We start from the raw sequence: 71485 nt of genomic DNA on the forward strand, positions 1-71485 counted from the left end.
ACGTAGGAAGGGTCCCGGGAGTGATAGTTTCTTTTCATTCAAGTGTTATTGAACCGACCTCAATTTTCAACACTCTTTCTCTAAACTACCAAGCCATGCATACTTCAAAATAGTTGCTACTACTACCATCACCATTTCCACTACTGATTTAATCAAAATTTAGCGTTAGCTATTATACGCACACTAGAAAGCAGCAGAATCACAAGCCTTCGTCTACACGTTTACGTTTCGAACATCCGTCGACAAAGAAAGTGAAATGAATTATCAATATAGAAATGCTATTCTTACTACGACAACCCGAAAAACTTAATCTTAATGATCCAACTGCAGCCTGATGCTCTTTAACGTGTCCCTTGACCGATGACTTATCGGTTTATCGTCCTTAATTTGTTAGGTGTGCAATGCAATACTTGTTAAATCTCAAGCTTTGCAGCGTTTCCTTCCTGATTATTCTCATATTGATTTGGCCATTTAATGTTAAGAATTGTCAGGAGGGAATAGTATTGATAAGAATGTTTTCGGCACTTTCAGCAAAACAGATTTTTTGCAAGAGTTTTTTTATTCTGTTACGAAATTAAGAATGATAAAGTGCATCTAACTGATAATCCACTCTCTTCCAAGTAAAAAGGCTAATTTTCTTATGTTTTTACTCATGTGTGTCTATCCTGCGATATCCATTCAACTTACAAATACTACTGCGAAGTAAAGGGAAGTGAAAGTTAATGATTGTTATCTTTGGCCTCTTGCCTTTCCAAGTACATGCAAGTGTAAACTGTGAGGTACATAAGCTGGCATCGGAGTATTCACCTTCCTCATGGCACTTTCGTTTTTAGCCTTTTTAGTACCCTCTTTATACGATGAAGAGCAAAGTACTTCCTTGTTGTGAGTTGTGTGTACCTAGGTGGATGATTTGGCTTATTTGTTAATTTGTGTGGGATTTTGATTCACCTTTTTTGCGCATAATTATATCGGTTATATGAACATAACAAATAAAAACGACTGCATTTGTATTTTGTGACTATAAAGGATTGAAGCTCTGTTTAAACATGCTTTTTGTTTCAAAACATTTCATTCGCAATCAATCATTTTGATTGTAAAGTCTCGCGTGAGACATTATTCGTGGGAAACCATAATTGGATTGATCTACGTGAAATACTGCAATCGATTCGCAGCGAAAACCGCAAATTTTGTCTACAATGTGGATGGTTGTTACTTTGATTTTTACGTCCGCCGGTCACGTCGCAAAGGACATTGATATAAGTACTTGGGTGAAAGGTAGGTGCCTCTTTCAGCTTTATTATTCGCCTGCTTTTGCCGAATTTGATTACATGATCGTCAAATGTTAACCAAAGCCCTGTTTATATGCGATTCTGCGATTAAATCTCACTACATAATTTTGATTATGCTGATTTAAACAATCTGATCTGATTTAAACAATTTTGCCATTTGCATTTATTTAATCTTACTTTGGCGTGGCCTAATAGTACAATGGCATGGCTTTTCCTTTAACTATGGTGCAATCTCGAGTATTAGGAGATTATTTTTATAAATCGATATTGTTTATATTGATCTTTTTCAAAGGAGGATACTCTCATTGAGGAAGAACGAAACACTTGTAATGACCGAAGTTGACTGTATGCTACCTTGCTAGGTTATTTAGGAAAACTTTAAAAAAATATTGAGGGAAGATAAAATGAATTATTAGTGGAATTACGTTGCAAGGGATTTATAATTTCTTACTATTAGATCTGTCTCGGTCAAAGCAACGATTCGAAAACGGACAATCCAAGAAAAAATAAAAAAAGAAATAAAATGGGTGTTGGATGAGTGTCGTGAGAGTCTTTTACGTCATTTACGTACCGGAAACTTTCACCAAACGTCTGATCAACTAGATGATCGCGATCAGCTTGACTTTGAAAGCTAACTCGTTACGTAATATAGTGAACGAGTTTTTTGAGGCCCAACGCGCGGCGCTAGTATCATGAACACTATATGAACTATATACAGTATGCAAAAAAAGTTTATCCACCCGTTGCAAGCAATGTACGTTTGACTGGTTTTTTTATGAAACCCCTCAGCCTAAAAAAATCTATCACATATCAATAGTTCTGTTTTTTATTCTTCTTTACTACGCTTTTTACATTTTTGAAAAATACCTCCTAGAAACAAAGATATTACAAAAACAGTAGATCAAGGTACGAAGAGCACGCAAAAAAAGTTTATCCACCCTCATGCATTTCATTGTAGGGTGTTATACAGTTTTTACTCCAATATAATCAAATAATCCTTTTCCTCTCAATTTCAAAAATTTATTTTAGTTTGTTTATCCCAAAAACATTGTTTGAGGCTTATTGGATGGTTTTATCGCCACAAATGATGGAGTTATGGGCCATTTGATATGATATGTGATATGTGATACAAATTTTTAGGCTGAGAATTTCCATGTGAGATATAGATGGTGTAGAGATTGCCTTTTAACCATATATTTTTTCATATATATTTAATAATTGACAAACAATGATGTTCATGTCAAAGATCTACAGAAACTGAAAGTGATATTAGTGTTGCCAATGCTAACTTACCCCATTATCAACACTTTCTCGTACGTACACATCGCGATCATCAGGATTGGCATTTGATTGCTTGTCCATAGCGATGCGATCATTTACTTCCTTATTGCTCCAACCTTACTATTGCTCACTGCTGGTCCGCAAGGAACGCAGCGTCAGCCACACATCGAATCTATTGCGAGATGCAACAGGTCTTCCGCATGCATTGAATAGGCGCTCTTCCCGTGCTTCATCTTCTCTCGGTCGGTTCGTTGACGCCAGATACGATGTTAACGAACTTTTAGGTTTTTTTTTTTCATTTCTGGTCTTACGACAGGCAAACCACAAGGTTCCGCTGCTGTAACGGTGGAGCAATAGACGGATGATCATCTCTTCTACTTTTGCTCGAAGGGTATTATTTTGTCTGCGTTTTCTTTTTATTTGTAGAGTAGACGTTTGGATAACTGTTAGGATATAATAGCGAATAACATTATGCAATCAATAGCCATTTCCTGATATGCTGCACTCTGCATGATTCGCACACTACATCGTGGTTCGGTGAAAGTGCGCATATAGTATAAAATGGAGCTGACCACCTTTTCCTAGCGAGCAATAACTTGCAAATGGGCGCATAAGGAAAATATTCAAAGCAACTAATTTTCGAATGATCATCAAGGTACCGAAGGATATATATGGGAAGAAACATGTTGTAACTTGGGCATAATATTATACACCGCTTAGGTATATCGTAAGGTGAGAGTAGACGAACTTTTTGTGGAAAAAGGGAGGCTCGTCAACTTCCTATGTGGTTTCTCTCATAGCGTTGACTTTCGCGCATGAACAAACCACTACTTCCTTTTCTCGCAGCGGGCGGAAAATAACGGTAAAATTGTTTGGTTATTCGCCGAGGAGGGGTTGGCATCATCAACCTCACCGCTGTTTCTCAACTCTCACTTTTGTTGATCGTTGATCGAGCGTCGGATCGAGTTCGCATACTAGCATACATGCTTAGTGTGTGAGTGTCATCCGGATGGGTCTTCGGCTGTAGCGGGAGCGATCGGCTGCCGCGAAAGGGTGGCTTTTCTTACTTTCGTTCGCGTTCGTTACTCGCGGCAAGTGGGGTAGCGGAAGTTTAGTGTTCGTTTTCGTTCACCACTCGCGCGGCTCACTTCGAGAATAACAAGCTTGGATCTTCAAAAGTGAACCTCCGCTGCTACGAGTCATACGCGCGCGCGTTTACCTTATTATATACTGTACAAAACAGGAAACATGCTGTACCATGAAGTGCGTGACAATTTGTGCGATCCTTTTAAACAAGAAAAATAAACATCGCTTTGCATAATTTAAACAGACGATATCAAATCTTTCAGTGGTGTATTAAGACAAATCAGTTCTCTTTGGATATAAAACATGCTGCAGGATTGCAAGTGCATATAGTGTATGGTTGAAAAAAAACATGCACAAACACGAGGTATAAATCAGTGTCCGTTCCACCGAATCCTTTTGTATGCAGTAGCCAAGTTTCCTATCCTGGGAAGTGTGTGCTGCTAATTGTAACAAGTGTAACGCGGTACGAATGAAGAGTTTCAACATCATTTATACATCTTATACTTGACGCCTGTTTGATTCCGATGAAGTGGTTGCTCACCGTACGCCGAGCGAGCTTCCCCTCATAGATGTAGGCAGTAATAAAAAAAGTTGATGCAGAATAGCGTCTATGAATCAAAAGTGTTTTGTGAAACAAACACATAATCAAGCAAACCGATTTTCGAAGCTACCGATCGAAGTTGATTGATCAAAATACATGTGACAAAACGTATTCCAAATTCCGAACGGTAGCAGCATCCCGTGGATTATTCAGCAAGAAAGTTTGGGCCGTAGTCAGGTAATCAGTATCAGCTAAAAGCATATACGAATATATGCAAACGAAGACATGGGCTATAAATTGTGATCTACCCTTGTTTTGCTTACTGCCACGAGAAACTCGTGCCTTCATATGCTAATAAAAACTCTAATAGGATTCTTTCTTCGAAAATCCCTGTTTCAACAATTGTACTCGGTATATTTCGCGGCCGCACAGTCAGACTAGATAGAGTATTCCATGATTTTTGTTAACGAAAATGACATCTCTAGGTAATTATATTTTGATATTATAATATACTTTGTTATATTACTGCATCTGTTGTTACGAATTCAACCCATTAAATTTGTTTGCTATGATATTTTCTCAATATTCGAAATACTCATTTTGTCTACAGGGTGAGGCAAAAAAACTGCAACACAGTTAAAACGCCATATATTTTTCATTTTTGTTAGGATTTTATTGAATAAAACCAAAAAATGTTGGGAATTTCATAAACTTTCAGAATCAGTTATTTTTTTACGGTATGTTACTTTTTGGATGAATTATGGTCTTGAGACCGTGAAGAGGCCTTGCTTCGCTTGGCCGCAAATGATGAAATTCTGAACTTTGTTTTCTTTGATGAGAAACCATTCGTTATCCTGTAGTTTTTAAACGAAAAATAATATGGGATTTAGTTTCCAGGAAAGTCAGCTGATAATTTACACTCTCGGCTGGCCACCACGACGCATAAACCGGGTTGATAATGGGTTGAGATGCGATAACACGCAATTTTTCACATTATTCGCACATTTTCGTTCGGTGGATCCGATATAAATCAACAAATTAATGTTTCTAAAGCTATTAAAAGGTTCATTGCAGTCCTAGAAATGCAAACAATTCATGCGAAATCCCTAGAGATTCCAACAGGACTCTGTATCTTCCCTCAAAGCAACCGAGACATGGGATTGGCGTAAAAAAACATTTCACACTTCATTTCCATGTCTCATTGGCTGTCAATATCTATGGGCGCAAAAAGCGCAGGACTTCTCCGTTGGCGGTATTTTGAAGGGCAAGGTTAGACCTAAAAAATGACATAGTTTTGAACAGTTTATGCAAACGCTTCTCTAAGAATGAGCCAAAATACCACAAAGCACTCTGCGGGCAACGAGCGATGGTTTCTTCTACCGTCTCAAGATCATAATTCACCCAAACAGTAACATACCATAAAAAACTGAACTGATTCTGAAAGTTTATGAAATTCCCGACGTTTTTTGGTTTTACTCAAAAAATTCCAAACAAAAATGAAAAATATATGGCGTTTTAAATGTGTTGCAGTTTTTTTGCCTCACCCTGTATATCACCTTCAAACTTGAGGTTGACCCAACAAACTAGCGCATGAGCCAGTTGATTTGAAAAGAGATGGCGTTAGATATACAAAGTTTATCGATAATCGTTAAATTCTAGACGAACTTACTAGAGTATGCCCATTTATTCTCATTAGTCAACTTTTTTTTTTATATGTTGGCTATGGTTGGGTGTTTATTTCATTGCCGTTGCCATACAGATAAAAGATGTATCGTGCATGAGAGTCGATGTTGGCCTTCTGTTGATAACTAATAAGTTACAGTTCGTTTTTTCACACACAATAATGTGTTGAAAAAAATTACTTTTTGATCTTATTGGGGGTTATTTGGAGGATTTGTCACTCTGATTGGACGGATTTGGATTTCATTGTTCCTACGTCATGAAGAATTGTGTTTTTTTCCTATCAAAAATGTTATCATAACTAAAAAAGAAAATGAAAGAGGATCAATGGTGTATTCCATTGGAGCATCAATAGAAGCGTATGTTCTGTGATATATATAATGGAGTGGAACTGTTCACTGTCGTGCATGTGTGTAACACGCGTTGGCGCTGACATTTGTCCCTCCTAGAGTCTGTTGACTGTTGGGGTAGGTTAGTTCTAGATAGATGTACTATCTAGAATACAACTGGTAAAAACTAGTCAACGTTTAGTTTAGGATGCTACCCTCCTAATACTCCTCCTATATTGGAATGGGAGTTCCCACGCATCCACATTATAATATTTGCCCCCGAGCGAATATTAATCTTACATTCTAATGAATGGCATAATTGCCACCATAGCAATCGGCATGTGTAAAAGTGTTTTCGGAAAGCCCTGCAGTCGGTTTCATCTTAAAAAATTGGAATCATTCTTTTTATTATTCAAATGTTTATGCATGATCTCTTTCTTCTTTTTTTTCCTTGTTACAAAATACTTAAAAGTTGAAAGACGTCACTTTGTGTGAGTAAACGGGTTCGACAATAACAAACATGAATGAACAACAGATGTGAAGGATGACGCGTTAGGAGAAATAGCTAACAGCTAAGAAATAAAAGTTATGGTAAATTCCATACAAAAATGCCTGATTTTGTATAAAAAAATGTCCGCGGGGCAATTACGGCCATACAAATGGTATCTGGGATAGAAACTGTTGCATTTTGGAAAAAAATCCAGCAAGCCCATAAAACAACCAGCAAGGAAAAACTTGACATACACCTTGCGTCAAAAATTTTAATACGTATATAAATGTCACTTAAATCTATGTATCCTCCAGGATAATATTAAGTTTCTTTTTTCAAATTTCAGGAATTATGACTCTGAGCCGTGGTCCTTACAGCGAGCTCGATAAGATGAGCCTTTTTCAAGATCTGAAACTAAAGCGAAGAAAAATCGACTCACGATGTAGCAGTGACGGTGAATCAATTGCTGATACGAGCACATCGTCGCCGGATCTTTTGCAGTCACTATCACCGAAAATGTGTGATCCACAGCATCAACAAACGGTAGCATCGCACGGCCTTGTCCAGGATATTGCTACTATAGCAGAGACAGCAGAAAATTGTTTACCACCAAAAACACAGTCTATATGCGAACAAATCTTTCATCGTGAATTGTTCGATGTCGATTACTCAGATCCTGTGAATGTAAAAGGACTAGATCAAGCTAAACCTGCATGCGCCGATGTAAGCAACGCAGACATCAACTGCGAAGAAAATGAAGAAAGGGATGCCGGTCTCACCACTGGGTTTTCCATGCCTATTACGAAGCTGGCGTTGTATGACCACGGTGCATTCGTTCAGTCAACAGCTCTGGCAAAAGAGGATTCGTGTAGAAGCGATACAGCTTCAGTGGATTCGTTACCAGGCACATCATCGGAAAACGCACAATTGTCTAGAGCCAATAATAGCATTTCTCAAAAGGCATCGTTTTCCTCCAATGGCGGTGCTAGTGTTATACGTGCAGTTGCCGATGAGCAACTTCCCGTGTCCGTAACTCCACCGCATGTTTCAACATCCAAGCAAACATGCACAAAAAGCACTGGTCATATCAACAGGCGAAGTTGTCTAACAAATGGTAGCAGCATAGATAATATTATTGACAAACGAACCAACATCTCAACCAATAGAAACAGGCTTCCATCAAGCCATACCGAACGTAATAGCAACAACCATGTGGCTCTAATCAATTCATCTCAGCTATCACATCAGGAAATGTGCCACCATTCAGAACATCAGAACAAAACTAGCCTTGTTTATGTCAACAGTGCGGGAAACGAATGCGGTAGCGTAGAAAACAATACGATCAGTAACGCTACAAGTAATCATAAACACGATAGCCATCATCCTGCAAAGCAACAAAATCAACCGATGCCAGTGCTAACAAATTCTGCATCTTCAAAAATGAAATGTGAGAAATTAACCTACGCAACGAACCCTTCAGTAAATGCAGAAGCGGCGGCAGCAACAACTTTAGTGACACTGGGCATGAGGAAACAACAGTTGGGGCAACATAAACAAATCTCCTCATACTGTAGTACTCATTTATTTGAAACTTCTCCGTCTGCAACATCAGTAACAAAAACAATAGGGAAAGTGACTGATTCTATGACAGATGTGATTCAAAAGTGCGAAGGTCGTAACATGCCATCGAGCTTTTCGGTAAGAGATTATAATAGTATTATCCAGGCGGATAAAGTTGTCGGTTATACTGTCGCTACGCCGACTACGATGTCAGCATGCTCTCAAACGTTCCAACAAGTGGATGGTTCCATCAGTGATAATTGGAAATTGTTGCAGGCTGCTGGTTCTAGTCATATTATTGCTTTAACTAGTAATAATGAACCTGAAAATGATGTTAATACTGACCAACTGGTTGCAGCTATTCAGCCACAAATATGCATAAAAAGAGAAAAACAACCATCGCAAGCACAACCAGAAATGATAAAACAGCAACCGGAGCAAGAACACGAGCAAGAACAGAAGCAGCAGCAGGATCAGGATCAGGATCAGGATCAGAATCAGGAACAAAAACAAGAACAACAACAACAACAACAACAACAACAACAACAACAACAACAACAACAACAACAACAACCACAACAACAAGAACAAGAACAAGAACAAGAACAAGAACAAGAACAAGAACAAGAACAAGAACAAGAACAGGAACAGGAACAGGAACAGGAACAGGAACAGGAACAGGAACAGGATCAGGATCAGGATCAGGATCAGGATCAGGATCAGGATCAGGATCAGGATCAGGATCAGGATCAGGATCAGGATCAGAATCAGAATCAGAATCAGAATCAGAATCAGGATCAGGATCAGGATCAGGATCAGGATCAGGATCAGGATCAGGATCAGGATCAGGATCAGGATCAGGATCAGGATCAGGATCAAGATCAGGATCGGGATCGGGATCGGGATCGGGATCGGGATCGGGATCGGGAACAGGAACAGGAACAGGAACAGGAACAGGATAAGGATCGGGATCACGATCACGATCACGATCACGATCACGATCACGATCACGATCACGATCACGATCACGATGAGGGTCAGGAACAGGAACAGGAACAGGAACAGGAACAGGATCAGGATCAGGATCAGGATCAGGATCAGGATCAGGATCAGGATCAGGATCAGGATCAGGAACAGGAACAGGATCAGGATCAGGAACAGGAACAGGAACAGGAACAGGAACAGGAACAGGAACAGGAACAGGAACAGGATCAGGATCAGGATCAGGATCAGGGACAGGAAAAGAAGCAGGAACCGGAACACCAACACCAGCACGAACGTGAACAGCAACAGCAACAGCAACAGCAACAGCAACAGCAACAGCAACAGCAACAGCAACAGCAACAGCAACAGCAACAGCAACAGCAACAGCAACAGCAACAGCAACAGCAACAGCAACAGCAACAGCAACAGCAACAGCAACAGCAACAGCAACAGCAACAGCAACAGCAACAGCAACAGCAACAGCAACAGCAACAGCAACAGCAACAGCAACAGCAACAGCAACAGCAACAGCAACAGCAACAGCAACAGCAACAGCAACAGCAACAGCAACAGCAACAGCAACAGCAACAGCAACAGCAACAGCAACAGCAACAGCAACAGCAACAGCAACAGCAACAGCAACAGCAACAGCAACAGCAACAGCAACAGCAACAGCAACAGCAACAGCAACAGCAACAGCAACAGCAACAGCAACAGCAACAGCAACAGCAACAGCAACAGCAACAGCAACAGCAACAGCAACAGCAACAGCAACAGCAACAGCAACAGCAACAGCAACAGCAACAGCAACAGCAACAGCAACAGCAACAGCAACAGCAACAGCAACAGCAACAGCAACAGCAACAGCAACAGCAACAGCAACAGCAACAGCAACAGCAACAGCAACAGCAACAGCAACAGCAACAGCAACAGCAACAGCAACAGCAACAACATTTAGTTATCACTAGTTCAACGGTGATCAGCAATAACAGACAATTTAACAATAGTATTGTTAATCCTAGTTCCGCACACCATCAACTACTTGTTAAACGTGATCGTGGTAATAGAGTATATGTTTCCCAATCAATTGTTTCGCCTAGATCTTCAACCACGCGGCAATCGGTGAGCCCTGCTGCAATTTCTATTAGCAGTACTTCACCACTGCATTTGCCTTCCGCTCAGCAGCAACTGCATCGAGATAACCATAGCCCAAGTATTCAGGCAGAATCCTCGAGCGTGACAATGCCACCACATCAAAACCAGTCGCCTTATCCGCATATTATTATAAAACGGGAAAGTGGTTCATCCAAACTACTTTATCATCAGCAGCCGGCTATAGTAGTTCCTGTGGGCGTCGTTGGAGTCGAAGGATATTCTAACGCTAGTATTACGGCTGATGCTCCGTCCTTACAGACCTCGGGAGTAATAAAAGCAACGACATCGGAAAACACTAATATTCGTGATAGCTCGGGTTTGTTGCGGGTTAAAAACGAGGCAAACGCACACCAGCCAACTACATCTTTGGCACCGGTTCAACAACCTCAACATTCACAACAACGTATGTTATGGCCTGTAACAGCATCGGCACGTATCAACGGAGTTAAACCGGAAGTTATTGGAGGTCCATTGCCTCCGATTAGAAACCAAATATCCTCACTTCAACAGCATCAGCTCCATTCTGCGGCACATCAACCCCAGCATGAACAAGAACATCATCAGCAACCACAGCAGTATCATCGTCAACTCCAGCAGCAACAACTAAAACAGCATTCCCCGCATCAGCATCACTCTAGTGCAAGACCCATGACATCGCAGACTCCTCCTCGGAATACTCCTACAGTGATAATGGGTGAATCGTGTGGAGTGCGTACAATGGTATGGAGCTACGATTCTTCGCTGAGCATACATAGCTCATCTACTATTTCTGATGAAATAAAGCCCGGTTTATTAAGCCAGGAGCCTAGCACTTTTAGTAATGGTGCTTCTCCACAACACACGCTACTTCGTTCACCATCCTTCCATTCACAGCAGAGCCAGCTTCTAAAAAATAATGGAGCTCTAGCAAGTAGTGGAACCACTGGAATTAATACTAACAGGAATGGCAATACCAAACCTTCGCCGAGTAACAATAACGAAGAGGCTGCGCATTTGCTATTAAGTCTTGGCCAATCCGTAACTCCGAATACGACAGCTGCTGTGGTGGCAGCGGCTGCTGCAGCTGCTGCTGTTGCTGGTCAACCACAATGGCAAGCAACCAATCTTAATCGAACGGTTCTTCCTCTTAATATGGAGCGTCTATGGGCTGGTGATTATGGACAGTTTCCGACAGGACCGCAACAGTCACAGCAGCACCAACTACAGCAAAGGCAACAGCAACAAAAAGCACTGAATCTTTCCTCCCATCACCAACATCACCTTGCTTGGAACCCGGGTGGAATTGCAGGATCGAAAAAGGTAACAGAGAAGCTACCACTTTCTACTTCTACAGTTTACTGTCCTACTAATAACAAAGCCGAACTTCTATTAGAGATGTCGGTTATGTTTTGAATTCTTAATTTGATTAAAGAGAAGGAGATGACAAATTGTTGGGGTTCCACATTCTTTTCCACAGGACTTACTAGAAGATATGCCTCCGGATGAAGACGATCAGCCGTTGGTGTGCATGATATGCGAAGACAAAGCCACAGGTTTGCATTATGGTATCATCACGTGTGAGGGCTGTAAAGGATTTTTCAAGAGGACTGTACAAAACAGACGCGTGTACACATGTGTGGCAGATGGATCATGCGAAATTACGAAAGCCCAGCGCAATCGCTGTCAGTATTGTAGGTTTAAAAAATGTATAGAACAAGGCATGGTACTGCAGGGTGAGTTGAGACATCCATACATTCGACTCATGTGGTTCGTACGCACATTTTTTATCTATTGTTTTTGTAACACTTTTTATAGCGGTTCGAGAAGATCGCATGCCGGGTGGCCGAAATAGTGGTGCCGTTTACAATTTGTACAAAGTTAAGTATAAAAAACACAAAAAGAGCAATCAAAAGATAAATACTATCTCCAAGCTGCAAGGTGATGTTGGTATCATGATGGGAACAGGGTCAGTCACTAATACCAGTGTCTGCAGTACCGGTTCCTCCGAAGCAGCAGGACCTGCTTCTTATGATGGAAATGGCTCTAGTGTTGATAGTTTGAGCGATAATCCCAATTCGGCTAGTATATACCACTCTCTCTCGCATCACCAGCAGCAGCATTTAGGACAACACCATCTTTCTTCTACTACGTCGCCAACGTTGGTAAAGACAGAAGGGACTAAAATTTTGTCACCACATCTCGTAAATGGAACCATTCTCAAAACAGCACTTACGAACCCAAGCGAAATAGTTCATTTACGGCATCGGTTGGATAATGCCGTCAGTTCATCCAAAGATCGTTCGATATCCTATGAACAAGCCTTGAATATGATACATACCCTTATAGACTGTGATGCTATGGAGGATATAGCTACTCTACCGCATTTTAGCGAATTTTTAGCTGACAAATCCGAAATTGGTGACAAGCTGTGTAACATTGGAGACTCGATCGTGCATAAGCTGGTGTCGTGGACGCGAAAGTTACCTTTCTATATCGACATACCCGTTGAAATACATACCAAATTGCTTACGGACAAATGGCACGAGATATTGGTTTTAACCACCGCGGCCTATCAGGCAATGCACGGCAAGAAAAATATTTCCAACCAATCACAAGATATTCCGGGACTTGGAGGAGGAATCCGGCTGTTAACTCCAGATAAAAGTGACAAGGAATTTAAGGAAGAAGTAAACTATCTCATCAAGCGACTTTGCGAAGAACTTTGAATAAAAAAATATTTTAATTCCAGATAACGTGCCATTTGCACACTTTACAATCCTGCCTTACAACTCTTATGGGTCATCCAATCTCGATTGAGCAACTAAAAATTGACGTAGGTCAAATGGTAGAAAAAATGACTCAAATCACCATCATGTTCCGCCGAATAAAGCTCAAAATGGAAGAGTATGTCTGCTTGAAGGTTTACATACTGTTAAATAAAGGTAATGGAAATGCATAATGATATTACAACCGAACATTATTATAGTGTCGTAATCTGTTGCAATTGCTGTCGATTTCGTTTTAATGTACCAACTTTTTTCGCTTCATTAATATATTTTAGAAGTCGAGCTGGAAAGTATCCAGGAAAGATATATTCAGGTACTTAGAAGCTATCTACAACATACTGTTCCACAGAATCCAAACCGATTGAGCGATCTTCTGGCTCATATTCCTGAGGTGAGGTTAATATTGAATTACATATCTCTATAACATTTTCTGCAGTATTTTTTCGTTGTCGTATTATATACATATGTGTAATTTCTAAAATTGTATTTCTTCCTTCATCTAGATTCAAATGGCGGCCAGCTTGCTTCTGGAGAGCAAAATGTTCTACGTTCCCTTTGTTTTGAACTCGGCAAACATTAGGTAGCAGATAATTAATTGTGGTAGGATGATGTTGACATCACCGAACTCGAACAGAGGCGTAAAAATGTTGCAAGCGTCGAATAGCAACTCAAGATGGCAGAGCGTTGAGACAAGTATTGCAGGGAATAGTTCTATCTTTGCTCGAGGCTCTCATATCATCAACGATTTTAACCGTATCGAAAAAATGCCACCGGCTGAAAGTTGTTCTATATTGGTTAATTCTGGTTATATGAAGAACTCCATGAGAGCCATTGTCCAAAAGAGTTGGCAATCTACCTACATTAAGACATGTACGACACTTCAAATCGAAGATGTAACCCGTTCTAGCAATGATGGTCAATGTGACAGCCAGTTGACGCTTTATATGACTCCTGACGCACAGGCAGAAGATATTGTATCAACAAGTTTTTTGCAACATCCTGAATGTGAAAGAGGCTGGCCCAATTACGAAGTTAACCAAAGCACTGCAAACATGAGAATAAAAGAGGGGGGTAAACAATCTTGGATTATGAGTAATACTGATACTACCAACATGCACACAAATTGCAAAAACGGCGTGCAAATAATCTATATAAAAACAGTGTTACCTGATGAATGATTTCGCCATTCGCTATGGATTCTAATCGAGTTCACATTTGGAAGGTCCGCAATACAACTATCTATTGCATACATTCATTTGAACGGAAAAAAGCGTTGTGGAAATAAGCCTGTTTAGCGCTTAATGCCATCCGTTGCACTCCCCCACCCACAAGGAAGTAGCAGATTAAGATATATGGTAAGAATTGTATTGAAAGAAGAATGAAGAAGAGTATGTTATGAAAAAAAAAAAATCTCTTCATTTAAAAAGACTTTCAATTTCTATATGAGGTGTTCTGCATTTAGTAATTCTAGAAGATCCATCATGGTAGCCAAAAACAACATTATTCAAAGTTACCAAGCCCGCGCAATGTTGACCAAAGTATGAAAAGCTGCCGGGCAAAAACCCAACGATACAAAACCATAAAAATCGAAAAAGTTGAATCGGAAAATGTAAATGGAAACAGGGGTTTAGAAACACGTTTCCAGAAAGATGAGGTTTTGGAAAAGTCGCTTAATTAAAATGACGATACCAATAAAATAGAACTATCTTTCTCAAAGTTTAACAAAGTGAATACAAACTCATCATCGTTTCATTATATTTTGTCACACGAACAGACAGATAAATATCGAAAAACATTAACTGTAGATATTCACAAAAAACAACACATTGTCATACCAAGCAAACATAACGAAACATTCAAGGAAATAAATTTTCCATTACAAGGAAGTCTGAAAAAAATGCCTTCTATATTGATAACAGTTTATAATTAAACTATCGTGGGAAGCATGAGAGGAGCGTGCTAGATTAAAACTCCGTGTTTACAATATGCAAATCGCGTAAACGTACTACTGACATATACACGTATACGAATATATGTGTATAACTATACCGGATTAAAAGGTATGAATCCCTTATCCCATATAAATAGTAAGTGTGCATGTATATAAGAAAAAGTGAAATGGTTGGATAAAAAAAAATAGAAATTGTCATGATGAACACAACATTATCTAAAAACATTTGTTGGTAGTTCGGTGATGTGATAATTGCGCATCTAATCCTATCCTTACTTAAATGATTCTCTTCGAGTCTACCACCCTAAGAAGTATCAAATGTAAGGCCTGTAATGACCTGAGAGCCAGCCGCTTATTTTTGGTTGAAACAGTTTATTTACTGTTGTGAAATAGCGATATAAGCAATGCTGAATTCAAGCGAAACGAACCAGGTTGTGGAGATGTCCACAACAGATATGCTTAATCGACATCGATAGCATTTGTCGAAAAACTAACTTTTGCGTTGCAATACGTGTAATTCATGTTGGAAATGCAAACAGGTTGACGATATCTTGTATTTACCTGTAGCTAGAACATGAAGGTCAGATTTTTTAAAACCAGAGAAAACTGTAATATACTGAACTTTTCTGCTTGTTACTAAACTCGTCTATCGTAAGTTAGAAGCTATCTTTGCAATCAGACAGTAATGGGCGTTATTTCCATAAGCGAAGTTTATCGTAAGGGCGCTTCTACAAGGGCTTACATACTTGTTCGCTATGTAGTTTGCAATCAATTTTTTAAGCTCGCGCAGAAGCGTTCTAAGATTTTTAACTTTATGCACGAGCAATTAATTTTTGTGATCCTTTTGTTTTGTTAATTTTTCTCATTCTCCTCGCAGACTATGATAATTTAGGCCTTTTCCTAGTAAATGATGGAACACAAATTATCACATCTCTATACATTTGTGTTAATTTTTACATTCATTTACTAGCAATTGGCTCAGATTGTTATCGCGTTGCAGTGTTAAAATTATAGTGTGCATGCTGGGTTAGAAAATGTGTTAAAAAAATCATTACAAACTCTAAGTGTGCATAACAAAACCTAGTGTAACTATTCTTTTTTCCACCCTGACATCGATCCTATCTACCCTTGTTATTGAACGTTAACAGCATCTTAATCATCTTTTTATTAGGTTTTAGAAACACTTTGTCTGCTAACTTCTAAGACTACACATATATGCACCGTCTGTTCAACATTCAAGGGTTTCTCATTTCTGTAAAATGACATTTTCACTAGAGGAACATAGTATCAATATTTGCATTGGCCTGATAAATTATTTTCGTTTCGAACATTTTAAAGCGATCTCGTTTTACATTGAAAAGCTAGAGATACACGAAGCGTAAATTCTAGTATAAACTCAGAGTGTAATGCCAAAAAGATTATGCTTATGTCAAAAAGATTATAGGCCCGCGGAGCGTAAAACCGAGTGTAAAAGCAAACGTAAACTTACTACCAACATGAAGCGTAGCGTTGTGAAGAGTTGAATGTTCTACAATCGCTAATATACAGCAACAACATCTTAAAATATATAAAAAAAATGTTCAGAAATCAACTTATCTCGTCGATTCATATTTTTTGTGGCCAAAAACACATGTAATTGATGTAATAGCATAGTGTAATTGCAGGTGCACGAATGTAATTGCAGTTGACGTTTCGGTATAAACTTTTATGCGATTATGCCTGCCACACGAAGCGTAAACTTTTTGGCATTACATTCTGAGTTTACGCTAGAGTTTACGCTTCGTCTATCCCAGGCTAAACATAGATATGTGTTTCAAGGATCAGCAGCGTATGCTATAATATAGGATTCAATAAAAAAAAACCGTACGCTTTCGAGGTATATTAGACCAAATATTTACATTTTTTTTATTAAGCAGATGTTGTTTTTCTTTTTTTATATGTTTATAATTAGTAATTTTCTGTTTAATGCACCAGGCGTGATAAGCAAATAAATGTAATCTTTCATCCGTTGCGATTAGAAAAGTATACGCTGTCATGCATTATCGAAAAAAAAACTAGAACTGTCTGCCGTAAAGACTCATAAGCAAGGAGAATGATGAAAAAGCAAATTGAAATAAATGATTGGCTTAATATAAATCTTAAATTTGGAATATGTCTGATTGACGTCGTACATCGGTGGTTCACTCAATGGATGAGTAAATGTGGGATGTTTGAGCAAGAACAATGTTTCGGTTTGGAGTTTTGGTGTTTTATATAAAAGCTTCAATACTAAATAACAATAAGCTAACAAAAGTTACATTATTACAGTCTACACATATGTTAAAATCATGATTAGGGTGCTTATGCTTTCAGGCGATATCGCCTCTAGGCGATATTTCGGATGATTCATTGGGGTTCGTCGATTGTTTACTCGATTTTCGAAATTTCAACTGGTTGTTTCGAATAGTTTCGAAAACAAAATCAATCATTTTTTATTCCAATTAACTTTATTTTATCTGTATCACATACGACTTACCCTTTTTTAATAATAGTATACGATCAGCAGGAAGAAATTATTGATGCACAATCAGGACGATATAACCGTTTTTCAGATCCAACCGTTCAGAGTCGATGGTCGATGTAAACAAAACGCCTGCTGTCGATCACAAAAATGCACACGACAGTAGGCGATCATGAACACAAACATGAACCAAATGAATGATCGTCAAGAGACTAGACTAGATATCGCCTGCGAGAATATGCACCTTGAAGTCAGTTCTGAACTCATCATCCAATAATCATTATGCCACATTATGAATTTTAGTTTAGTTTTTATCGCAACTAACACTAACAGCGTTTTAGCTAACAAAATTTCTATAAGCGTGTTATGCGCTTTGACTAGGAGCAGCCAATAATAATGAAAGAAAAGAAAAGTATAACAATAATAGTACCAAAAAAGTGGTTCGTTTAGTATTCCACAGTTACGGTTAGTAAATGTGGCCGAGCGTAGATAATAAACACATGAAATGATTACTAAACTCGTCCTTAACTAAATGAAGCTCAAATTTTTATTTTTTTTTTTTGAAAGCGTACTACCATAATTGTATTTAGGATTAGAGGAAATGTTTAAAGCAGTTCGCAGAGAAGTATAAGGTGGTTCAGAGTTACCAATGAAACATTAGTTGGACAGCACTTCCTCATAAAAAGCTTAGCTGACTGGAACCTCCGAAATCGGTAACCGCGAAGTCTTATTTGGCAGTTTCAAGAGTTCAGCACCTTATAACAGGAAAAGAAGAGAAGTTTTCTGGTTGTTTAAAACCCGAATAACTACACCAATACTCATTCCTTTCTTACGTACATATCAGCTTAATTCTTTACCATCGGCATCAGTAACATACATTTTTGTTTCTTCTATCGGTACGTCTATTTTTATTAGCAATAGCAACGATTGTTTGCAGTTGATTTCGACTGTAAAAAGCTAGAATTGACTATCTTAGGTATATGAAAGAGACATGGATCAACGGGCGCCATAAGCTTGGGCATATATATGTACTTCCTAGCTCGTTTTTCTGCATTTATTAGGACCGACGAACCGTATGTTTGTCTTGTTATTTCTTTTATAAATAAGTATTTCTTGTACTTTAGAACAGTACTACATCAAATAACAGAAATATTCCAGTAGCTATGAAGACATGGATAATAGCAACTTGAAATATGCTAAAAATTAATTAAAACCCGTGAAGTGAAGAGAAACCACTATCTGGAATGCCAATAGTTATGATGTTCTTAATGCGGTTTATTAACCATCTTATCTTCATGCAATGTATTTCTTTGGTTAAATATTTCGTTTTGCTCAGTCACATCACATCACACATGCATGTTATCACATGCAATAGACGTAGTATAACAGCTGAGATAGTTTACATAACACGATAAAAAATGCACACAGTTTTTAAACGTTGAAGGCCGTTCTAAAGGCCGACTAAGGTGCTTATTCTGTAACTTTCGATTACGATGGCCTCAGGCGTTCGATGATTCATGCGAATTTCGAAACGTTTCGAAAACAATAAACAATTCAAAATGACAGTTTGAAGTAAAAAAACTGTTAATTAACTTGTTTTTTTCGGTATAAAAACGACTTAACCTTTGTAATAATAGTATACGATTAGCAGAAAGAAATTATTGATGCACAATCAGGACGCTATAACTGTTTTTCAGATGCTCGATGCTCGATGTAAACAGAACGCCAGCTGTCGACCACAAAAATGTACTCGACATGCAGGCGATCGTGAACACCAAATGAACACAAAATGAACCAAATGAATCGAACGCCTGAGGCCATCGTAATCGAAAGTTACAGAATAAGCACCTAAATGTTTGATTTTCAATTCACCAAGAGAATGAAAAATAAAACACGATTGACGAATGAATATGAGACTTCTGTGTGTCACCGACACATACAGCTGTAAAAAATTTAGAAATATGATTCGGAAAGGCAAGCTTCGATAGTTTAGATTCCAAATACATTCAAGAGAACAGCAAGTTATGAGGATGTTTCTACACACAAACATTTTTTCAAACTAAATACACAAATTTATTCTAAACATCACTTAAAATTTCACATTAACTTCAGCAGACTTGAAACGTATATCGTAATGTATCTTTGACTGGCCATTAAGCAAATTACTGTCATTAAGATGTACATTTCAGAAAGTAGCTTTTCATTGGAGCGTAACGTTCATTGTATATGGTGTTCGAATCCACAGTTTTTTTTCGACTTGTTTCAACTGAATTGTTTTGTTGTTAGTCTGAGAGCGTTTCTACACACAGCCAAAATTTGGCGGCTAAGACCGTTTCTACACACAGCCAAAATTTGGCGGCTAAAGTCAAAAAAAGAGAACTTCATTTTTCCAACATTTTGGAAAAAATAATGGCAGATGGAGACAAATTTACATCTACGGTACGGCCTACACTGGAGCGCAGCATTATGTGTCTGCCGATCAGCTTAAAGCATATTACATTTTAAAAAAAGCTGTTTGCAGGTGTGTTAAAGTTATTTCGCGATGATTCTGTAGTTTTTCTGAAGTTCTTCTTTTCAAGCGTCCCTACACACACCATTATTTTTTTTATATGGAGCTTTTGACTTTTGCCGACAATTTTGACTTTAGCCGCCAAATTTTGGCTGTGTGTAGAAACGGTCTAAAGTCAAAAAAAGAGAACTTCATTTTTCCAACATTTTGGAAAAAATAATGGCAGATGGAGACAAATTTACATCTACGGTACGGCCTACATTGGAGCGCAGCATTATGTGTCTGCCGATCAGCTTAAAGCATATTACATTTTAAAAAAAGCTGTTTGCAGGTGTGTTAAAGTTATTTCGCGATGATTCTGTAGTTTTTCTGAAGTTCTTCTTTTCAAGCGTCCCTACACACACCATTATTTTTTTTATATGGAGCTTTTGACTTTTGCCGACAATTTTGACTTTAGCCGCCAAATTTTGGCTGTGTGTAGAAACTGTCTGAGAGTATCATGCCAGTAAATCCTGTTACTTCTATAAGGTTGCTTCCAGACGGTAAACGAATGCATCGCGACGACTTTTGCTCAGTCTGAGCAAAAACTTTCGCGAAAGCGTGTGTTCTTCGAAAGACCTCCGCCAGAGGGCTTTTTTTATATGAAATGACAGCTTTGACAGCAGTGTTCGTTCGTTCGCGATGCATTCGCTCCCTACACGGGCATCCATGCTATCGCGATCAAACTTTCGGGCACTTGTATGGGGATGACGTTTATTCGCCTCGTCGTCGCGATACTTTCGCGATACATTCGTGCTCGTTTAGACGCAATCTTAGATATAAATATAAAAAAGATTTTTTCCCGTTCATTTATGAATATAAGACTTGCCAGTCCACACTATGATTAAAATTGGCAATTAAAATGGGTCGGCTAGTGTACACACTACCATTTTAATTACCAAATACTAGTGTGAAGCCCTGAGCTCCGATCGATGTGATCTTGAGTGCGGAAGTTGAAATTGCGTTTTTTGGTGTAAATGTGCCATTATTATGATGATAATAAGTTGTATTTCACCAAAAAATCTTATATTTATTGTTTTCGATCAAAAATGCTTTCGATTCGAAACCAAAGCAAGACTTTGCTGGGCTCAACTGAAGCAAGTTGCAAGCAAGCGGTACTCATGTTTTGCTCAATGTCGCTCAGTTAGTTGTGTTAATAACGCAGTAATTTGCTGGGCCTCCCATACATTATGTACATTAACCCTAGCCCGCAGTCCTATGTACCAGGTGTATACCTTAAGCGGCCCATAGACGATCAACTTTATTTGTCAACTCTTGCATGCAAGTCGATTGACACCAATATATTTATCGTGTGTGGGCTATTTGAAGCTTGTGTCAAGAAAGTTGAAGATTTTCAGCCAGCTGAAAATATATTGATGAGACTGAATAATGGCGTCGCCTGTGGGTCACATTAACGAACACGATGCGTCTGTGGCCCTGATTGATGAAACATTAAGGACTAGGCCAATTTATGCCCACATATGAGCAATAAAAATAAAATGACAGTTCGACGCAATTCTTGCATCCGAAACATTGACAAATAAAGTTGATCGTCTATGGGCCGCTTAAAGCGGCTAAACTCTCAATTTTATTTATCAATGTTTGGATGCAAGAATTGCGTCGAATTGTCTTTTTATTTGGGCCAGACCCGGGACTGGTGGATGAGAATTAAAATAATAGTTTGGACGGCCGGTTAGAGATTCGCTCCAAACAAATCACGGATTAATAATACAATCCATAAGGAATTTTTCGAATCTTTCAGTGCAGCCATGCTTCAACTTCAATTGTAAAAAATATGCCCATTCTCGATATGTTTTCTCCAGTTCGAAACGCTAGTACGGTGCGGTAGGTTAAATATGTTTTTGTTACTTTAAATATTAAAATAAATGCTAGTTATTTATTAAAGGCAGATCTTAACGTGAAAAGTGCGAGGATTTTTTTTAATAAAAAAAAATAAATAAAATGTCCAAGGAATGATAGTGAAAAGAATAAAAAATTACCAATAAAGCTGTCAGCTGATTTTTTCCGCTTCACTAATATCACAATAGCTCCATTAACCCTCAACCTTTGGTTCGAAAGTATCAAATTATTTGAAAACGGTTAGTTGAAATGGTCTGAATTTCTCAAAAAATAAGATTTATTTTGATCATAGAATAGAAATATTAGGTTGGCTCATAAGTATTTTCGTATCTTGGCAATAGCTGGCGTTGGAGTCGACTATCTCCACCGTTATCAATCACACCCAAGGAGACAATCCGTTTTGAAAATTACGCTGCATTCGCTGCAGGTAAGAACGACTCAGCTTCTCACTCTTCACTTTATGAATCGATCGGTCTTGCAATAAACAGTACTTACATCCATTCAGCTTCCATTCATCCATCCATTGTGAATTAACTTGATTTTTTCGGTATCAAAAACGACTTAACCTTTGTAATAATAGTATACGATAGCAGGAAGAAATTATTCATGCATAATCAGGACGTTATAACCGTTTTTCAGATCAAACCGTTCGAAGTCGATGCTCGATGTAAACAAAACGCCTGCTGTCGATCACAAAAATGCACTCGACAGTAGGCGATCGTGAAACCAAAATGAACACAAACATGAACCAAATGAATCAACGCCTAGAGGCTATCGAAATCGCCTGGTTCAGAATAAAGGCCTCTACAAACCGAGCACGTAACGCTGCGTACGTTGCGGAGCGTACGTAAATTCATACATTTCTCCGCAGCACTACGCTCCGCAACGCACGCAACGTTACGTGCTTGGTATGTAGGGCCCAGTGCAATCCCATACATTCCACCACCGTTTGACAGCTACGCTCCGCAACGTACGCAGCGTTACGCGCTTGATTTGTGGAGGCCTTAAGCACCTTAACATCCACCGGTCTCAAAACGGTCGAACGAGAGGCCGCGTCATTTAAAATGTCTCCTTGTCCACTTCACGGCAAACATGTGATTGAGGAAGGAATTGTTCTACAATTCTTCTCATACATAGGAGATTAAGAAATACTAAACAATCAACATCCCGCTCAACAATTCTTGCTTAAATGTAAGAAAAAGGAAGTTTGGATAATGATTTTGTCTCGAATTCTGCAGCTTGATGCGGCATTTTTACAGGCAATAAACTATACTAACGGGTCGGTATAAACTTTTATGCGATTATGCCTGCCACACGAAGCGTAAACTTTTTGGCATTACATTCTGAGTTTACGCTAGAGTTTACGCTTCGTCTATCCCAGGCTAAACATAGATATGTGTTTCAAGGATCAGCAGCGTATGCTATAATATAGGATTCAATAAAAAAAAACCGTACGCTTTCGAGGTATATTAGACCAAATATTTACATTTTTTTTATTAAGCAGATGTTGTTTTTCTTTTTTTATATGTTTATAATTAGTAATTTTCTGTTTAATGCACCAGGCGTGATAAGCAAATAAATGTAATCTTTCATCCGTTGCGATTAGAAAAGTATACGCTGTCATGCATTATCGAAAAAAAAACTAGAACTGTCTGCCGTAAAGACTCATAAGCAAGGAGAATGATGAAAAAGCAAATTGAAATAAATGATTGGCTTAATATAAATCTTAAATTTGGAATATGTCTGATTGACGTCGTACATCGGTGGTTCACTCAATGGATGAGTAAATGTGGGATGTTTGAGCAAGAACAATGTTTCGGTTTGGAGTTTTGGTGTTTTATATAAAAGCTTCAATACTAAATAACAATAAGCTAACAAAAGTTACATTATTACAGTCTACACATATGTTAAAATCATGATTAGGGTGCTTATGCTTTCAGGCGATATCGCCTCTAGGCGATATTTCGGATGATTCATTGGGGTTCGTCGATTGTTTACTCGATTTTCGAAATTTCAACTGGTTGTTTCGAATAGTTTCGAAAACAAAATCAATCATTTTTTATTCCAATTAACTTTATTTTATCTGTATCACATACGACTTACCCTTTTTTAATAATAGTATACGATCAGCAGGAAGAAATTATTGATGCACAATCAGGACGATATAACCGTTTTTCAGATCCAACCGTTCAGAGTCGATGGTCGATGTAAACAAAACGCCTGCTGTCGATCACAAAAATGCACACGACAGTAGGCGATCATGAACACAAACATGAACCAAATGAATGATCGTCAAGAGACTAGACTAGATATCGCCTGCGAGAATATGCACCTTGAAGTCAGTTCTGAACTCATCATCCAATAATCATTATGCCACATTATGAATTTTAGTTTAGTTTTTATCGCAACTAACACTAACAGCGTTTTAGCTAACAAAATTTCTATAAGCGTGTTATGCGCTTTGACTAGGAGCAGCCAATAATAATGAAAGAAAAGAAAAGTATAACAATAATAGTACCAAAAAAGTGGTTCGTTTAGTATTCCACAGTTACGGTTAGTAAATGTGGCCGAGCGTAGATAATAAACACATGAAATGATTACTAAACTCGTCCTTAACTAAATGAAGCTCAAATTTTTATTTTTTTTTTTTTGAAAGCGTACTACCATAATTGTATTTAGGATTAGAGGAAATGTTTAAAGCAGTTCGCAGAGAAGTATAAGGTGGTTCAGAGTTACCAATGAAACATTAGTTGGACAGCACTTCCTCATAAAAAGCTTAGCTGACTGGAACCTCCGAAATCGGTAACCGCGAAGTCTTATTTGGCAGTTTCAAGAGTTCAGCACCTTATAACAGGAAAAGAAGAGAAGTTTTCTGGTTGTTTAAAACCCGAATAACTACACCAATACTCATTCCTTTCTTACGTACATATCAGCTTAATTCTTTACCATCGGCATCAGTAACATACATTTTTGTTTCTTCTATCGGTACGTCTATTTTTATTAGCAATAGCAACGATTGTTTGCAGTTGATTTCGACTGTAAAAAGCTAGAATTGACTATCTTAGGTATATGAAAGAGACATGGATCAACGGGCGCCATAAGCTTGGGCATATATATGTACTTCCTAGCTCGTTTTTCTGCATTTATTAGGACCGACGAACCGTATGTTTGTCTTGTTATTTCTTTTATAAATAAGTATTTCTTGTACTTTAGAACAGTACTACATCAAATAACAGAAATATTCCAGTAGCTATGAAGACATGGATAATAGCAACTTGAAATATGCTAAAAATTAATTAAAACCCGTGAAGTGAAGAGAAACCACTATCTGGAATGCCAATAGTTATGATGTTCTTAATGCGGTTTATTAACCATCTTATCTTCATGCAATGTATTTCTTTGGTTAAATATTTCGTTTTGCTCAGTCACATCACATCACACATGCATGTTATCACATGCAATAGACGTAGTATAACAGCTGAGATAGTTTACATAACACGATAAAAAATGCACACAGTTTTTAAACGTTGAAGGCCGTTCTAAAGGCCGACTAAGGTGCTTATTCTGTAACTTTCGATTACGATGGCCTCAGGCGTTCGATGATTCATGCGAATTTCGAAACGTTTCGAAAACAATAAACAATTCAAAATGACAGTTTGAAGTAAAAAAACTGTTAATTAACTTGTTTTTTTCGGTATAAAAACGACTTAACCTTTGTAATAATAGTATACGATTAGCAGAAAGAAATTATTGATGCACAATCAGGACGCTATAACTGTTTTTCAGATGCTCGATGCTCGATGTAAACAGAACGCCAGCTGTCGACCACAAAAATGTACTCGACATGCAGGCGATCGTGAACACCAAATGAACACAAAATGAACCAAATGAATCGAACGCCTGAGGCCATCGTAATCGAAAGTTACAGAATAAGCACCTAAATGTTTGATTTTCAATTCACCAAGAGAATGAAAAATAAAACACGATTGACGAATGAATATGAGACTTCTGTGTGTCACCGACACATACAGCTGTAAAAAATTTAGAAATATGATTCGGAAAGGCAAGCTTCGATAGTTTAGATTCCAAATACATTCAAGAGAACAGCAAGTTATGAGGATGTTTCTACACACAAACATTTTTTCAAACTAAATACACAAATTTATTCTAAACATCACTTAAAATTTCACATTAACTTCAGCAGACTTGAAACGTATATCGTAATGTATCTTTGACTGGCCATTAAGCAAATTACTGTCATTAAGATGTACATTTCAGAAAGTAGCTTTTCATTGGAGCGTAACGTTCATTGTATATGGTGTTCGAATCCACAGTTTTTTTTCGACTTGTTTCAACTGAATTGTTTTGTTGTTAGTCTGAGAGCGTTTCTACACACAGCCAAAATTTGGCGGCTAAGACCGTTTCTACACACAGCCAAAATTTGGCGGCTAAAGTCAAAAAAAGAGAACTTCATTTTTCCAACATTTTGGAAAAAATAATGGCAGATGGAGACAAATTTACATCTACGGTACGGCCTACACTGGAGCGCAGCATTATGTGTCTGCCGATCAGCTTAAAGCATATTACATTTTAAAAAAAGCTGTTTGCAGGTGTGTTAAAGTTATTTCGCGATGATTCTGTAGTTTTTCTGAAGTTCTTCTTTTCAAGCGTCCCTACACACACCATTATTTTTTTTATATGGAGCTTTTGACTTTTGCCGACAATTTTGACTTTAGCCGCCAAATTTTGGCTGTGTGTAGAAACGGTCTAAAGTCAAAAAAAGAGAACTTCATTTTTCCAACATTTTGGAAAAAATAATGGCAGATGGAGACAAATTTACATCTACGGTACGGCCTACATTGGAGCGCAGCATTATGTGTCTGCCGATCAGCTTAAAGCATATTACATTTTAAAAAAAGCTGTTTGCAGGTGTGTTAAAGTTATTTCGCGATGATTCTGTAGTTTTTCTGAAGTTCTTCTTTTCAAGCGTCCCTACACACACCATTATTTTTTTTATATGGAGCTTTTGACTTTTGCCGACAATTTTGACTTTAGCCGCCAAATTTTGGCTGTGTGTAGAAACTGTCTGAGAGTATCATGCCAGTAAATCCTGTTACTTCTATAAGGTTGCTTCCAGACGGTAAACGAATGCATCGCGACGACTTTTGCTCAGTCTGAGCAAAAACTTTCGCGAAAGCGTGTGTTCTTCGAAAGACCTCCGCCAGAGGGCTTTTTTTATATGAAATGACAGCTTTGACAGCAGTGTTCGTTCGTTCGCGATGCATTCGCTCCCTACACGGGCATCCATGCTATCGCGATCAAACTTTCGGGCACTTGTATGGGGATGACGTTTATTCGCCTCGTCGTCGCGATACTTTCGCGATACATTCGTGCTCGTTTAGACGCAATCTTAGATATAAATATAAAAAAGATTTTTTCCCGTTCATTTATGAATATAAGACTTGCCAGTCCACACTATGATTAAAATTGGCAATTAAAATGGGTCGGCTAGTGTACACACTACCATTTTAATTACCAAATACTAGTGTGAAGCCCTGAGCTCCGATCGATGTGATCTTGAGTGCGGAAGTTGAAATTGCGTTTTTTGGTGTAAATGTGCCATTATTATGATGATAATAAGTTGTATTTCACCAAAAAATCTTATATTTATTGTTTTCGATCAAAAATGCTTTCGATTCGAAACCAAAGCAAGACTTTGCTGGGCTCAACTGAAGCAAGTTGCAAGCAAGCGGTACTCATGTTTTGCTCAATGTCGCTCAGTTAGTTGTGTTAATAACGCAGTAATTTGCTGGGCCTCCCATACATTATGTACATTAACCCTAGCCCGCAGTCCTATGTACCAGGTGTATACCTTAAGCGGCCCATAGACGATCAACTTTATTTGTCAACTCTTGCATGCAAGTCGATTGACACCAATATATTTATCGTGTGTGGGCTATTTGAAGCTTGTGTCAAGAAAGTTGAAGATTTTCAGCCAGCTGAAAATATATTGATGAGACTGAATAATGGCGTCGCCTGTGGGTCACATTAACGAACACGATGCGTCTGTGGCCCTGATTGATGAAACATTAAGGACTAGGCCAATTTATGCCCACATATGAGCAATAAAAATAAAATGACAGTTCGACGCAATTCTTGCATCCGAAACATTGACAAATAAAGTTGATCGTCTATGGGCCGCTTAAAGCGGCTAAACTCTCAATTTTATTTATCAATGTTTGGATGCAAGAATTGCGTCGAATTGTCTTTTTATTTGGGCCAGACCCGGGACTGGTGGATGAGAATTAAAATAATAGTTTGGACGGCCGGTTAGAGATTCGCTCCAAACAAATCACGGATTAATAATACAATCCATAAGGAATTTTTCGAATCTTTCAGTGCAGCCATGCTTCAACTTCAATTGTAAAAAATATGCCCATTCTCGATATGTTTTCTCCAGTTCGAAACGCTAGTACGGTGCGGTAGGTTAAATATGTTTTTGTTACTTTAAATATTAAAATAAATGCTAGTTATTTATTAAAGGCAGATCTTAACGTGAAAAGTGCGAGGATTTTTTTTAATAAAAAAAAATAAATAAAATGTCCAAGGAATGATAGTGAAAAGAATAAAAAATTACCAATAAAGCTGTCAGCTGATTTTTTCCGCTTCACTAATATCACAATAGCTCCATTAACCCTCAACCTTTGGTTCGAAAGTATCAAATTATTTGAAAACGGTTAGTTGAAATGGTCTGAATTTCTCAAAAAATAAGATTTATTTTGATCATAGAATAGAAATATTAGGTTGGCTCATAAGTATTTTCGTATCTTGGCAATAGCTGGCGTTGGAGTCGACTATCTCCACCGTTATCAATCACACCCAAGGAGACAATCCGTTTTGAAAATTACGCTGCATTCGCTGCAGGTAAGAACGACTCAGCTTCTCACTCTTCACTTTATGAATCGATCGGTCTTGCAATAAACAGTACTTACATCCATTCAGCTTCCATTCATCCATCCATTGTGAATTAACTTGATTTTTTCGGTATCAAAAACGACTTAACCTTTGTAATAATAGTATACGATAGCAGGAAGAAATTATTCATGCATAATCAGGACGTTATAACCGTTTTTCAGATCAAACCGTTCGAAGTCGATGCTCGATGTAAACAAAACGCCTGCTGTCGATCACAAAAATGCACTCGACAGTAGGCGATCGTGAAACCAAAATGAACACAAACATGAACCAAATGAATCAACGCCTAGAGGCTATCGAAATCGCCTGGTTCAGAATAAAGGCCTCTACAAACCGAGCACGTAACGCTGCGTACGTTGCGGAGCGTACGTAAATTCATACATTTCTCCGCAGCACTACGCTCCGCAACGCACGCAACGTTACGTGCTTGGTATGTAGGGCCCAGTGCAATCCCATACATTCCACCACCGTTTGACAGCTACGCTCCGCAACGTACGCAGCGTTACGCGCTTGATTTGTGGAGGCCTTAAGCACCTTAACATCCACCGGTCTCAAAACGGTCGAACGAGAGGCCGCGTCATTTAAAATGTCTCCTTGTCCACTTCACGGCAAACATGTGATTGAGGAAGGAATTGTTCTACAATTCTTCTCATACATAGGAGATTAAGAAATACTAAACAATCAACATCCCGCTCAACAATTCTTGCTTAAATGTAAGAAAAAGGAAGTTTGGATAATGATTTTGTCTCGAATTCTGCAGCTTGATGCGGCATTTTTACAGGCCAAACTAACGATTACCTGATACCAAATCACACCTAAATTATTAAGAATTTAAAAGCGGGGCCCAGACGAAGCGTAAACTCGGGTATAATGCCAAAAAGATTATGGGGACTATTCCCAGCGTCAGACAGTTTCTACACACAGCCAAAATTTGGCGGCTAAAGTCAAAATTGTCGGCAAAAGTCAAAAGCTCCATATAAAAAAAATAATGGTGTGTGTAGGGACGCTTGAAAAGAAGAACTTCAGAAAAACTACAGAATCATCGCGAAATAACTTTAACACACCTGCAAACAGCTTTTTTAAAAATATAATATGCTTTAAGCTGATCGGCAGACACATAATGCTGCTCTCCAGTGTAGGCCGTACCGACCCTTGTCAATATGACCCTTGTCTCCATCTGCCATTATTTTTTTAAAATGTTGGAAAAATGAAGTTCTCTTTTTTTGACTTTAGCCGCCAAATTTTGGCTGTGTGTAGAAACTGTCTCAGTCTTTTTTCTGAGACAACCTCAGTCAGGTGTTGGCATTCCTAGCGCCTCATGAGACCGTTTCTACACACAGCCAAAATTTGGCGACTAAAGTCAAAATTGTCGGCAAAAGTCAAAAGCTCCATATAAAAAAAATAATGGTGTGTGTAGGGACGCTTGAAAAGAAGAACTTCAGAAAAACTACAGAGAATCATCGTGAAATAACTTTAAACACACCTGCAAACAGCTTTTTTAAAAAAATAATATGCTTTAAGCTGATCGGCAGACACATAATGCTGCACTCCAGTGTAGGCCGTACCGACCCTTGTCAATATGACCCTTGTCTCCATCTGCCATTATTTTTTTAAAATGTTGGAAAAATGAAGTTCTCTTTTTTGACTTTAGCCGCCAAATTTTGGCTGTGTGTAGAAACGGTCTTAGACAGTTTCTTAGACAAATTTTGGCTGTGTGTCTTAGACAAACGGTCTTAGACAAACGGTCTTAGACAAATTTTGGCTGTGTGTAGAAACTGTCTTAAACTGTCTTAGACAGTTTCTACACACAGCCAAAATTTGGCGGCTAAAGTCAAAAAAAGAGAACTTCATTTTTCCAACATTTTGGAAAAAATAATGGCAGATGGAGACAAATCTACATCTACGGTACGGCCTACACTGGAGCGCAGCATTATGTGTCTGCCGATCAGCTTAAAGCATATTATATTTTTAAAAAAGCTGTTTGCAGGTGTGTTAAAGTTATTTCGCGATGATTCTGTAGTTTTTCTGAAGTTCTTCTTTTCAAGCGTCTCTACACACACCATTATTTTTTTTATATGGAGCTTTTGACTTTTGCCGACAATTTTGACTTTAGCCGCCAAATTTTGGCTGTCTGTAGAAACTGTCTGAGGCTTTTGAATAGTGCTGTTTCATCGGAAGTCGCGCTCACTCCTACAGTGAGCATACGAAAAAGTGAGTGCCGTGGTTTGCTGGGTATTTTAGTCTTTTACCCAAAAAATGGAAAGGAACTCACGAAAAGATGGGAAGTGCTAGCTGGGTGCCGCGGAGAATGTGGACACGGGCGAGAGGATGGAATCGCCTGCGCTTCTGTTCCACAGTTTCTTGGAAACAGCAATCACATCAGTCTGTAGAAGAAGAACCACAAACTAGCAATAAGCTAGGATTTGTGACACATAATTTACGTTGCAGCTTAGTGTTCGCTCATGGCAGCTTTTCTACGTAAATCAAGCCGTTTACTGGCTGATTTAACATGTAAATCATCATCCAAGGTATGCTTAATTACAATTCTAGTATTGTTAAGAAATTTTTTTTTTCATTGCATATCCGTGTATAATACAGAATTGTGAACAGAAAGGCAAAAATAATGCATTTCGACTGACCTCCCTCGTTGGAAGAAAAGTTTTGCTTAGTCGGGTCAGAAAATTATGCAATGCTCCGTATTTCGCTAAGCACCAACCTGTATAACTTGTTTCAAAATATCCATCATCTCTTGACTGCGTAACAATTACGTATAAGTGATTTGTTTTAGTAGTATACCAACCCGGCGATCAAATCCCATGCAAAAATGCCCGACTTTGTATGGGATTCGTCCGCCGGGAATTTCAAATGGATTGGAGCACTGCATTTTATTGGACCTTTATTTCTCTTGTGCGCGTAGGTTCTCGCTACTGGATGTCAAAAACGCCTACTGAATGTGCAAGAACATGTTTCATACAGCTTCCTTAACGAAGCCGGCATCCCAACGCCAAGGTAAGATTGCGATTGGTAACTTGTTTATTTGTCCAAAGTTAATGAAACGCAGATAAGCGTAAAAATACCGAACGTACGTAGGCCACTTGTGAGCCTTATTCCGTACCTCACTTTTCGATGACACGCCTGTGTCACTGTCTGTGTAATGGACCGTTTACACGCTACGATTTTGATCGGCCGATCTCATGCGATAACAATAATCTTTATTTTTTTACTCGCCAAAAACATTCGTAACGTAACATTCGGACCCATAATGGGGTTCGTGCTATTTTTACCGAAATTTATTGCCATTTACGAATGTGTTTGGCGAGTAAAAAGTAAAGATTATTGTTATCGCATGAGATCGGCCGATCAAAATCGTAGCGTGTAAACGGTCCATAAGAGTGATTCTACACTACGCAAAAACTTTTGATGTCGTTTTAAAAAACCGATTTTTCGTCTAAAAACCCTACCAACAGAATCGCCTACAAAACGCTTTAATAACGCTTGAACAAGAAGGTTTATCAAGGCATTTTTTCTCGTGTGTACGAGGGAGATAGGACGATCGTCTTCACCCCACTCCATTCAAATCATGAAGCTACTTTCGCAACGTTATTAAACATGTTCGCATGTTATTAAATAAATACACTCACGTACGTTCCGATATTACAAGAGTGCACCCTATTCCTAGTATAAACTCAGAAGCCGGGGATACAAGAAGCGTAAACTCAAGCGTAAATATAAAATTAAGGTGCTTATTCTGTAACTTTCGATTACGATGGCCTCAGGCGTTCGATTCATTTGGTTCATTTTGTGTTCATTTGGTGTTCACGATCGCCTGCATGTCGAGTCCATTTTTGTGGTCGACAGCTGGCGTTCTGTTTACATCGAGCATCGAGCATCTGAAAAACAGTTATAGCGTCCTGATTGTGCATCAATAATTTCTTTCTGCTAATCGTATACTATTATTACAAAGGTTAAGTCGTTTTTGATACAGAAAAATCAAGTTAATTCACAGTTTTTTTACTTCAAACTGTCATTTTGAATTCTTTATTGTTTTCGAAACGTTTCGAAACAACGAATTGAAGTTTCGAAATTCGCATGCATCATCGAACGCCTGAGGCCATCGTAATCGCAAGTTACAGAATAATCACCTAAATTCGCCTTGGTAACCTATATCTGCGCCTTTCTTTCAAAGGTTGGCCTCTCTTTCTGGCGCATTGGCTAGGTAGGAAATCGGCAACCCTGCTAAAATGGTTGCCAATTTATACTGGCGAAATCCCGCAATGACAGTTAAGCGGGGAGTTCACGGGGGCTGTCGTACAGTTTTACCTTAATTTTATATTTATACACGGGATATCGAGGTTTTACTGCACTCCTGATATAAATAACAATCATTTTAAAGGTTTGGTTTAGCAACATCTGGGGCTGAGGCTGAAAAGATAGCTTCAGATCTTAAAACGAAGAATCTGGTTTTAAAGGCGCAAGTACTTGCTGGCGGTCGTGGAAAAGGTCACTTTAAAAATGGTCTGAAAGGAGGTGTCCGTGTGGTGTTCTCGTAAGTATCATAACCGACTAATCAATAATTCTTAAAAGCTACGTATAATATGCAAACTTACAGACCACAAGAGGCGAAGGAGATATCTAGTAAAATGATAAATGAACTGTTGGTGACAAAACAAACAGGTGCTGCTGGTCGCATCTGCAACTCGGTGATGGTTGCAGAGCGCAAGTTTCCACGTAGAGAGTTTTACTTTGCCGTCATGATGGAGCGTGCCTTCAATGTAATAATGTATTTAGAAATATTTAGTTTTTCGTACTCATACAAACATTACCAACTTCTTTTATTTAGGGGCCTGTGTTGATTGCTTCTTCACAAGGTGGCGTCAACATTGAGGAAGTTGCTGCAGAAAACCCGGACGCTATTGTTTATGAACCCATAGATATCCATAAAGGATTGCAGAAAGAACAGGCGGTTCAGGTACAATATACTATAAATAAGGACTGTACGAGTAATTGCTTGAAAGGATTTCTTTTAATTCATTTACTACATGAAAAAAAATGTCATATTTTGTATTATATTTTCGAATAGATTGCAAAGAAAGTAGGTCTGCAGGATAAACTAGACGAGACCGCTAAGATGTTGCTTAATATGTATGCCCTGTTTGTAAAGAAGGATGCTCTACTCATTGAGATAAATCCATATGCTGAAGATGCCGCTGAAACATGTAAGTTTGAAAATTAATATGCACCCATGAAATCACTCGCCCACCATCTTTCTGCCTTCCTCCACTTCTTGTTATGGGGCGTTTACACGCAGCGATTTTGATCGGCCGATCTAGATCGCTGCGTGTATACCAAAGTTTAAGGAAACAGGTGAAGTCATCCCGAAAAAAATCCCTGGCGAAGGTTAGAAAAATGAATGAGTAAAATTGACAGTTGGTCCTTTTGTTTTGGTTTCGTTGGAGAGGCTGTATTTGCTTTGCGAAGAAAAAAATCCTGGTAAAAGACTAAAATAGGCCCCCCTCCCCGCTCACGGTGAGCTTCTGAGTGACCGAAAAAATCGCTAATTTCTACATTTTTGATAGCCAAATCTCCATTATAATATGCGGAAACGTAAATTAATGTATTAAGGAAGGAGGGAGGGGTGAAAAAATACATTTAATCAGTTAAAAAGCGGGGTAAAAAAAACAATATATACACCTCTAAGAAGTTGCATACATTCCAGGGGTAATATATTTTTATTATCGGGGAGGGGGAGGGGGTAGAAGGGCTGTATTTGGTATGTAATAGCTCCTTTTCCTTCCCCTATCCCCCCCCCCCCCCCCCACCAAGATAATTTTAAGTTTCTGGCACATTTAATGAGTTATTTAGCCATTTAAATTTCTGTTTCAAATTTCTTATTTACAAACGCTGAAAGTATGTCATTTGATAGAGGTGTATGTATTGTGTTTTTACCAAAAGCGGTTTTTTCGGTCACTCAGTAACTCACTTGGAGGGGGGGGCCTATTTTAGGTGCTTATTCTGTACGACCGTTTCTACACTGCGCCAAAATTTTCGCTGCCAAAACGAAACTTATTGGATTCCCATAGAATTCCTATTGGAATATAAAAGATTTCTATGGGAATCCAATAAGTTTCGTTTTGGCAGCGAAAATTTTGGCGCAGTGTGGAAACACCTACCAGGCGATTTCGATAGCCTCCAGGCGAAGATTCATTTGGTTCATTTCGTGTTCATTTTGTTGTTCACGATCGCCTACTGTCAAGCGCATTTTTGTGATCGACAGCAGGCGTTTTGTTTACATCGAGCACCGACTTTGAACGGTTTGATCTGAAGAACGATTGTAACGTCCTGATTATGAATTAATAATTTCTTCCTGCTAATCGTATACTATTATTACAAAGGTTAAGTCGTGTTTGATACAGAAAAAATCAAGTTAATTCACAGTTTTTTTTACTTCAAATTGTCATTTTGAATTGTTTATTGTTTTCGAAACTATTCGAAACAACGAGTTGAAGTTTCGAAATTCGCATGAATCAGCGAACGCCCATAGGCCATCAAAATCGCCTTCTACAGAATAAGCACCTTAGTCTTTTACCAACATCCTTAAAGAAAGTTCAAGGAACTTTCGTTTGATCTAAAATGTACATACACTCCTTCCAGTTAGTATAGGACCACCTGTGATTTTCGTAGTTTCTCACTACTGATAACAGTAATAATTTCAACCCGTATCATTATTGATTGGTATTGGTGAGATATGTTTACAGTGTGAGTTTCGTATTTTTACGTGCATATACCACATAGATACACGCATTTGGTGTTTTCGACCTGTCATGTTAGTATAAGACCATTTCAATTTTTCTTCAAAACCAATTCTATTCTTGATTGTAAAAAATAGCCGCAGTTTGCAAATAATACAATTAATAAAAAGTTACTTTCCCGCTGCGATTTGCAACCAGGAGAATGCGATTTGGCCTACTTTTCACCCTTTTTTTCAGCGCCTCCTGCTTTAAGTCTTCTCTTGCCTTAATAATTGCACTTTTGAGCTCATCAACTGAGGAAAACTGCTTCCCTTAGCGTAAATCTTATCTACAAGGATTCCCCAGATGATTTTAAACTTGATTTAAATCTAAAGAACGAGCAGAACAATCGAGAAAATCAATTTTAAGGTCCTTGATCCTCAGTGTCGCGTGTGGATGGCGGCACTATTCGGTTGAAAAGCCGGGGATACATGAAGCGTAAACTCTGGTATAAACTCAGAGTGTAATGCCAAAAAGATTATACTTATGTCAAAAAGATTATAGGCCCGCGGAGCGTAAATCCGAGTGTAAAAGCAAGCGTAAACTCAACACCAACATGAAGCGTAGCGTTATGATGAATTGAATGTTCTACAATCGCTAATATACAGTAAAAACATCTTAAAATATTAAAGAAGATGTTCAGAAATCGACTTATCTCGTCGATTCATATTTTTTGTGGCCAAAAACACATGTAATTGATGTAATAGCATAGTGTAATTGCAGGTGCACGAATGTAATTGCAGTTGACGTTTCGGTATAAACTTTTATGCGATTATGCCTGCCACACGAAGCGTAAACTTTTTGGCATTACATTCTGAGTTTATACGAGAGTTTACGCTTCATGTATCGCCGGCTAAATATATTTTTTTCGATCTTTGCACTTCATTTTGAACGACGTGAAAGCCTGCAAGAGCTTGAGCATGCTCGTACACGCTCAAGTATTTTAGATAAAACCGAGGATCTAAACTAACTAAATCTAAAATCGGGGATCTGGGTACTGAAATGTATGTTTACAATTTTTCAGGTTTACAGTGAAGAAAAGAAGTTTAATTTAGATGTCCCAGATGGATTCATCGGTTATTGGCGAGATTTAAGGAAAGACGAGCATTTTTTTTCCAACCGCAACTTTGGTGGAGGCTCTTGTATGGTTTGGTTAGAACTTTACGTTGCTGGAAAGCTCTTGCAGGCTTTCACGTCGTTCAAAATGAAGTGCAAAGATTGTATTAAGGTTCTGGAAGGCTGTTCAGTCCCATCTTTGATCACCTGGTCGAAAGAAATCAAGAAAGAGGATCAAGGACCTTAAAATTGATTTTCTCGATTGTTCTGCTCGTTCTTTAGATTTAAATCAAGTTTAAAATCATCTGGGGAATCCTTGTAGATAAGATTTACGCTAAGGGAAGCAGTTTTCCTCAGTTGATGAGCTCAAAAGTGCAATTATTAAGGCAAGAGAAGACTTAAAGCAGGAGGCGCTGAAAAAAAGGGTGAAAAGTAGGCCAAATCGCATTCTCCTGGTTGCAAATCGCAGCGGGAAAGTAACTTTTTATTAATTGTATTATTTGCAAACTGCGGCTATTTTTTACAATCAAGAATAGAATTGGTTTTGAAGAAAAATTGAAATGGTCTTATACTAACATGACAGGTCGAAAACACCAAATGCGTGTATCTATGTGGTATATGCACGTAAAAATACGAAACTCACACTGTAAACATATCTCACCAATACCAATCAATAATGATACGGGTTGAAATTATTACTGTTATCAGTAGTGAGAAACTACGAAAATCACAGGTGGTCCTATACTAACTGGAAGGAGTGTACATTCGAGGGCGTGGAATGAAATTTGAATTTTTTGGTTGATTTATTCTAGGCGGGCCTTCTTTAATGTTGATTGTGCTATTTTTACCGAAATTTAGTGCCCTTTACGAATGTTTTTGGCGAGTAAAAAGTAAAGATTATAGTTATCGCATGAGATCGGCCGATCAAAATCGCAGCGTGTAAACGTCCCATTAGCTTTATGTACTGTTAAATACTTATTGATACTAAGTAAAGTAAAGTTTTGTTTAACGGACGAACGGGTATATAATGACGGACGAGCCGTATGTTTAAGTCAAGTGAAGTTGAATGAAAGGAGATGGTTTAGTATGTAGTAGAAGTATGCAGTTATGAAAGCGGAAGAAAGCTTTTTGAACAAGAAAAAAATTTAATCAATTTTTAGGGCAGGGTTCTTCTATAGTTGCTCGTGAGACATTTACAAAATCATAATCAAAAATCTGACTTCCAATCATCGCCATCTGGAATACGTTAACGACATGCCTGATACACCTGATACAACTGTTTTATATTTAATTTACTTGTTAACATATATTTTTCAAAACTGGGCTTAAATCGAACTGTGTTTATTAACAATTTCTATTAATTTCCACAACATCAGGCGAAGAGTGTAAGTAGTGAAGTATTGTTATATTTATATGTTTTGCATAGTGTTAAAGCGTTCCTGCGCTAAAAATAAAAAGTAAAATGCCGGGGATACATGAAGCGTAAACTCTCGTATAAACTCAGAGTGTAATGCCAAAAAGATTATACTTATGTCAAAAAGATTATAGGCCCGCGGAGCGTAAATCCGAGCGTAAAAGCAAGCGTAAACTTAGCACCAACATGAAGCGTAGCGTTATGATGGATTCAATGTTCTTCAATCGCTAATATACAGTAAAAACATCTTAAAATATTAAAGAAGATGTTCAGAAATCAACTTATCTCGTCGATTTATATTTTTTGTGGCCAAAAACACATGTAATTGATGTAATAGCATAGTGTAATTGCAGGTGCCCGAATGTAATTGCATTTGACGTTTCGGTATAAACTTTTATGCGATTATGCCTGCCACACGAAGCGTAAACTTTTTGGCATTAGACAGTTTCTACACACAGCCAAAATTTGGCGGCTAAAGTCAAAATTGTCGGCAAAAGTCAAAAGCTCCATATAAAAAAAATAATGGTGTGTGTAGGGACGCTTGAAAAGAAGAACTTCAGAAAAACTACAGAATCATCGCGAAATAACTTTAACACACCTGCAAACAGCTTTTTTTAAAATGTAATATGCTTTAAGCTGATCGGCAGACACATAATGCTGCGCTCCAGTGTAGGCCGTACCGTAGATGTAGATTTGTCTCCATCTGCCATTATTTTTTCCAAAATGTTGGAAAAATTAAGTTCTCTTTTTTTGACTTTAGCCGCCAAATTTTGGCTGTGTGTAGAAACTGTCTACATTCTGAGTTTATACGAGAGTTTACGCTTCATGTATCCCCGGCTAAAGACTGAAATAGAAGCGCTGTTACAACGCCTCTAGACGGCTGTGAGAATTGCCAGAGAATAGAGAATGAGAATGTCAAATGTCAAAATTTGTATGGATTTGACATTACATTTGACATAATTCTCAATTCTCGGCTCATTCTCGGGCAATTCTCGCTGTCGTCTAGGTGCGCTGTTACACGGTTAGTCACGGTACCTTCAAACTCGATTTTACTGATTAAATGTATTTTTTTGATAATATCGATAATTAACACTTACGGTGAGTTACTGAGTGACCCAAAAATGAACATTTTCACAGTATTGCGATTGTAAAATCTCGACCTAAAAATAAAAAATAACATAAAAGCTATTCTAAAGCCGGCGATACATGAAGCGTAAACTCTCGTATAAACTCAGAATGTAATGCCAAAAAGTTTACATTTGCCGTTTACACGGTGTAAATAGATTATAGGTCCACGGAGCATAAATCCTAGCGTAAACGCTGTTTGCAAGCGATTTGCCCCACTACATTTCCTGTTTGTGGTTTGCATTAATAGTGAGTGTTCATTACTAGCGTTTTTAATCTTTTTCTTCGGAAAAAAGATCCTATTTTTCTCACAAAAGTCGATAAAAGTTCAGTGTAATTCGGATTACACGTCTCAACCCGGTCATGTAAACATGTTCAAGTGTAAATTAATTTTATATTTACGCTTGAGTTTACGCTTCATGTATCGCCGGCTTAATGTCTAATCCAAAGAGCTATTCTAATGTAATTTAATAAAAGCTATTCTAATGTATGCGGAAACGTAAATAAGTGTATTTGGAAAGGGGGAGGGGTGAAAATGTTACATTAAGTTTGTACAAATCGAGTTTGAAGGTCAATCAGTAGAGTTTGGGGGCCTCTACTTTACTTTTGTCCTAAAAATGTAGAAATTATTGTAGATTTTTCAGTCACATACTAACTCATCGTGATTGTGGAGAGGGGGCTATTCAGTCTTTTATCGTTTTTTTTTATTTAATTAACATATTTTATATCGACTCTTGCTGATTTTTTTTAACTTTCTTTATATTTCAAAGACTTTGCTCTTGATGCCAAGATGAGGTTTGACGACAACGCCGAGTTCCGACAGAAGGATTTATTTTCCTTACGCGATTTATCTCAAGAGGACAAAAAAGAAGTCGAGGCATCGAAGTTTGACTTGAACTACATTGCACTAGATGGTTCAATTGGATGTCTTGTGAATGGAGCTGGTCTGGCAATGGCTACGATGGACATTATTAAGCTGCATGGAGGGGATCCAGCGAATTTCCTTGATGTAGGCGGTGGTGCAAGCGTGAAAGCAGTGAAAGAAGCTTTTAAGATTATTACATCCGATCCGAAAGTACATGCAATTTTAGTTAACATTTTCGGTGGCATCATGCGCTGTGATGTAATCGCTGAGGGCATTATTCAGGCCACAAAAGAGTTGAACATCAAAATGCCGATTATCGTCCGTCTCCAGGGAACAAATGTCAACGAGGCCAAGGAATTGATAAAGAAGTCTAAGCTTCGCATCCTACCCAAAGACGATCTTGACGAAGCCGCTATGCTATCGGTACATCTGGCACAAATCGTACACCTGGCTCGTGAAGCACACCTTGATGTTAGTTTCGAACTTCCGGATACTTATGTTGTATAATAACGCAATGGACATCATGAGAGTTACGCTATTGCAAATATTATATATTAATATGTTCATCGCCATTCTTCGTTCTGCGTGTTTCTCTATGTGAAAAATTTCTTTCAGATTTGTCATCCGTATTATATAATCGTGTTGTTGTGTAAAATTGCACATACCGTTTTTCAACAGTAATAAAATTGGAATTAAGATGCATCAGGCATGGCATTATTATTTTATTACATTATACATACATCACTAGAAGAAAAATAATTGTTTGCACCACCTAGAACGATCGGCCATCTGGGAACTCCACAAAATCTTTTTATTTGCGACGCAGTGATTCGCTAGCGGTTGGAGGTGGTGGCGGTCCGCGTTTATGAAGCTCCTCCAAATGGCCTAGTATCATCTTAGTGCGTTCAGCGGATATATGGTGCAATGTGAGATAACGTCGATCGTTTCGCAGTATATCCTCAATTTCTCGTAAATAGTTTTCATTTTCACGAAACATTTCCATGCTCTTGTGCGTTATAAACTTACACTCTTGTAGCAGTTCACGGAATGCATGTTTAGCACTCGCCGTTTTATCCTTTATAAACTCACGAAATTCTCGCTCTCCCTGTGAAAGTATGTAAATTTTCAATTCTATTATGGTTCTAAAACTGCGCCACACCAATAACTCATTATCTTACCCTTTCGCTGCTATTATATTTTAAATAACGTGGATCATCTCGAATAATTTTTTTAATATCCTTCCATTGGGAAGTCAATTCAATAGACGCTATTTCGTCAAGCATCTCACGAAATTTGTCGCGTTTCTTGCGCACGAGATTCGCAATATGTTCATTGAATAATCTAAGCAAAATGATAGGAATTACATTAGAGTGTAACATACATGTAGGCACAACTGAGCGCGATGTGTACCTCTCACGGTCGTTGCGGTCGAGCATTTCTATAAGATCCCAACGATGATCCTTTTTCAACAGCTTTTTGACCTCCTTCCACGTAAGATCGGAGTTGCGTACTAGATCGGTAAGCAGTGCATTGAAGTGTCTTATTGCTTCGTCCCGTTGGTGGAGCTGCCTTTCTTTATCACGGTCTCTGAGATGCGTAGCTAATGTGCGTTGGACCTCTTTTTCGCGTTCCTTTATGCTAGCTTCTGCGCGAAGTTTCTTATCACGTTCCATTTGCTGGCGGTCAATTTCATCTTCGTCGGAAGTGTTACAGTCTTCACCTTCGTCGTCCTCTACACTGTTGCTAACTATTACACTGTCCGTTACAATGTCGATATCACTAACACGTACATCCTCATTTTTGATGTCTTTTGCATTACAAGTTACGGGATCATTAGATTGCTGCTCATATGAACGATCATGCGATCTTCTAGAATGATGTTCGTTTCGACCACTTTTTCCTATTTTTTCCTTCTCTTTTTGTTTGTATTTGTTACGCTTTTTTTGTTCCTTTAGCTCCTTTATGTAGTCCTCGAACAGCCTCTCACGCTGCATGTGGTCTATGACGGCTTTATAGCGGATATCCGTTTCTAGCCGTTTACGAACATCGTTGAAGCGAGTATGTCGGTTGATATCGTTCCTCTCGCGTAGCATTGTTTGAAAGTCCCTTCGAACCTAGTTCAAGGATATTTACATTTTCAATTTGGTAAAAACCCATAAAAAAGTAAGGATGAAACACTGAAAGACTGCCCCCTCATAGCTGTGAGTTACTAAATTACCCAAAAAAACCGCTATTTTCACATTTTTTGGTAAAGAAAAGGGTAAAAACCCACTATTAGCACCCCTCTCACTTGAGTGCTTTGTTTGTGTCCCTTTTTTTACAAGTGTAGAGCTTTAGGACGCAAATTAAGCTATTTGGCTATTTGTGATAAAATTCAGGCACTCCGTAAGAAGGGTGCTAATAGCGGATTTTACTTTTCATTAATTTTTTTATCGCCGATATTTCCCATTACATTAAATATACACTCACCTGATCCCTGCGGATTTGCTTTTCTTCCTTCTCTCGTTTTCTTACCTCAACAATGAACTCATTGAATAGACTCTCCCGTTCGCGATTCTTTTCAATTACCTTAAATCGATCATCTTTGCCATACTTTATGACAAAATCGCTAAATGAAGATCTGTAATAATACACAAAGGGTATTCTTTGCTCATTATGATTAAAATATGTATAGTCATTTCTAACCCACTTTCCGTGTAGGTGTGCTGCTTCCATTAATGCGCGGAATTCATCTCGTTTTTGTCGCATTTTGCTACGCTTTTCCCGCCGCTCTTCATCTGCTCGGTCTTTTACGTAGCGCTCAAATACCTGCTTGCGCTCTTTTGACGTCAGCAATAAATAACGTGTATCAAATACGATCTTATGAAGCTCTTTTTCCCAAGTACTGAATGCGGAAACTTCTTTTTCCCGTAGCATTTCGCGAAACGCCTTCATTCGTACGTCTAATGGCACTAATGTTCTTTCACGTGCAGCCCTTGCTTCTGCTTCCATAGCGAAGGCTTCTTTTTCGGGATCGTTAACACCACTCAAACTACTCCCAATGTTCGCAATCGCCACATTGAACGATTTACCTTCAGCAGCCTCTACATCAGATTTCATTCGTTTTCCCATCATACAATTTTCTTCCCCACTCGATTCATTATGAGTGTGTCGTGGTTCAAGTGAATCACAGACGAATCCACAGACTATGCTATCTTTCTCTATGGATACTGCTGGCGTCTGTGTAGTGTCTGCTGTAGTAGTTTTACTAATCAGTCCGTCCACTGTTGCCTTTGTCCCTGTGCTAGTTAGTAGTTGTTGCGGAGGGACCAATACAGCTTTATCTACATCCTCCCGGTCTTTGAGATCGTCGGGACGCTCCCAAACGGAGGTACGAGTTGAGGGATTGTAGTAAAATACTCTACCATCGCCTGTCCAAACAACGCACCAAGGTGTACCAGTGATAGGAGTACTGGAAATGGGACGACTTTTATCCTGTGTTTTTAATGACTTCGATTTGTCCTCCTCATCCTTGCGTTTCTTTTCAATTTCAAATTTCCTTTTGTGCTCTTCCTCCATCGCTGATTTGTCCATGTTTTTCAATGAGGTGAAACTCAACGAATCGAAAACAACGCCGTGAACATTTGGTAAAGTTGAAACAGTTTGTTGATGTCGTATTTGGCCAGCTGCAGCTACTGGGACATTACTTGAACCATCACAAGTGGCCGAAAACTGAGTGGAAAGCTGTTGGAACTTTAATCCAGTGGAGGAGCAACCAGTTTGTAACGCAGACATTAGCGGTATCTGTGGTGGTACAGGAGGGGCTACGAATGGCGGCAGCGATTGATTTGTTATTGACTTCTGTTTCGAGTTCCACAGTGACATTTTGGATTCTATTTGAAGAAAATATCTTTAAAACATTAATACATAGTTTTCTATGTAGCGATTATTTACTTACTCTCCAGATCCAGCAACGCTTGCGGTTTTTCCCATACGCTTTCACATTTGCCAGCATTATAGTAAAAAGTACGACCGTCTGGGGCGACGTGTTCGCTCCAAATTGCAGCCTTAGCAACTATCAAAGGCTCGACCTCAGTTAACTTTTCTTCTGACATTGGGTGAGCTGCCCCCATCGTCCAGGCCTGTGTATTGTTTGTCGGTGGAGCATTCCAGGCAGAAAAGCTGTGAAAATTTGGAGGAGGCATACCGAATGGTGCTAACACACCAATAGCGGGCGGAGGACCTGTGAACCGGGGCAGTGTTTTTTGCATAGGATTATTGATTATTGCGACTGGATGGGATGGTACTGGAGCATCTATGGATATTTTGGCATCTATTTGCTTCATTTGTTGAGCCTGTTGCTTATTGAGAGCTTCAATTTCGCTCTGGGACATGATATTAACACTTGGACCCTGTGGCCGAGTCCATGTTGTTTCGCGGCTGACAGAGTGATAATAGTATGATTTCCCATCGGCTGTTTTAGTTTCTACCCATAGGTCCTGCATAAGCGGAACACACTTATAATTAAGCATGAGGGATAATGACGGATAATAATACTAGCCATAGCATACTCACAGTTGTTTTGCCATTCAGCGGCTTAGCTGTTGATTCTTCTAGTAAACAGGATGTAATAACAGTATTGCTCACCAAAGAAGGAGCTGAACTCTTGTCTTCACTTAAGACATCCGCCGTAGATATCTGCGAGGATAGCTGTTTTTGTAGCTCATTTAGTTCTTTTTCTTTGTAAGTAACTTTGATCGTCTCAGTATCCGACAAGAACACATTCTCGGTGTTAGCACTCATCGCATTCAAGGTGGGTATCTTTCAAAACCCGCTTAAACTGATGAAATGCAGTAAAAACTACTCTTTTTAGTTATCTTGGAGTTGAACAAAAATGGAAAATCGTTTTTTTTTCAGTAAGGGCAAAGTGTGTATAGGAACCAGATGAAGTCATAGCACTTCCCTCACCGCCATATTGGATTTCGGCTATGCATCAGTGGCTGTCAAATACATGTTTACCACAAAGTGTATATAGGAAATAGGTGAAGTCAAAGGTGCTTATTTTGTACCAGGCGATTTCGATGGCCTCAGGCGTTCGATGATTCATGCGAATTTCGAAACTTCAACTCGTTGTTTCGAATAGTTTCGAAAACAATAAACAATTCAAAATGACAGTTTGAAGTAAAAAAACTGTGAATTAACTTGATTTTTTCGGTATCAAACACGACTTAACCTTTGTAATAATAGTATACGATTAGCAGGAAGAAATTATTGATGCACAATCAGGACGCTATAACTGTTTTTCAGATCCAACCGTTCAGATCGATGCTCGATGTAAACAAAACGCCAGCTGTCGATCACAAAAATGCACTCGACAGTAGGCGATCGTGAACACAAAAATGAACACAAAATGAACCAAATGAATCAGCGCCTAGAGGCCATCGAAATCGCCTGGTACAAAATAAGCACCTTTGACTTCACCTATTTCCTATATACACTTTGTGGGGTAAAACGGGTCGACTGCCCCCGTGAACTCTCCGCTTAACTGTCATTGTGGGATTTCGCCAGTATAAATTGGCAACCATTTTAGCAGGGTTGCCGATTTCCTACCTAGCCAATGCGCCAGAAAGAGAAAAGCCAACCTTTGAAAGAAAGGCACAGCTATAGGTTACCAAGGCGAATTGAAAGTAGAGGCGAATTCGTTTTGAAAATTCAAATTTCAAAACTAACGGACATGCAACCACGCGCACGACTTATAAATTGTCGAGATCAAGCCAGCTTTTGTCCTTATGCTCAGCGTGTGGATTCTGTCCACACTGAGCTGACCTTTGGACACCTCCGTTATCGTTTTGGAGATGTACCGCCCCAGTCAAACTCCGCACCTGGCAATGTCCATGACCTGGAGCCTGAAAATGCTGTCCAGATGTCTTAGGTGTCGCGGAGCGGTCGGTGCTGGGCAGCCAGCCGGCCAGCAGCGGACGCGCCACGAGTGCGCGTCGCCGCCTGCCACGGCCACTAACAACCGGCCCGCCGTGTGTGACGACATGGCTGAACGCTGAGCGAGAAACCATGGTGCATTGGGCGCACGCGCCAACCGCTGATTCAAACGGGGGGCAAATAAATCAACGCCATCTGCAGAGGCCATCACAGCGACCGCCAGATGGCGTTGTATTGTTTACCAACAAACCGGCCATGTTGCCTCGGGATGGCATAGCGGAATATAACTATCTCTTTCACTCTAGTGACTTACGCATGCGCCATGCTGTTCTTGCATTTGTATCGTTTCGTACGTTTGACAGGAAACAGCTGATCGACAAGTATGCTCTTTCTCTTTCGTTCATAGTTTGCTCTCTTTCTATCTTTTTGAATTTTATCGTTTTCATGACGTTTATAAGGGTGGGTTTAAAGCTGGGCGTTAATTAAAATGAATTTCGCCGGGGAAAATGAAACATAAACGATAAAAAAGTTCACGGGGGCAGTCGACCCGTTTTACCCTTTGTGGTAAACATGTATTTGACAGCCACTGCTGCATAGCCGAAATCCAATATGGCGGTGAGGGAAGTGCTATGACTTCATCTGGTTCCTACACACACTTTGGTATAGAGTTAAAATGGTTGAGAAAAACAAGATGGCTTCCATCGTTCTCTTTCTCGTCGTTGATAACTTTTTACGAAAAAAGATTTTGCTCGGTCGGAACATAGCTGAACATTGCGGATAAAACAGTATAAGAACTATCAAATTTACGGTATCGAGTTGTGCGATATAGAACTTTTCATCTGCCATCAGTGATCTATTCCTAATGTTCAATTGATTGTAATTGTGGCTAAAGTAAGATTTTCCTTCTGCGAATCTGCCACATGTAAACCTTATTTGCGTATTAGCATATAGATATTAGTTTCATTTGTAAACGTGCATACTTTTGTACTAGCCTACAACCTAATCAGTGTGGAATCCGTAGCAAAAGTGGTTAGTGTTTTTTTGTTGTTGTATGAATCATGTTCTGTAAATCATTTATCATGTAAATAGAAACATGAATGATATGTGGAAACAAATTGAAATTTTTAGTATTGTTTTAGCATATGTGAATGTGCGTGCAAGCGTCTAAGCCAATGTGCATTTCCTTGTGAAAAGAGAACTAAAACAAAAATAACAACATCGCATAACAACAAACATATTATAAATAAACTGTTACTATGAATTACTAAATAATAGTAAGTTAATATAGTTGAAGTGATCAGCTGTGACTCGAAACCAAACAACCGTGAGTTATGTTTTGTTTTGTGCTTGTTTAAACCAAATATAAAGAGATAGGAGAAGATTAAAATATGTGCAGTCTAACGCGAAAGATCTGTAGCTTGAATGTATTTCCGCCTTTGCGCATTTATCGATTTTTACATTTTTCCTATTTTAGAGAATGAAACAACTATCAGCGGAAACTCGGGAGCAGAAACTCCCAAATATGAACCATGAGGAGGATACACATAGTGTGGTCAGTCAAATTTGCAGATCATCCACAGCATTACAAGTTGATACGCCAAAATTGGTTGAAACTGAAGAGTCGAAAATATTGCATCAGATCGATATAACTCGCAACCCTCATTCCAGCTCTAGTAGACGAACGTCCTTGCGCAGAGTAGCATCTTTACGAGACGATGCGTCTTCATCATCGTCTTCAGTGATCAACGATTCAAATGAGTACACCTCACAGCATAGCAAGAAGCAATTCAACAACGATATACCAACGAAGCTGCATTTAACAAAAGATTTGCTGACACCGGAGACAAGATTAGTTTGCAGTTTGCCCCTGGAACGTTTGCATTCCATACTAGAATCATTAAACTTAACTAAACAATCTAATGAAAGCGTAGTAAACTCTGGGGAGTTAGAGATGTCTTTGTATAATACAAATAATGCCATCTGTGAGGTATTATGCCTGTACTGTGATCGAACGTTTAACAATCGGCAACTGATGCTTAAGCACTCCGATCGTACGCATCGATTATTGAAGAAACGTCGCAGTAGTACACGTATCATTACCGCAGCCTCGAGCACAGACGTATCTTTCTGCTGCAGTATTTGCAACAAGGGAATGGTGTTTAGCCCAGCGTCACAAGATTTGACGCGATTATTCAAGCACATGATAAAATTTCATGCTGATCAATACCATGCTTGTGAGCATTGTTTCATGCGCTTTCCCAATGAGGAGTCCCGGAAAGCACACCTCCGTTTGATGCACACACCTGTGCCCGCAACTACACCAAAATCAAAGGCGGCGCTTAAAGCTTTTAGCTCTGGAATACCCTGTTACTCCTCTACGAATATAGTTAAATTAGACAGCATAGTGCTGCAAGAAAATCAAACCCAAACGGAGGATGTTACGACCAAAAACGACGATGGAGATGAAGAGCATTTACACAGAACAACGACTACATGTTCAGAGGATAAATTTCGATCGAACATACGTCTACGCTCTTCTCATCGTAATTGCAACAGGACAGAGCCCTTGAACTATCCAGTAAACGCCAGTGAATCGAAATCAAAATGTTTAAAAAAGTCGGAACGTCTTGTTATGCGCAATACAGAGCCGATGCTACTCTCCAGATTGGGTATAGCGCAGCACCGCCTGCCTCGACAAAGTCGCCGTTTGTTAGAAGCTGCTACACCCTCTTCTTTAATTCTATCGGATATATCTGTATCTACCATTGTTCGCTGTAACAAAAAGAAAGTTCAAACGAGTATTGCGGATGAGTTTGTGGCAGATAACTGTAATGAAAAAGTAACGAAATCAAAACGGTTTGCGACCAGTATCTCGCCAATATGTTCTAGTGCAATATCACGTTCAGCAATTGATATGACTGGTTGTCGGAGTAAAGCACATGAACACTCTTCTTTCAGTTATATGGTAACATCATATACCAGCAATAATAACATTCACCATAGAAGATCTAGTGGATCGGCTTTTTGTAGTACTAATGGTATTTGGAATAGTAGTAGTATTATTATTGGTGGATCTGCTGAACACGTAACTGGTAATAATTCCAACAACAGCACGAGCAACAGCAATGCATTGTTTGATGAAGATTTCTACGAGAATGTCACAAACAACGTACACCAAAATTTAAACTGTTACCTGGATGGCAAACTTCATACTTCAATGCCTAATACACCGAGCCCAATGAGCCCAGTTGTTCTCATGCCGGCTGTGCGATCAACCGTAGTCAAAAGTCCTTTTTCGACTGAAAGCATGATACATGAGGCAACGAATCTGCCAACAGTGACTGTTTCATTTCCAACGTTGCTGACAGCCGAACAATGTGGCAGAGATTCGATGTCTAACTCGTCAGTTGTGTCAAAGACTAGGAAACCAATTACAAAACAATCCTGGAAGTGGAAATGGGACTTTGTCAAGAAGTATAAGTACGTGAATGAGAACGGACGTATTGTGAAAAAAATCAAACAACCAATGCTGGGGCTACGCGATCTTACCAAGCTGGACATGTGGACACAGTTGTCGATGAGATCAAAACACGAATGTTCGTCCAATCACGCTGAAACCCTTCAGAATTCCCGCGATCGGCCAATATTAGAAGTTGGTGCCGTATTAAGACAGGAAAAACGAATTATGGTGGAACAACTAGATAAAATCTTGAATGCTCGATTATTTCCGCCTATCGATCTAGAGCAACAAGATCAACGAAAGGTGAAGCTGGAATCTAATATTGTCGAAAACAACCCTGCCTTTGATATTTATCAATGCTCCGCAACCGTTGAGAGTAGCGATTCTCCTTCCTCTGTGTTGCATCAAGAAAAAGAATTTCTTCACAAACTACAGTTGGTACAGCTGATCAAAAATCCTTATCAGGAATCGATTGTTCTTAGTGGCGAATGGGCACGACCGCGCTGCTACGTTTGTTATGGTTGCGGTAGAAAGTTTGCTTCGTTAAAACAAATGGAAGAGCATCATATCGCTCGACACCCACATGTATACTCAACTTTCTATGAGATTGTTGGTAGAGAGCTCATAGAAAATCATTTGTATCATCATTTCTTTATACCGTTGACAGCACTTACAATGCAGCGTTTATACTGCGAAAATTATCTTCATGGAGATACGACCAATGACCATACAAGCATAAATTGGGCAAACAGTCATCGAATGTCAATTATTGGCAATCATGAAATCAAAAATGAAGATTCATCGTCGAACGAAGCTACCTCGTTTTCTACACTAACCACCGCTTCGTCGTCTACTTCGTCATCATATTCTAATTCGTTCAACAGCTCTGGTGTGATGCTTTCATCGTTTGTTGGGGAAAACTGCAAAAGTAGCATTCTAACACTGAATACTGATGTCAGGTCAGGTGCAATCGTGCAAGATAGCAATCCATTAGTATGCAGCAAATGTTTTAAGGAATGTTCAAATTTGCTTATGCTATACGCACACATTTTACATTGCTCGAATGATTATTACTGGCTACAAGCAAAGAAGCGCATGAAATATAGGCGCACAAAACGTCGCAGAGGCGGAGGATATCGCACCATTAATAATTTCGCGATGGCTTTAGTTGGTTCCGAGAAAAACATGCCAAAGGCGCATAAATTTATGGTACAAACGATGCCAGCAGAATCTGCAAGCCTTTTACTTCCTTCAGACACGCCCAAAACAATTCTTCAAGTCAGTAGTAACATCAGCATAAACGAGATTGCATCCACAAATGAGGACCCTAAGAATAGCAAGTCATCAAAGCTTAAAGAAAGTGATGGTGAGTCTTTAATTACTCTAGTGTGAGACGGGACTTTTAAGCAAATTATATCGATTTCTAAACAATGTTTTTTTTTAAATATTTTAGGGGATATTGTCAATCGTTTGTTGGCCGATTTTCCAGAAAAACGCATTTCTCGTCAAATGTTGCAAATTAAATTAAATGAAAAACATACGAGCAACCGATCTAATGGTTCTTCGTTTTTGAACACTGATATAGTAAAATTATGTAAAAACACTAGTAACCATATTGCGCAAAGCCATAGTGTAACCAACCGTGCAACGCGTCGCATAGCAACAGAAAATTCCGTAAATACGAATGCAAGAAAACTAAATCAAAGCTTACTCAATATGGGAAAACTATCGTTAATGAAAAAAAATGTACGCCAAACAGCCAATGGAGGCCTAACATGTTCACCAACAACTTACACAACAAAGTCAACAGCGTTTAAGTCAAGAGAAGCATCACAAGCCACCATATCGAAAAAATCTACTACGTCCTTTTTTGAGGTGAAAAAAACATTCAGAAAACCTCGGATCACAGGAAAGGATTCAACGCCAGCGTTATCCCGTGCCGTTATTCTCAAGGTTGCAGGAAAGAAAAAACAAGTATCTAAAAACAACCTCTTTTCAAAGGGAACAGTTGTAATCAAGAATGTTGCTAAACTTAGAAAAAACACAATCCAGCTGCGAAACCTGTCAAAAGTTCGCCATACAGCTAAAGCTGAATGTAACGATAAGAAGATCTATACTGTTGCTAAAAGAAACGTAGTCGATGATGGACCTGTCGAGTCTACAGAAAGTTCTATTCTCACACAAGAATTCTTGCAAAATGATCAACTTGAATTCATAGAACATACTTCAAATGGGAATGAACAAAATATAAATCATTTATTTAGCAAAAATGCAGAAACAACAACACGTATCAGTAAGGTCGACAAAAATGAAATTTATTCTAATACAGTAGACGACACAACACAGACTGTTATTGATCCACTTGATTTAAACTACAAGAAGCAATGTGGCGTGATAAGTTGCGAAACATTATCACAGGACGATAATGAGCAGCCGTTGGCTTCTTCAGAATCAGACATTCTACAAACTAAGTCTATCGAGCCATCTCAAGCATTTCGAATGCCTCTTCAGATATGTTCTCAGAGTGAGGCTAAAAGTGAGAAGGTAAGGCAATCCCCTTCTGTGCATATAAAGAATAGCTCACCACCTGTTCTTGATATATTAAAACAACCGTTTGGAATGACAGAATCACATGTCAACTATAAATCTTCAGTATCTTTAGCAGTCGATAGTCAACCGATGGCGCACAAACGAAGACCAAAAAAACTGAATGATTGCATTGCTATGCTTACGGGAAAGCTTTCTGAACGGTTTGGAGTTGATTTTTTTAGTCAATCGGATCGTAACATTTCGCTTAATTCGAATTCATCAGTACCCGTTCGGTTATCACCAACACTGAAATGCTCATCGGAGGAATGTGAAATGTTGAATATTCCAGAAAAACAAAATTCTCACAAAAATCATTCCAAAACATTAATAGTTCCCCAAACAAACATAAATACATTTCCACAAGATGCGAAGCTAGGAGAATCAAATACTGAGGATGTACTTCTAAATAATGAGCTAACCAACTTGCTCAAAACGCCTGAAAAACCAATGTCAACATTAGTAAAACAATCAGTCAATACTTCTGCAGGAGATTCGGGGACATTTAGTAAATGTATTATCAAAGAGCTGAAAGTTGCAAGCCATGAAAAATCCACGTCAACGATTACAAGCCCAATAGATGAGGGTTATACGCTGCAGTTGGAACGGCTGAATGGAGCACAGGAATCTGAGGTGTCAGACGAACCGTTAAATCTTTGCAAAAATAATTCTCTATGTTCAAAGAGTGTTTTTCATGCATCAAATTATTCTCACTGTATATTCCCTATCGTTGAGCAAAAGTTTCAACAAACTTCATTAGCTTTTAACGGAGTACTTGCGACAATGGCTCATTCTATACCTCCACACCAAAAGCAGAAGCTAACAATGTCGCATGACACGAGATATGAGCATCAAATCAACCACGGGACGATCACTCAACAACGAGATGATAGGGCAAGTGCAATACTTATACCTGGCGTACCAGCGCCTAATTCGCTTTCTGTCAAGCCGAATGATGGAAGCGGAAATTTAGCATCGATTAAGCTCCCTCCTGGTCTGATAATCGAAAGAGTAGAGTGTAAGCAATCGAGACCAATCGTTACAAAAGAAATACCCTCTGTGACAATTGTAGCGCGCAATCGCAGCCCGTTGCGAACGGTGGACAAGCGGAATTTGAAGACTCCTTCATGCTCTATAAATTGTAATTCCTCTTTTAAAAGTCAACAGCAAACGCATCAGCAACCTCATACAACAAATGTTCTTCCTGTTTTGATGGACAAGCATACAGGGGGAAGTACGGGAACATCATTGAAGGCAAATGAAAATGTCCTGGTTACCCATCAGTACAAGTTAAAGCAGAAAAAACAGGAATTTCATGCACATCAGCAACTGCTCAATCTAAAAGACAACGATTTGTCGAGCGATATTCGAAATGTTGGAGAAAGGGTGTGTCATGAGAGAGGCTCTTCGATTGAAAACAATATTTCCGTGACGATAACAACGGCAAATCGTATCGAACCTCATCAAGTGACAGTGTGTGGCATGGAGAAAAACAGTTTATATCAAGCTAAAAACAAAACAATGACTTATACTACTGGTAGGGATGAACAAAACAAAAATGCATTTGAATGTATGCCAATTACTAGTATCACGACGTCATCAGCATCATCAGCGTCACCAGTATCGCCCAAATTTCCGCAACTGATAACGAAGAACCATACTGACAAACCTGGTCCAACGACACTAGTTATTCCACAAGTCTCCATGCCTCAACCTATATCCAAACGACCTCGTAGAAAAAGCTTTTTTGCTGCGCTTCCATCTAGAAGATCACCAATACTTTCAGTCCCTGTGGACACTAATACAAAAACAAAGCTCCGTAATATTGTCGAAAACAATGCCGCGAGGAATGTAGCGACTCTCAAAGACATCGGGCTGAAGCATTGGTCACCAACCATTTCGGGGGCAAATTTATTCGCTACTATGTCTTTGTCGCTTCTTCCATCTAGCGTGTTCAATGACTCGCCTTTGGGACTTGATCTTCATCGGCTGGCATCTGTGAGGCTTCCTTCTCATTTGAAACCTCCTGAAATACCTCCTTTGACAATACCATCTCTCGGATCAGCTTCGCGTATAGAACATATGCGGCCAGAAACGAAGCGATCGAGAGAAAAGCCAGCATGCGATAATGCTCGTTTTATCAATAGCGACAAACTATTGACAACAATATCGTCCCTTCAGTGCTCTTCAATATCCGAGAAGAAGAAACCCAATATCTCAAAAAATCTCATAAAAGCTCTAAAAGAGGGATCATCCAATTTGTCTGATGAACAAGGTAGCATTTCAAAACCAGCTGATTTAAGCATATGTTCAAAGAAGGCAATGACCCAGGGAAAAGTTTGTAATTTAAATGATGAGCTAGGAACAGCCAGGGAGAACGTGAGCCTCTCGGATAATAATGGGTCGTCAGCTATTATGTCAAGTGTTGTGCATCCGTTGGAGCGGAAAATGTTTCCAACGAATTGCAGTCTAGCTAACGATACCCTTGAAGCCAGAAATAGTCACAGCTGTCAAGAAAAAGACAAGCAATCATTTGAAAGCCCGCAACAGCCAATAGAACATGCAAAACAGACTATGCAATCTCTAGTAAAAAACCCATCAACGCTGCAACTAGGAGAGCCAAACAATGTCATTAAAAGTATAATTAATAAGCAAAACACAACAAAGGTCACTGTAATCCACGAAAAGAATGAGGTCAACGATGATGCAAGCACACAAATGTTACCAGATTCTGTTAAATCCACCAGCAATAATGGTCTTGTTTCACCAATGCAAAAGGTTACTCGCAAACGTCGGAAGAATGAGTTGGCATCAATACTGTCTGATCAGCTGCTTGAAAGCTTTAAAGAAGTGGACAAATCGAAACTTCATGATTTGAAACTTCTACACGATATAACATGTCAAACACCTGATGTTAAATTCTCCTTGGAACAGATACCTCAACTTGCTAAGCGTAAATCCAATAAGCCGAGACAAGAGGTGTTTGAATCATTCGTCCGCGGGACTACAGAAAATGAAGTCAAGCAAAATACCCCGTTTAATGGTCAAAAGAGCTCTCGAAGCAAAACACCTGTCAGAAAGCGTACATGGACTGAACAACACCAGATATTCGGAAAAGGTGAATCTATTTCGAACATTTCAAATTCGCAAGGATTCTCAACTGAGCCGATAAATAATTTAATAAGAGATTCTTCGCTAAAGCAAGATGCTCCCATTGATGTAGTTGCACCAGTAATCAAAACTAGTTCGAAACAAATTACCAATGAGAGCGTGATTCCTATTATCCGGAAATCAGAAAAAAATTCAACTATTAAACAATCGGTTAATGCCCAGGAAAGTATGCCTGCAACCATGGCGACATTGAAGGATAAATCTAAAACGAATAGAACAATGTTAGAAAGAAAAATCACAGGAAAGCGTAATTTAGTGGTCAATGAAGTCAACGAAAGCACTGGTCCAGCAAAAGGCAAGAAAATTCGCCAAACAATGATTGAAAGTTCGGACATCAAGGCAAGCAGCTATGGGATTGTAACATGCAATAAGCGAGCTTCTGATAAAACGATCGCAGAAAATGGAATGCCGATTAACATTGGAACATCCGTTAGGACTATAAGGAAAGCCGTTGGGAAAAAAGAAAGTAAAAACGATAAAGTAACAGATGAACACTTTGTAAACCGTAGGTCCTTAAAGGAAAGATTTTTACGGGAAGGTAATGCCAGAACTAGTAGTGAACTATCTTCAGCTTCGGTTCATATAATTGATTCAAACATACCTGTTCGCGAAACAGTCGGTCGAATAACGCGGCGGAAGTCCGTGTTTGTCGATCGAGATTTGGCACAATACATGAGCGAAACTAAAACGCCAGAAGTAAACTGTTTTAAAGATGATCTAATTTTAACGTCACGTAGAGGGACGCGAAGTCAAGGAAACAAAAGTCTGATTTTGGTCAATAATTTTGTTGAAGCAACAATGAAACCACGTGATCCCCGACGAAGGCTTGTGCAGAAACGTTTGGAAACGGAACAGTGTAATGTTATCCCGCTGGATGAAGAACAGAAAACTGATGGTTTCCCGTTAATATTATCAAAACCGACCAGTAATTGCGATAATACGTGCAACGCTACCAATGACAAATATTGTCTCGATCACCCCACACGTGAAGATATTCCGATGAACACGCGTGCGAGGCAAAAAGAGAAGTTTCCTGTTCGAAGGATTCTTACTCGTAGGACCTCTGTTTTTGTGCGTATTCCAACACCAGATCCACCGGAAAGGTCGTCGAGAGGAGAAACAGCATTGCCCCCATCGACGCGAAGCGATGAGAATCTTCGAACGATTAGTAATGAAACGAAGCGCATCTATCGTCGTCGGGCCTCCATCTATCTGCCATCCGAACTGCTAGAGCAGACAGAGAAAAAGACTCCGAAAAATTTAATTGAAAATGTTGCCATGCACCTTGAAACGAAACAAAAAGAGAGTACAACAAATAATCGTAGCAAAATGACAACCAAAGGAGAATCGATACGTGGTAAATGTGATCCATTAATAGAATCTCTTTTGCTACAGACCGACGCAAGCAGTCCTAGTGGTGCGAAGAAAAGAACCACCAAAAATAGCCAGATCGCCGAATCGTTTTCAAAACTGTTCAACATACAGGAGGAGATAATGCTAATAGACAGTACCAAGAGAAAGTTCAAGAAGAACAATACTATCAATATTGACCCATCGCCAAAAGAAGCCACAAATGATGAACAACAATGTACGAGTTTGACAACAGTGAAAACGCGAAATTTCTTCTCCTTCGCATCGGGCGGTAATAGTGAGTCGCAAACGACTGTGGACATCAAAGCTGCCAATAAAACAAATTACGATGGATCCGACAAAGCGATGTATGGCGATTCTGCCGACGACAATAAATCACCTGCCTGTTTTGAGGCAAACCGAAATTGTGGTCGTGGCGAATATTCGACGAACGTTATTCGACCTGCAATTTTAATACAACCATCTACAACAAATGGTTTGCCGTATTCTAACGGACCATCCGGCCGTGCTATGTCTATGATAGATGATGAAAGTACTATGAATACAGATGGGATGGATGATGATATGAGCGTGACTACCGATATTCCTCTAAAAAATGCTGTCGGATCGAGTGGGAGACGAAGAAGGAAAAGGCTTATGTCGGCCCGAAGAGGAAGCAAACTTCAGCGACGGAAAGCAAAAACTAACGTTGAAATAGGTAAACCTGTCGTTACATACAATTGCGACCTATGTAAGAAATTTTTTAAAAAGCAGGACGCTTACAATAAGCACCGCATGACTCTTACCCATATAGCGAAGCTGTCTGAACAAGAATTTTTGCTTTTACAGCAGAAGACAGCGGTGTCTAATGACCACATACGTCCAACAGTGTATGATAGTGCGCCGGGAAAAATGGCATTGATGAATACAATTGTTGGAAGGGAAGAAGGGAAATTATGCGAAATCAATGCTGAAGCAATATTGATCCATGACAATAATTCAGCTACAGAATTGCTGGAACCGACAACAACAAATGATCCAGTGAAAACTTTGAGTCAAGAGGAGAAACTCTTTTACGAATGTTGCTCAATGCTTAAAGAATCCAACGCTGTAGACGTCCCTGATGGGCCTAAGCTGAATGTAACGGTATCTCTGAAATCAATCGAAGAAGGATCTATTAATTCAAATTTGAGCAGCCTTAATCATAATTCTTACCAAGCATCACTATCGAGGTCGCTAGGTCCTAAAATCAATGGAAATTCTGCTACAACCAACGAATCATGTTATCAACTATTTCGTGATCTTAAACAAACTGCTGACTTAAAAATGGTAGATGGACCTATGAAATATCGAAATGTGATGACTTCCAATGATGATCCAAAAAACCAGACCAAACCAGCAACTGGCACCTGCTTTTTGTCAGCGTCACATATCACTAACAATAATAACAAGATTAAGACGAAGGGAGCTTTGAAGGGCTATGATAATTTTAAAGTTTCCGCACCAATGACAAAACAAACGATGGAGGTTTGCGATGAGACATCTGCTGTTACTGCTAACGATAATTATGCAGATGCGAAAGATTCCCGACTAGAAACGCTGGCCGATATTGCACTTTGTAGCAACATTCCAAATGATTTTGGCTCAATGCGTCAAAGTCACATTGTTGACGTAAAAGAAGTGCAGAGAGAGAATCAAATTGCACCACCAAACGATTCCATGCTGGCGACAAAAACGCCAGGTGAAACGCTCGATCCCCTTTCCACATTAATATCATCCGATTGTGCTGCTGCACTAAAGAAAGACAGGACAACGAACATAAAATGTATAAAAAGGGTACAACAAATAATTGGAACGAAATTATCAAGACATGTTAACAAGCAAAGCAAGTCTTCAAACAGAACTACACGGAATAGCGAAAAAAAAACGGAAAATTGTTCAACGAAATCCAAAATTACACCATTGTCGGTCAATGCGGAGCGTACTACATCGGATGCTGACGTCTACGCATTCCAGGATTCACCGTGCGAAGGGATTGCTCTTCCTTCATTCACCTCGAAGAAGTATTCCACTGCGTTACAGTTGCCAGAGCTATCTGAAAAAGCCGCTATAGCTAACCACCAGCAACATCAGAATGATCAGTGTATGGATCATGACGATAACCAGATGTCTAATTTGAGTTTCTCTGATCGGTATGATTACGCGTATGGCTCCAATACGTTAACCGACGAGGACGAAGCAGATGAATCAGAACTGAGAAATAGGAAAGATGTAAACAAAAGTAGCAGCAACCGTAGCGCAGTGCGAACGTCCAAGAATGGTGGTAAGGCGGACGTTAAAAGGAAATGTCTCATAATGGGGCGCATTTTTAGGAAAGGGGGAAATAAGGAGAAAATAAAAGGCAACCAGCGAATCGAAGAAGAATCCACTGACATGATTAATCTCGATGGCTCTGCTGCTTCTGCATCAGTGAATGCCGATAAAAAGGATTACGATAAGCTGTTTGACACTCTTAAAAATGCGGACGACGTGGATTGTAAATTGTCATCCAAGGGACAGGTCAGTATCCCAAATGAAGATGATTTCAATCATGTGCGCCACGGGAAATTAGTGGAACCATGGGATTCCGAAGAGTATGAGGATTTTCACACAGATGATATCATGCAATTACTGGAGGACGCTGAAATTGACGAACAGCAACAACCGCTCACATCCACATTCGCTGTAAATCAAGCGCCCCCAAACAGTCAACCTGAGAGACTCGATGATAACCTTTGTTCAAGGCAAGAGATTATTGATGGAAGTAGCAATGATATGCTGGACACTTCATCTACTCTGGGCATCGATGCGAGAATTGATCAAAACTGCTCAGAACTAGGAGTTGTCACGGATTACACCATTAGGAAGGTGATGGAAAGCGTCATACTTGAGACGATGAGTAAAAACAATCAAAAGACAATCAACAAAAAGAAGTCAGCGAGTCCGGAAAATTTTCTTGCAAACAACATCAAAAGTGCCCTATGTCGGAGGATACCTTCTATCGATACATTTAATAATCACAAACGATCAATCAAAGAACTCGCTGGTGCCGTAGATCCTAATGAAATCCAATCCAAGTTGCCAACTTCCATCGAGGAACATGTATTAGAGTCAAGTGTCTTAATTTCTTCGCGAACAATTACCACAAAGTTCAAACAGAAACTGAACTCCTCATTGCAACGTTCCACAATCAGTAAGCAACATGATGGACAATGCAGCAACATGCCGAAAGATTTATTGAAGAAAAATGAAGAAACGGCAAAAAAAACATTAGAAACTACCAAATCTTCATCAATAGATAAACCAGAATGTCCATCTACTACTGCATTTCAGAAAAATGCTGACGACACCGTTGTAGGCATACCGAGCCGGGCCGAGCTTTATCAGTCCAGTTCGCGGGGATTCAAGCGAATGAACAAAGGCGTTAGTCATACTTCGGACACACTTAACATTGCAGCTATAAAAGAGAAAAACGCAGCCCTAAAAACCGTGTTCGAAAGAGAGAATCATGCGAGTGGGAATAAAGATCGTAAGCTAACCGCTAATAAACAGCGGAAGCCACCTGTGAAGAAGATGAAAAACGTTGCATACGATCCAGATAGCGACTTCGAGGATAACATCAAATGTAAAAAAGTGAAACGTAAATTACTGGAAAGTGACATAGAGGGAAACCTTAAAATGGAAAAGTTGAAATCAACACTAAACGATAATACAATATTATTGCCGTTACCACGTCGGAAACGCAGTGCTGGAGATATGCTCTACTACTGGTCGTCGACCAGCGATGAGGACTACAAAGACGGTCAGGACAGCGACGTAAATGTTGAATTGGAGTCAAAACGAATGAAATCTGGTAGCAAAACAGAATTCATTGTGAGGGATGTCGTTCCCAGCGTTCCGAGTTATAGCGCAATTTCATCACGTAGATTACAAAAGTCAAATCTAACAGCTAGAGGAAGAAAGATGTCAAAGAATCCAAAGTGTGATTCGAGAACATTTTCGAAGTCTAAAAATACCGCTCCAAGTAAAAAGTCACAAAAGATCATCAAAACCCAAACATGCGTTGCCTATAATAAAGTAAGGAAAACCATCGAGAAGGAAAAAAACAAAGAAGAGCGTAGTAGTGGAATGTATGGCAGAAAAAAAAATAATTGTTTCGAAGGAATAGTGTCACTCGATCCATCCAAGGCGGATGGTTTTGATGGAGAAACGAATAGCAGCAGCGACCAACTTCAGCAGCATGGCTGGATAGTCGGTGATTCACATAAAAAATTGGTCACATTACTGGCCCACGCCAAAGGTAAACAGGACAGTCGTAAAGCGATAAATCAGCGCCGAAAATAGGTTACAGTGTAAGGATAGCCAAATTGTAAGTAATTATCATTAAACCCGGCTTAACGGCCCCTTTCATGCTATTATCTTTTTGGTCTAGTCCTTTCTATGCGAGGGATTAGGTTGTATAATAGAGATAATGTGATATAAATGCTGCGAAAGTAAACGGACGCACGAATGATAATATGAAGAATAGAAGAAGAGAGGCAATTTGCATTCTTGAACATTTCTAGCTTCAAAAAGGATTTCCAGTGCCCTGAGTTAACATTATAAGATAAATTCTAAATTGTTCTCATAATGTGGACGCAGGGTTAGAATTCTTTTGACATAATCATATTGTACTACAGTCGTGGGCTAGTGTGTTTGATTCGGCTGGCAATTCTTGTTTTAAAAAGTTGAATAATTCGCAACATACGTAAATTTAACGCCTGAGTAAGCAATATAAAGTTTGAGCAACGGATTGCAAAAGCATGGTTTATAAGCGCATCAAATGATCATAATCGTAGAGAAAAGATACAAAACGAAATTATAAGTACATTTGTAAATTTCTGATAAATGCATTTCACAAGCATAAATAAGATTGTAAAGCATATTTTATCAAATTTCAACACAATGATTTAATAGAGAAAAATGAATACAAAATTAACACATCTTGTCATGTTTGTCAAAGTGTTGATTTTTGCCTATTTTAATAATAATGTGAACACGGGGTTAGAAGCAAAAAAAAAGCAGCGCGTTAGGTGCATCCCCGAGAGTACAATACATCCAGGAGCACAAGCGATCGGTACCATGGGCAGTTAATTCCCATGGGAAACTAAAAAGGAGTAGATATGATAAACACATTTGTAGAAAGATGATGGATCCGATACAAACTTTGGGCTTTATAAGGCAGCATCCATACTTGTAAAACTCTTGTGTATGAAAAATCTCTGAAAATTCATTTACTAGTCAATTTCTGAGCAACTTTTGGACATTTGCCTTATTTTCAGTTAATCAAAACGTGGAAGTGTCGCTGTCTAATTAAAGTACAGAAAAAAGAGGATAAAGATGCAGGCCACTTCCACCAGAAAAGTGAGATGGCCACCAATGAAGAGGATAGGTAGACAGCATTTGGCGATATTGATAACGAGCTAACGGCTACATTTGAAAAGAAACTAACATTTACGTTTAAATTTTATTTCTATTAGGAATCAGGTTGTTTTTTTTATTCTGAAATGGCATTGCTCAGGGGTGACAATATATTAGTAATTTCATGTTTTTGAGAAACTTTGACAGCTATAATTCAAAATATATTTGTGCAATATTTGCTGATGTCAGACAATGCTGCTATTCTTAGTAAAAACCCGTTGATGATCAAAAGTCACCCGGTACAGTCTTCTTTAGTAGCAAGAATCTCTTTATATTTTTCGCCACAACCAATGATAAGAATTAACCACAGTAAAATGGACAAGGAATCGTAATGAAATGGTTATAAAATAAATGTATTCTGTCAAAAAAATAAAGCAAACGAGATATCTCACAACTGTGCCTCATTTTACTTTATTTTATTTTACTCTGTTTGAAAAACGTTTTTGCAGCACTGCAATGCGCAGAGGTGTAGCGGCACTTCATCCGGTTGCATTTGCTGCAAAAAAGGCGGCAAAATCGTTGTCTCTGGATCGCGAAAGGGACGAAAATGCAAGCGCCCTTCTGCGCTAGATAATGGAAGAGGAATACAAGCAGACAGTAATCAGGTTTATAAGACTGTATATAGGAACGATTTCGAATACTTGCTTACTTGCATTTCGCCAAAATTCGGAAAGAAAGATACGCAAATGAGACTCAAGATAACACCGAGGGATAAATTTATCATCACCCTACGCTTTCTAGTGGGTGGTGAAGATTATACGAGTCTTGAATTAGCATATCGAGTGAGTAAATATGTTGGATTGTTATTGAATGATCTCATAAAAGCGTTTACTCGAAGCAGATCGATGCAGGTGCTCTCGCTTGAACCCGACTATTTCATCACAACCCGTGCCCCTAAGTTGTGCTAACTGCGCCGGAAGCGAAATCCACAGAAAACGATCATCAACCCGGGTGTCCTGCTGAGCAATCCGCCCTGGCCAGTCGATGTACAGGGGATGTTGCTCGATCGGGCACGCTTCCTGTCGTCCAAACCATGGAAACCCAAACTGAAGCGTGACTTCGGCCACCTGATGCTACAGTTACAGGCTGTTGTCCGGTCGAGCCAGGATCAGACCTCCGTCACTAGGGACGAGTTCGTGCAGGCAGTGAAAACGTTTCGCATTTTAACTTGATCGATATCTACTTGAGGCAATGATGGACGCCATGGCGGTGGGACGCGACGACGTGAATGTCGCCGCCATGGCCACCAAATATCTCATGAAGCATCCAACGGCCGAACGTCCCGACGGGGAGAAGTCGATTGAGAAGAGAACGAAAGCCAAATAAATCAGAGGAAACACGGGGTATATCAAATTTCTTTTTGTCATATATTTTATTGCTTCGTTAATAACACCATCACAACATATCGTAATTTTGCCTACCGTTCATAACCGGTATGCTGTTGAACCGGCAAAACGACACAGTCATCGGCACGTTTCACATGTTTGTTTCACTAAACTTACTTTGGGTTTTGGAGCTGGCTCCTCAAAATGCACCTTTTGCATTGCCATTGTTGTTTGATCTGCAACAAAACATTATTTAATCGCAAAGTATACATAACTAGTGTTCCCGGCAAACTTCGTTCTGCCATTCGACTCTTGAGGCCCATATTGCATGCGTTAAACGGTTTTTACTGTACTAATGCTTCCAATGATACTGATGGCCAACATCCAATAATTGCCATCACAATCGGGGGGTTTCGTTTCGAAATTTTTGGACAATGTTAATACACCTCATTTATCTTCCCTTTATCAACATACGACATTTCATTGTAGGGGATCGTAGAATTAAATAGCAATGCGGCACGATGTAAATGAACCTCGGAAGGATTCGCATTAGTTCCACATATACGATTCTGATCTTGATTGCATTGCTGCCTTCGTCTTCTGCTATCATTAAACCTTCTCGTTGTTCTTGAGATCTTGATTTCGATTTTCAGACACACGCAATTGAGCTGAAAACATGCTTCCGATGCTCAGAGGTCTGGTTTCTACGGATTAGTGCAAGTCCTTTTGAATTTCGACTGAGCACCTCTTGATCTTTTGACTGAAGGCATTTTTGGTGCTTATTCTGTAACTTGCGATTACGATGGCCTCAGGCGTTCTATTCATTTGGTTCATTTTGTGTTCATTTGGTGTTCACGATCGCCTGCATGTCGAGTGCATTTTTGTGGTCGACAGCTGGCGTTCTGTTTACATCGAGCATCGAGCATCTGAAAAACAGTTATAGCGTCCTGATTGTGCATCAATAATTTCTTTCTGCTAATCGTATACTATTATTACAAAGGTTAAGTCGTTTTTATACCGAAAAAAAACAAGTTAATTAACAGTTTTTTTACTTCAAACTGTCATTTTGAATTGTTTATTGTTTTCGAAACGTTTCGAAATTCGCATGAATCATCGAACGCCTGAGGCCATCGTAATCGCAAGTTACAGAATAAGCACCTTTAAGCCTGAACCACACTGGTTGCGGTACGTGCGGTACGTGCGGCACTTGCGGCAGTTGCGGACGCCTTTCGGCTTGTCAAACACGGTATCCAACGCGGTTGTTCAGACGTGCTTGTGTTGTGGCACGTGCGGCACGAGCAGCACGAGCGGCACTTGCGGTACGTGCGGCGAATCTGTACAAAATCACAACTCCGCCGCAACTGCCGCAAGTGCCGCATCCAAAAGGTGTGTGGAGTAACTTTCAAAACAAAGTTGTGGTGTAATAGTTGAATAATGGTGTAACTATTTCGGTTACTTTTCTGGTTTTCAATTAAATTATACATAAATTGAAGGACTATTAAGCATGTTTTGACTGAAAAATGAAAGTAATTATTTTAAGATGAGACATCGATCGATATATTGGTTTGGTGGTCATATTTACACCCATGATATACCTATATAAGTTGCGTTTCTCGCTTCACAGGCTTTTAGATCATTTTTTTTATTATTACTTGTTATTTCAACAATGATTGAACAAATTGAGCAGCATTAAAAGTGAAAAATGTGTTAAAAGTCCTACAAAACAAATTTAATATCAGTTTTTACTTAAACTATTTACTCATTTCATTGCCTAGAGGCTATATGCCTTCAGAAGAAAAGGTTTTTTGTTATTTTAACCGAGTAAGAGCAGCAAAAGAAGCGAAGGAAATACACTGTATCCATAACACCTTTGCTAGGTTTGCTTGATGCGGTGGTGACCAGTCTGAACGTGCATCTGCCGCAAGTGCCGCACGTACCGCACGTACCGCACGTACCGCAACCAGTGTGGTTCAGGCTTTATCTGTCAATGAAATAGCTCAACTAAAATCAAATAATTTTCGGTAAAACGGGTCGACTGCCCCCGTGAACTTTTTTATCGTTTATGTTTCATTTTCCCGGGCGAAATTCATTTTAATTAACGCCCAGCTTTAAACCCACCCTTATAAACGTCATGAAAACGATAAAATTCAAAAAGATAGAAAGAGAGGCAACTATGAACGAAAGAGAAAGAGCATACTTATCGATCAGCTGTTTCCTGTCAAACGTACGAAACGATACAAATGCAAGAACAGCATGGCGCATGCGTAAGTCACTAGAGTGAAAGAGATAGTTATATTCCGCTATGCCATCCCGAGGCAACATGGCCGGTTTGTTGGTAAACAATACAACGCCATCTGGCGGTCGCTGTGATGGCCTCTGCAGATGGCGTTGATTTATTTGCCCCCCCGTTTGAATCGGCGGTTGGCGCGTGTGCCCAATGCACCATGGTTTCTCGCTCAGCGTTCAGCCATGTCGTCACACACGGCGGGCCGGTTGCTAACGCACTCGTGGCGCGTCCACCGCTGGCCAGCTGGCTACCCTGCACCGACCGCTCCGCGACACCTAAGCCATCTGGACAGCATTTTCAAGCTCATTGCCAGGACATTGCCAGGTGCGGAGTTTGACTGGGGCGGTACATCTCCAAACCGATAACGGAGGTGCCCAAAGGTCAGCTCACTGTGGACAGAAACCACACGCTGAGCATAAGGACAAAAGCTAGCTTGATCTCGACAATTTATAAGTCGTGCGCGTGGTTGCATGTCCGTTAGTTTTGAAATTTGAATTTTCAAAACGAATTCGCCTCTACTTTCAATTCGCCTTGGTAACCTATAGCTGTGCCTTTCTTTCAAAGGTTGGCCTCTCTCTTTCTGGCGCATTGGCTAGGTAGGAAATCGGCAACCCTGCTAAAATGGTTGCCAATTTATACTGGCGAAAACCCACAATGACAGTTAAGCGGAGAGTTCACGGCGCTGGTGCCGTCTAAACAGCACATTTGAACAATCTCGTTGGGTACCGTGTTTGACAAGCCAAAAAGCGTCAGCAACTGCTGCAATTACCGCAAGTACCGCAACCAGTGTGGCAACGCCTTTACTTGTCGCAGTGACTGCCTCGCATGGTGTGGACTCGGATTGCCCTTGTCAAATGTGTAAATGTCACCACAGCCTGTTCGCCATATTGAACACAGCGACGATGCATCTAATTTTTCTCCGTCATTCGATTCTACCTTTTTTGAGTGATGAAAACTACCTAATTCTATCTCATAAATTTACATTGTTCAGATCTCAACTTGTGCTGCTGGATCTCTAAAGAGTTAGATAGCAGTCCAGGCATAAGATTTAATTAAGACGCTGATGAATTAATAGAATAAAATCGTGCCTAAACTGGGCACGTATGATTTTTTCTTTGGCCTTATTGCAATCGCGCACATATACACGCAGATTTCACGCTCTCGTGTCCTTCTCCCGACCGTTTTCAGTGGAGCCAGCGATGGTCACCTGGTAGAGTGCATAGAAAGGTTATTCTATTCGGAGAAAGTTTGTAAAGCGAGGCAAAAATCCAGTGCAAAGTGACGCAGTGTGGAAAGTGTATAAAGTGACGGGTTTCACCGCCTGCATGAAATGCATGCCAATGTGAAGTAGAAAGCTGTCCTCTGAAAGAGAGGGGCTCTTTGGTTGTGTGGAACACCACTAACACCCTCCTCCTAGATTGGCTCTGCGCCACCCTTTACGCGCCTTGAGTGAGCTGTGCCGTTGTTACGCGTGATCGAAGCGCCGCTTCGCGTCGGCTCGGTTAGCACAGAGAAATTTCAATACGATGCGTCACAACTCACGGGGTAGCCCCGTAAAGGATGGTAGAAAATAAGAATCCTGGTTACACGCATGAACTTTGGACGAATGGTTTTTTGGAGCCGAATTTTGTTGTTTGAGTACCGACAGTACACAATTCTGGACAGGGCTAGTCGAGCGTCGCCATTGCGGAAGATTTAGGCTGCTCGATCGTAAACAAATGAACCATTGCCAAAATGTCGGCATCGTAATGGGCGCAGAAAAGCGCAGCTCGGTGTGAGAATTCAGAAACGGTAGGTGTATAAAGGTGGATTAAACTTGCAAACTTTCCTAGTTCGCAATTGTTTACCCTACGCCAATTCGTGTATTTCATAAAGTGACATGACTTCACATCACCGATCAGGCGGTCAGAGCACGAGAGAGTGGGTATCTTGTGTACATTTGCTTCATAGTTTCCCTTGTTTCTCTTGCAGTGCCCTCTTACGAACGAAACATATGTTCTGCGAAAAAACTGAAGTATTGCTCACTTAGCAATAAGTCACCTGAAAGTGTGTATCATCATATCACTCCTACCGTTGAAACGACTCGGCGACTGTAAGCAGTATAACACAAGAAGAGCAGGAATACTGTATCCGAATTTGTAGCAGGAAACCCAGTAGAACAGATGGAGCAAGAGCAAGAACGTGAACATGACCGTGAAAGGGGACGATTGAAACACTCTAATAAACGCTCGCGGAAGAGTATTAAGAAGTCGAAACGCAAACGTCGTGCCACATCGTCGGATGTGGATGATCTCTCGTCTGCTTCCTTTGGGGAAGAGTCGAGACGTATAGTTGTCTCTGAACATAGCCGAAAAGCAAGACGGCAGGATACATACAACGATAGTAGCTGTGGCCAAGATGGTGACGCTACGCGCGTCGAATACTCAGACGTTAGTTCGGACGATTTCTCTGCACCGGAGGCAGGCGAAATAGAGACGGATGCTACCGATGCCTGTGGTGTAGCTGGTGGATTCAGAAATAATGGCACTGATGGGTCTCCACGAAATGATAATGTGGATAATGATATTGTTAATTCATGCTCGACCGAGAGAAGCACAACAAAAGCGTGTTCTCATGATAAACAGAACACGAAGAAGTCATACCACGCATCGGTCGATAAGTGTCCGGTTGCCACCTCACCCGACAGCGATCGAAGAGCATTGGTTTTAGGAGCCGTTGTCTCTTCAAGCCACTCGAAGCGCAAAAAATCAGTTTCTTGCGATACGTCATTGAAGAACCAGCGACAGAGGCTGCGTCAGAGAGATAAACACCATTCCCAAAGCAGTTTCAAGAAGAATGAAATCTCGGTTTCAACAGAAGAAAATGACGTGAAGATAGAGGAGCGAATCAGCGACTGCACTTTGCCAAAAGCAAATGTACCGTCGCAAGTACGAGATGCCGAAGTGCTGGACGCTGACGAGGAAGACGGCGAAGAGGACGAAGAGGAGGACGATAAGATCCATTTTTTTGAGGAAGAAGATGCAATTTACGATGAAGAAACGTCGGAATCAGCCATGATTTCCGATCAGCGAAGGAAAAAGAATAAAAAGGATAAAAAACATAAGAAGAGCAAGCGAGCGAAGAAGCGTAAGAAAAGGGTACGGAACAAATCCCTATCAAGCGTGGAGACCATTTCGGAAAGTGAAGACTCGTTGCTGGAATCGTTAACACCACCGTTGAAGCAATCCCCCGGATCGGGTGGTGGTGGTAGCATATCCTACACACCGCTGCACAACGATACCAGTCTGACGCCAGTATCGCCAGGTAAGTAGCAGGTTGCGGTTGGGGTATAGCTTTATGGTAATTATGGCATGGATTTGACAGGAACACCGCCACTTATAGGAGTACCACACGATTCAACGCATGTACGACACACCGTTAGTAGTCCGTACGGTCGTGAAGTTTCGACTGGTCACGGTCACAGTCCTACGGTGGAATGCGATCGTATTACTGTTGGAGGGGGCGGCGTTGGAGGAAGTAGTGTCAATACTAGTGGGAGTGGCCGAAAGCTGTATATTTCCTCTTCACCGCATACGCCACCAGTACGAGGAGAAAGCAGGAAAAGCCTCTATCACGATCGGGGGCCGCTTCAGCAACACGTTAGCAGTCCAATCGATCTGGACAGTTCGTCGCCTTCATGTAGCATATTGCATCGCAGTAAGACACGGAACAGTCATCATGGCAGCAACAGACGGCGTAGTCAATCCGGTGATCGAAGGCACTTCTCTTCTCGCAAGACTCCCTCTCCAAGTAAGGGCTTTTTTAACATCACTTTTCATTTACTTTTATTTCTAAAACATTTAACATATAGGAAGGGCCGTATGTTTAAGCTCAGTATGGGCTGTTGTTGTTTGTGGTGGTTTTTGTTTTGTTTTTTACAATACCATCACGTTTTCGCTACTCTTATAGATGGGCAGCACAAACCATATACTCCGCCACCCTCAAAACGACGTCGTGATCGATCCCCACCAGAAAAAGATTTATATCGGAAAGAAGGAAGCGGTACCAGAAGCTACAATAAGCGGGATCGAGATTGGGATGACCGAAGAAGAGAAGAAACACAGAAGAGAAATTACATGAAGTAAGAATCGGATAATTCCAGTATCATGACCGTGCGGAAATGTTATCCGTGTTTTACTTCTATTTTTCATTAATTCCTTCCATGTCATTAGTTCCAGTCCCACCAGTAGCCGGCGTTCGCGCCGAACACCATCACCAACAGTTGGCCAGACAGGAGGCAGCTCGCGGTCCCGATCATCGCGAAGAAGCGCTCATTATAGCCCGTCGCCTGATCGAGGATCCGTTACTACCTGTCGGCCACGTTATCGTTCGCGTAGTGTCCGCCGATCGTCACCTCCATTGTCTTCGGGCAGACGATTCTCCAGCAGTAGGTCACGTTCTCCGCCGTTATCATCGGTAAAAAAATATGATCTTCAGGAGAAGATTACCGATACTAGCTTCTTTGCGGAGCTTATCAAGGATAAACATAAACGAAGGAAGACCCTTCAGGAGATATTGGAAACGAACGAGAAGCGAGAAGCGCCGAACGTTGCATTAGCATTCGAGAACGAAAATAGTGTTTCAAACGATTACCTAACTATGGGTAGTTGCAATAAAGGGCAGGGTGGTGTTAGCAGCGGACCAATGACTTCTAATACCAATGGATATCAACATGGTGGTATTAGCAATTTTACCGATATTGCAATGCCGCAAATAGCAGTGTCAGTAGCGGAAGTGGCTTGTGAATCTGTTCGATACCACGATCAGTTCGAGGGTGGTACTATTGGTATTAGTGAAGTTACTTGTATCAATGTGACTGAACCCGCCATTGTCGGCACGGAAGATATGTCCAACAACAATAATAGCAACGCAAACAACACCATGGAGGAAGATTCGCGTATTCCTGTGATAACAAGTAGTAGCACTAAATCGACATTTGCGCAATTCCTGTCACAACATGTTCCCAACGATATGCTATCGATCAATGATTTAAACTCCACAAATAGTAGCACACACATTTCAAGACCAAAAAGTCTCACTAAACTTCCAATGCCACCAGGTGTCAATGTTGCTGAGTTAGTCGGTGCCCAGACGCCAAGCCCAGTCGGTCCAATTAGTCCTGTTGCTGTGGCGATTAAGGTAATGCCCATCCCTACGCTTACAACCACTGGTGCCGTTCAGGTATTAGCCCAGGACAACGTAAATAGCGATGCTCCAACATTGTTGGCAAGCGGTGGGACCAGCGGAAGTACTGGTGCCCCAACAGCTAAGAAAGGGCTACTCAATCTCCCGATGCCACCGATGGTGCCCGGTTCGGAAGATTTGAGTGGGGACGAAGATATGGGCTCTCCACTCCATGTTGGCCTTCATCGAATAGATGAATCATTAACTAAGTCCACGACTGCCGCCACAATACAGCATAAGCAATTATCAACAAGTCACCATTATAACAATAACAACAACAACACCTCACACTGCAACCGTTATAAGGGTACAGGGACAATGACGGCGATATCTGGAGGAAAACCACAACCACCAAGACCCCGGATTCTGAACCGACGTCATTCACGCAACATGAGCGCTCCAATGTCTGCTTCCGGGGGTAAAGAT

The 71485-nt window shown here is 39.8% G+C and overlaps 6 protein-coding genes across 14 annotated transcripts in view; 5 read left to right on the forward strand and 1 right to left on the reverse strand.

Annotated features, from left to right (window-relative positions):
- Positions 1-7044: 7044 nt before the first annotated feature.
- LOC126576596 (uncharacterized) lies at positions 7045-7895 on the forward strand. The gene is made up of 2 exons (XM_050237903.1): positions 7045-7419; positions 7863-7895. Exons 1-2 carry the CDS (start codon positions 7048-7050, stop codon positions 7893-7895), a joined length of 405 nt encoding a protein of 134 aa, XP_050093860.1. The 5' UTR covers positions 7045-7047.
- A 669-nt stretch (positions 7896-8564) lies between these two features.
- Positions 8565-18755, forward strand: LOC126576597 (hormone receptor 4-like). The gene is given in 10 exon segments (XM_050237904.1): positions 8565-9066; positions 9196-9925; positions 9928-10000; positions 10002-11694; positions 11852-12107; positions 12190-13061; positions 13124-13316; positions 13436-13551; positions 13664-13760; positions 18736-18755. Coding segments are annotated over 10 exon segments (4443 nt in total). The 5' UTR covers positions 8565-8673.
- Positions 18756-31314: 12559 nt separating this feature from the next.
- On the forward strand, positions 31315-40944 carry LOC126575860 (succinate--CoA ligase [ADP-forming] subunit beta, mitochondrial). Its single transcript, XM_050236847.1, has 7 exons — positions 31315-31522; positions 31912-32003; positions 33388-33540; positions 33604-33766; positions 33835-33963; positions 34075-34210; positions 40148-40944. The coding sequence occupies exons 1-7, from the start codon at positions 31457-31459 to the stop codon at positions 40747-40749; spliced, it is 1341 nt and encodes a 446-aa protein (XP_050092804.1). The 5' UTR covers positions 31315-31456; the 3' UTR covers positions 40750-40944.
- LOC126575816 (transcription elongation regulator 1) lies at positions 40935-45129 on the reverse strand. Of its 2 annotated transcripts, none has more exons than XM_050236729.1 (7): positions 44797-45129; positions 44180-44720; positions 42932-44114; positions 42712-42862; positions 41653-42356; positions 41421-41583; positions 40935-41347 (listed from the first exon to the last, which is right to left on the reverse strand). In XM_050236729.1, exons 1-7 carry the CDS (start codon positions 45022-45024, stop codon positions 41054-41056), a joined length of 3264 nt encoding a protein of 1087 aa, XP_050092686.1. In that variant the 5' UTR covers positions 45025-45129; the 3' UTR covers positions 40935-41053. The 2 variants fall into 2 exon arrangements, with proteins under 2 accessions (XP_050092686.1, XP_050092685.1); XM_050236728.1 differs by having other exon boundaries at positions 44180-44738.
- A 1715-nt stretch (positions 45130-46844) lies between these two features.
- Positions 46845-62618, forward strand: LOC126575799 (uncharacterized). Of its 5 annotated transcripts, none has more exons than XM_050236668.1 (4): positions 46845-47049; positions 47287-47482; positions 47633-50984; positions 51072-62618. In XM_050236668.1, the coding sequence occupies exons 3-4, from the start codon at positions 47636-47638 to the stop codon at positions 61106-61108; spliced, it is 13386 nt and encodes a 4461-aa protein (XP_050092625.1). In that variant the 5' UTR covers positions 46845-47049; positions 47287-47482; positions 47633-47635; the 3' UTR covers positions 61109-62618. The 5 variants fall into 5 exon arrangements, with proteins under 5 accessions (XP_050092625.1, XP_050092624.1, XP_050092626.1 ...); XM_050236667.1 differs by having other exon boundaries at positions 47298-47482; XM_050236670.1 differs by having other exon boundaries at positions 46906-46966; positions 47298-47482.
- Positions 62619-66743: 4125 nt separating this feature from the next.
- LOC126575811 (cyclin-dependent kinase 12-like) overlaps positions 66744-71485 on the forward strand; it is a 6829-nt gene continuing 2087 nt past the window's right edge. Inside the window, exons 1-6 of one of the 4 annotated variants that reach the window (XM_050236703.1) lie at positions 66760-66858; positions 67025-67627; positions 67808-69139; positions 69200-69625; positions 69785-69956; positions 70048-71485. The exon at positions 70048-71485 is cut by the window's right edge and continues 66 nt beyond it. In XM_050236703.1, the coding sequence (XP_050092660.1) occupies positions 67999-69139; positions 69200-69625; positions 69785-69956; positions 70048-71485 (3177 nt within the window). In that variant the 5' untranslated portion in view covers positions 66760-66858; positions 67025-67627; positions 67808-67998. Of the gene's footprint in view, positions 67741-67807; positions 69140-69199; positions 69626-69784; positions 69957-70047 lie in introns of all 4 variants that reach the window. The other 3 variants (XM_050236704.1, XM_050236707.1, XM_050236706.1) reach the window with 3 other exon arrangements.

Source organism: Anopheles aquasalis, chromosome 3 (assembly GCF_943734665.1).
Source record: "Anopheles aquasalis chromosome 3, idAnoAquaMG_Q_19, whole genome shotgun sequence".
Lineage (NCBI taxonomy): Eukaryota > Metazoa > Arthropoda > Insecta > Diptera > Culicidae > Anopheles > Anopheles aquasalis.

Bases quoted from the DNA above. Each gene is read 5' to 3' on its own strand.
- LOC126576596 (XM_050237903.1), top strand. From the start codon at position 7,048: ATGACTCTGAGCCGTGGTCCTTACAGCGAGCTCGATAAGATGAGCCTT. The intron at 7,420-7,862 runs GTAAGCAACGCA...CTCAACCAATAG, and splicing joins CTAAACCTGCATGCGCCGAT to AAACAGGCTTCCATCAAGCC.
- LOC126575860 (XM_050236847.1), top strand. From the start codon at position 31,457: ATGGCAGCTTTTCTACGTAAATCAAGCCGTTTACTGGCTGATTTAACA. The intron at 33,541-33,603 runs GTAAGTATCATA...GCAAACTTACAG, and splicing joins GGTGTCCGTGTGGTGTTCTC to ACCACAAGAGGCGAAGGAGA. The intron at 33,767-33,834 runs GTAATAATGTAT...TCTTTTATTTAG, and splicing joins TGATGGAGCGTGCCTTCAAT to GGGCCTGTGTTGATTGCTTC.
- LOC126575816 (XM_050236728.1), bottom strand. From the start codon at position 45,024: ATGAGTGCTAACACCGAGAATGTGTTCTTGTCGGATACTGAGACGATC. The intron at 44,115-44,179 runs GTAAGTAAATAA...TTCTTCAAATAG, and splicing joins AGCGTTGCTGGATCTGGAGA to AATCCAAAATGTCACTGTGG. The intron at 41,348-41,420 runs GTAAGATAATGA...ATACTTTCACAG, and splicing joins AATATAATAGCAGCGAAAGG to GGAGAGCGAGAATTTCGTGA.
- LOC126575799 (XM_050236669.1), top strand. From the start codon at position 47,636: ATGAAACAACTATCAGCGGAAACTCGGGAGCAGAAACTCCCAAATATG. The intron at 50,985-51,071 runs GTGAGTCTTTAA...TAAATATTTTAG, and splicing joins AAAGCTTAAAGAAAGTGATG to GGGATATTGTCAATCGTTTG.